The following is a 71,557-nucleotide window of genomic DNA, read 5'->3' on the forward strand; positions in this document are numbered from 1 at the left end:
ACAATTTGTTAAGAAGGTGTACTCATGTTCAGTGTTCTTATCACCACAAAAACTGTATTAAAAGCTATTATATGATCATACTTCATGATTTTGTAACATGCATCCATTTCAAACATGTATAAAAATTATATCAAACAAACAAAATTATGAATGATTTGTACTTTAGAAGAACTATATTTTAAAACTAAATCAATGAAACAAATTGCACCTCTTGTCTCTATTAAGTACACATTAGGAATTTCTTACCATGATAAGTATCTCTTGATTTGTGTTTCTTGGACAAATCAATGATATCCACTCCATTATAATAGAGATTTTTCAAAACACTTGTGGAAGCTTTTATGTGGCAACACCATTGATTTTCCATGTCCAGGAATCCCTCCAAAGCTGTTGTTCAAAAGGAAAAAACAATATAAATAATATTAATTATTTTCTGATTATCTGCCCCAAATATTAATGATTTACAGATACAATGATAATTATCTTCAAATTTGATTTGCATATTATATTGCCATCTTAATTCCAAATGAAGTTTTAAGATGCAGATTTATCATTGTCTTCATTATAGAGAGACACAATCCCCTTATTACAAGTTCTAGTGATATGAAGCCTTCTCATTATTTTAGATGAGAATATTGTATCGTTATTTCCATGGTGACCTGTATACACTTATCAAAGTGTATCAACCCTAAAGAAAAGGGGAACAGTAAAACTCCATGTCCCTGAATGCCCTCTTTCTGTTCCCAAAAACCTTGCCAAGTTAAGGGAACACTGAGAACAAGCCTGGGCTGGAAAGTCCACAAATGTATTATCTTAAAGGACTTGGGCTTTCTCTTATGCACAATGGAAACCAGGGCTAGTTGGTGCTATCTGTAGAAAGCTACTTTCTTACATGTATACCAGGTCAGTTGCTCCTTAGGATGCTGGTCAGAGAAGCTAACTAATAAGTTAATGCTGATGATGTCACTACTTCTGCAGTCTAAGATATAAAACCCCTCTGAGTAGGGACCTGCACAGGCTGAGGCCACCATGGAAAGGATATGTGTCAACAGTCCAGCTGGCCACTACTGGACAAAGTGGTAAATGTAACAAAGTGGTGAACAAAGTAAGAATATAATTAGTCAAGTTCAAATGAAGTTGTTTAGCTTATTAGATCGCAATATAATAATGAAACCCTGATAATGAAGAATTTAAATGATTTCCCATTTTAGCAGTACATATTCCTATGTATGTCACTGGCAGCATTAAAAATAACTTGGCTTGCTTTGCAATTAGCCAACAAGGACATGTTTGTTCTGTACATGATTTTGCCAAGATTATTTTGGTCAAAAGGATTTTACCCTCATCCTCCCTGTTGCCACTATGGTTCTGCAAAGTTAAATGATTAAAGCATCAGAATCTACTGGAGCATTTGCTGCACAAAGATTGCTGAGCTGGGCCCTGAGTTTCTGACTGAACAGATCTAACCTAGAAGCTGAGAATTTGCATTTCAAACAAATTCCCTCCTGGTGTCCCTATGCTAGCTGGTGATCACACTTTGAGATCCACAGCTTTAAACCGCCAAAATTATATTTCTTGGAAGATTCTCCTCAGGCAAAGTGGAGAAGTGAAAATTTTATTGAGTAACTGAGACACAAAATAATGGTTTTAAAACTCTTTTGTCCTAATGCTTTGAGTTATTTCCTAATGTGATATATAACACTATCCAGAACAATTACCATATGTTAATCACCAAACTGTCTAATAAAGTAAATCTAAAATGTATGTTGATAAATATTTTTTAAGCTTACTGACTGACCAAGTTAGCAGACAGACACGTGGCAAAGTGGGTGTAACAAAAGGACTTAATCACAGAGATCCCTGTAGCAGCCCTAGTAATTTAAAATCTTAAAGGATAATAAACTTAACCTCAATTTCAGGGGTTTAAAAATGACAGACAATGTACAACCGCTCGCAGCCCCTCCAGCGCCCACCCCCACCGCGCGCCCACGACTCACCGGGCTGGGGTTTTTCGCCACCATTCCCTGTGTTCAGCGCGCCTTTGGATTCCATGCCCCAGATCCCCCAGGCGAGAAGGCAGGCTCACCTCTGCAGCAACAGCGATCCGCGGAGGCGCCCTAGGTTCCCAGGAGACACTGCTGTGCAGAAGCAAGAAGCGGAGAGAAGGCAGAGGATGCCCGGGTCTTGGGGCCACTGGCACCGCTGGCCTCCTCTGGGCACTGCTCCTGTGGCTCTAGGCTCTGCAGGCCACAGCGTACCTCCTGCCTCCAGGAAGGAGCGGCGGCACTCTGCCAAGACCGCAGCCCCGCTGAGAAATTAAACTCTGAGCGGGATTCCCCCACTCAGGCCGCCCCGCCTCCTCGGCGCCGCGCAGGCGCCCATTGGCCGGCGCCAACTCGTCACCTCCGGGGTCCGGCTCTCGCAGAGCTGAGGAGCGAAGGGGAAGGACTGGGCTGCTGCGGCCCAGCAGCCGTCCTCAATGTTCCACACTTGGCAGCGCCCTCAGATTCAGGTAAATAAAAGGGATTCTAGACTTTCATCTTTGTGCCTTGCAGCCAAACCTGACCCCTGGGGCCTGAGAGGCACCAGGTGCCTCTGTGAGCAAAGGCCTTTGTTCCTCACACTTCCTCTCTCAAAGCCTCTCAGCTGGGATGGCCTTCAGAGGCCAGGAGCGCTATGAAAATCAAGGTCCCAGAGCTGAGGAGGGGGCCAGTGCAACTTTGACTCAGTTAAGTGACTGGGGGTGGGGGGTGGAGAGCAGATGCAAAGGCCCTAAGGCAGAATCAACTTGGGGTATTCAAGGAACCACCAGAAGAGCACTAAGCTGGGGATAAGGTTAGTAGTTGTTACAATTTGAATATGAGGTGTCCTCCAAAAGGTCAGATGCTGACACAGGAGGTGTGTGATTACACTTTGAGAGCTGTAGCCTAATCAGGGAATTATTGGGTGGCAACTGCAGACACATCCTGTATGGTTGGAGGAGGTGGGTCACCAGGGGTGTGCTTGGGAGCTGTATGTTATGTCCCTGACTCCTTGTGCTGTCTGTTTCTGCATCACTATGAGATGAGTGGCTTTTCTCTGCCACATTCTTCTCCTATCATATTCTGCCTCAGGCCCAGAGCAACATTAAACCACCAAAGACAGAACCTCTGAAACTAGGAACTAAAGTAAACTTTTCTTCCTCTACATTGTTCTCATCAGGATTTTGGGTCACAGTGACAAAAAAGCCAACTAACACATGAGTCAAGTGTATGTAGAGAGGTCTTTGGCCTTGGAGGCCAGTGCAAGGAATTTGCATTTGTTCTGCTGAGATAAGTAGTAACTCCTAGAAAAGGGTAACATTGAGAAGAGACATGGGGCTAGTCTGGGTTTGCAAGAAGCAGACACCAAGAAGGAATTAAATATGTAAGGGTTTATTAGGGGAAGTGCTTTATTGAGATAAAATGGAGCTGGGCAAGATAAGATCTGATTCCTAGTGGTCACTCAGTAAGCTTAAAAATATCTGTCAAATACATTTTAGATGGGTGGTCCCTGGTGGCCATGCAGTCTGAGGAAGATTCTACAAAGCCCTGGGGTATCTTTGAGCTGTCCAGGTGATTCTTTATCCTCCAGAAATGGGCCTGTCTTTGTGTCCTGCCTTTTTTCAGACTCTGGCTAGGTCTGGCCCCTGGGACACATGGCCTCTTATAAATGCAGGGGGCTTTCAGATCCAGACATCCACAGCCCTCAGTGCACTGGGCACCCAGGTTGCTGGTCTGCAAGATGCATCCTCATGTTGCCCACCTGGCTGGCATGGTAGATATGCCCTTGGGCTGTTTCAAGATTAGCTGGGAAGGTGAGCAAGAGGCATGATGATGACCACAAAAGGTTGCAGCTCCAGAACCCCACCCAGGGTTCCCAGATGGAACTCAGTGGGGCCAGACAGAAGTATGTGCCTGCCAGGGAGTCAGGCACTCTCTGGCTCCATCCCTGACACCCAGCCTCCTGACACCCAGCAAATCCTCTGTCTCCCTAAAGGAAGTCAGGCCTGTATCCTGGCTTCTGGCTTTTGTGCCATTTTTATAGCATGGACTTGATTTAGGTGTTAGGGTCTTGCTAAGAATATGCCCTGACACTTGAAAGAACCTTTATTATTATTCTAATTTGTGAAGAACTGGTTGTTGGTATTTTCTTTCCCTTCTCCCCTTTCTTCTCTTCAGAGTCAGGCTGGAGCTAGGTCATTGTTGTTAATTTTAGATCTGAAACTATATCTGGCATGGACTGGTGTCCCCACACTTTCACTTCTTAAAACAGGAAGGAAGGCCCCAGCTGGAGAACTTGGGAGACACAAGAAACTGCTCAGGGCAGTGTTGCAGTGGAAATCATTAAATATACCTAGGAAGCACCAGATTCAGAGAGAGTTTTTGTGTGGTTAAATTAAAAAAATCCCCCTGTCCCTCACCATCTGAGGGCCAGGTCTACACCCATCATGGGTTAGAGAGTGGGAGGTAAGACCTGAATGTGTGGGTTCAAATCCCAGCTCTGCCACTTTCTAGCCTACATGGTTCTTCTCTGCCTCAGTTTCCTCATCTGTTAAATGGGTGATATGATCTATTTTGGCTGGTAGGGGATTAATGAAGGTAGCCTATGTAGTTTTCACTGGAGTGTCTGAGGCAGGCATTGCCTTCATATGTGTTAGCTCTTAGGACAGGTTGAGCTTTCCCAATCCAAAAATCTAAAATTAGAAAAATCCAACATGTTTTGGGTGACAACACAATGCCCCAAATGGAAAATTTTATACCATAAAATTCTGTTTCATGATTCACAAAATTACTAAATATATGATATAAAATTGCCTTCAGTCTCTATGTTTAAGGCACATATAAAAATGAAGAAATTTTATGATTAGACTTGAGTCTCATCCCTAGGATTTCTTATTATGTCTATGCAGATATTCCAAAATCTGGAAAAAAAAATCCAAAATTTAAAGTGCTGCTAGTCCCAGGCATTTTGAATACAATTAATTTCTTTTTTCTTTTTCTCAAATTCAAGACCATAAATCCTGTGGGGTAGAATAAAGGGTTTGGGGCCAGACCTTGCTGGATTCTCCCCAGCCTTGTTTTATGATCTCTGACTCACCTATTTTTTTTCCTAATGTAAAATGGGATCATAACTGCACTTACTCCAGGGATTAGTGGTGTATTCAGGTCAAAGCACATTAGATAGGAGCTGATCTTGCACATCAGTGTTGTTTGCTGGGGCAACACTTTCCTGGAGATTATTCCACACTTCCTGTGAGGACTGTGGCTGGTGCTGGCTTCAGTGGAGCACTTAGTAAATGCTAACAGGTAGCACTCCCTCAAATCCAGGTATGCTGGTGATGGCCCTGCCCAGTGCTGCCCCTTCTTTCCTTCTTGCTCACAGTGTGAGCATTCCCCACAGAACCCCTTACTTGCTGGATCAGTATCTTCTTTTCCCTTCAGTGGGTCTTGAGCATACAGTCCTGGGCTGTTGGGAAATTTCCTTTGGATTCCAGCTTCAGGGAGCCAGCCCAATGCCCAGCAAGGTCTGGCCCCAAACCCTTTATTCTACCTCACAGGATTTATGATCTTGAATTTGAGATAAAGAAAAAAGAAATTAATTGAGGTGGGAGTGGGGACATGCCTGGAGTTACTTGAGACATTTAAAAACCAATTTATAAAATGACTCAGTTAAAAATTGCTGCAGGCCAAGTGGGTACTTGCTGCTGCTCAGATCGTGTATGTTTTGAGCAAGAAGCAGGGAGACCATCAATTTCATTTTGACTGTCATGGTGTGTCAATTATGAAGGATCACTAGTGTTACCATGACCCCCTTTGTTTGCAGTGAAGGGGATCCTTTGCTTCTCAGTCCTCAACGTGATGAGAAAATGGTGCTATTTGCTGGCATGCAAGAAGCCACGGCAAGCACCCTAAGCCTCACCACAATGCAGGAGTCAGAGGCTTTGCTGGTTTGGAAAGCTAGAGTTGCTGAAATTTAAGTTTTGATTTATTTTGTTCACCCATCACGTTTGGCCTTAGTTTTGTTTTTAATTTGAAGAGAAGTTGAAATTGCTTTATCTTGCGCTTTTAACATCTCCACCAAATTGCCAAAAGAAGGAGAAATGCTCCGTTTCCTTTTTAAATGTTAATGATGATGTTAATAAAGCCTTTCCTGACATATTTGAGGAGCTCCTCCATCTCCAGGGAGTTGTGCAGTGATGGGTTTAGTTCTGAATGGATGAAGAGTTCCTGAGAGATAGCGTTTGTAATTAGAACCATTACTTGGTATCTGTACCTTATTTGACCTGTGGTTCCACATGCCTTGGATGTGCATGCACCATGATGGTTTCATAGATACGAACGCACACTCAGGCCCAGTCACTTCGGTTGGTAGTACATATTGTGAGAAAAAAAAAAAAAAAAATGGAGGCATCATTAAGGAGGAGAAAGTGTTTGCCTTTAGTTCCTGCATTATCCTGTACAGGGGCTCTTGAGCTTTGGAAGCCTGTTCTCAGTACAGGAGAACAACTCCCCTGTTTGCAGCAGGAGACTTCGGTGCACAGTGACAACACTGTAGTTCAAGAGGAAACCAGCAATGCTGCACCATAGGCTTCATACACCATGGTTGTTTGCCAGTTTTAAACATAACTAGTTGCAGATGAAGACCTCCTTGAAATGCAGGCTTGTTGGGCTTGTTAAGAATTTTAAGCTTGGATGGAAGAGCCCTAGTGCTGTCTGTTTCCATGCAGGATGATGATTACTAGGCAACAGGTGATTATCAACCAAGGATGCCATGGTTATACTCTGCAAGGTGGTATTCCAGTGGCAAACAGCTGTATAAACTCTTGTAAACAGGATCTACTGACAAAACCCTCTAGCCAAATTTGGAATCTGGCTTTATTATCCAGCAAGTAAAAGCTGAGTTATAATTGGCAGACTTCTGGTACTGGCAGTTGTCTACTTGTTTCTATAGAAACTGATTTGGAAGTCAGAGCTGCACAAAGGGAAAGGGTAAGTTTCTTTTAATTCCATATTTATAAACCCATATATTATTAACTGAGGCATGGTGTCATTTTCCACATAAAGATATACATAAGTGAAATAGATCTCAAATATGAAGTACATATTTCACTTGTGTGGAAACTGATATCAAGTCATTAAATATTGAAAGGGTTTAAATATGGATTTATTTTTCTTGTGACTCTGACTTCACATTTCTTCAAAGAATGAACAATTTAATTCTCACTTTCAGTTATTTTTAATTTGGGAGGTCATAAAACTGATTTTTATCCTTTTATATCTGATTTTATTCTACTTTTCTGATAAGTGAAAGTTGGTATAAAATATGTACAGAGGACATTTTAAAAGTCTGCAAGAATTATTAAAAAAAAAAAAAACCCTGCTGCACAAGAGAAGGAAATGAAGATTTCAGGGCCTGAGTGAGGGGGGCCAGGCTCTTGAGATTGCAGGGAAGGGAGTCTAAGCAGTCTAATTCTGCTTTTTCTTAGGCAACCTCTACCTTGGTGGACCTGCAAGCAGCCTACCCAGTAGATTGGTCCATGCTTTCTTGTTCTCAGCTCTTCAGGTGTCCATGCTGTTAAACACCTAAGCAGGTCTCAGTAGTGGTGCTCTGTTTCATCACCTATAGTCTTTCTCAGCCCCCATGGTGGAAAGTCCTTGCGATACTTGCTACACTGACTCGAAGCTGGCATGTTTCCCTGTGGCTTCCAATGTGGGTGCCTGTCTTTCTGATTCCCTCTTTTTACCCCAGATGTGCACTTCAGGCCTTGAGGACTATGTGATGGGGACTTTCAGTTCTGATGTTGACATCATTAATTCCCAGGTAGGCCCCTGTGTGGATGATTCTAGATTCTTAGGCTACACTTGACTTAACATGACCCTGGTCTTATGCAAACTTTTCTAAAAGTTCCCAGGTAGATTTTTAAAAAGATGACAGTAATTTTGCACTAGAGAAAGACAAAATGCACCCAGACCCTCTGAATGTATTAGTATCTTAAGGATGCTGTAACAAAACACCACAAACTGGATGGCATAAAACAACAGAAACAAATTTGCTAAGGCTGTCTTTGAACTTGGAATTCTCCTGCCTCAGCCTCCCCAACTGCTGGGAATACAAGTATGCACCACTGTACCCAGCCAGGAATGCAGATGTTTCAATTGTCAAGAATGTAAATGCAACACTCAGTCTGAATGATGGAACAAGTGCCACCCTGACCTGCTGTAAGAACATCCAAGGTAAGAACACCAAGGCCATTTGGTGTTATAAAACAGCTTTTTTTCATGAGTACCATGTCTGCATTAAGGAAAGAAATGCCTTTCTCAGTGTCATTGAAAGCTTTTTGAATATAATTGGCTAAACCTTCCATGTACCACATTTATATCCTCTAGACCAATTTTTGGGATAAACTGTGAAGCTAAATGATCATACCAGTGAAAAACAGTCCCCATCTATGCTTGAGACTGGGGATGTTTGCAGATTGACTTATTTTTTGTGTCCACCTCCCTTGCATTCTTAGGTACCCAACAATACATTTTCCCATCCAGCCTGGAGGAACCCAGAGCCATAAGTTAGTCCCACATATCGACTGATTCCCTTTGGGGGCTGGCCATCTAATTTCAGGTCTCAAGAACCAGCTAGTCCCAAACTAATCATAAGGCTATAAAATCACAATATGTTGACATCAAGATTTTGAGGTCTATCCTGACTTCTAAATCGAACTAGGCCATGTATCCCAAGTGTGGTTATGTTTTTTTGCAACAAATTGAGGTCTTCTGATTGAGATATCCTGTGGTTGGCTTAAACCATATTCATCCCAATTTTTAAAAAATATTTTTAGTTGTGTATGGATACAATATCTTTATTTATTTAATTTTTTTTGAGGTGCTGAGGATCGAACCCAGGGCCTTACACATGCAAGGCAAGCTTTCTACCACTGAGCCACAACCCTAGCCCCATTCATCCCAAATTGATAGTAACCTTCCTTATGTCTTTGCTATTCTGGCATTCATAATGGAAGATAAGATGAAGATGGACTCAAATGTGGCTTAATGACTGCAAACTTTAGGAAATTGGTTTGCTCTAAAATGAAATTTTTTCCATGACCTGAATGTGACAAAGTCTCATTTAGAGGTCATAATTTAACATCTGCATAAGAAGTGATTTATAATGAGTCCATCTTTCTTCTTTGATTCTAGAATTAGAGACCATAATTTTACCTAGTCATTCCTTTGTAGGGAGAATCCAACAAGCTAGGGTCAATCAATTGTTCTGATTGTTCAATGGCTGACATCAAAAGAAAAGAACTCAGTGTCTTGAGTGGAAAACTTAGACAAGCTCCTAAGTTTATTAAGATATCATAATGGAGTTTGATAGTTAGCCATTACCAAAAAAAGAATAAGTGAATATTTTATCTTCCCAATTGCAACATGGAAAAGAAGTAATGTGTCTTATATTGGGTAGTCTATTGACTCCCAATACCAAGCAGGAATCAGCAGAAAAGTATCCAAGGTTGAGACACTATAGGTGGTGCCAGCATCCTAAAGGAAATGAATGACACTATTTCATGCCTCAAGTTACCCTCAGTCCAGCCCCAGCGATGGTGACTGACTGGGATGCTGGCTGACTCCCAAGGCTTGCTCATTCTTGGGCCATCATTTTGAGATTGTCTGATCTGAGGTTCCTTCAGCCTCCAGGGCAGTGAACTTTCCAGTGGCCTCTCCTGCCACATATAGGGCAAGGAGTCTTTGAAGCCTGCCCTTAATTAGGTGATCTTTCTTCTAATGTTCTTCCTTTCTGTAACAATGACAGATATTTTCAGAGACTTAAGGGTCCTGTGGAGGAAGAAAGGGGTGACCATTAAGAACTGCAGTCAATAATTGCACTGGTCTTTTGTCCCTCATTTCTCCTTTTATCTATCCATTAAATGTTCATCCTTGTCTAATCATAAAAGACCTGTGGGCTACCTTCAAGGGAAATCCCAGGGCCTACTACCAATTTTGTAATTTCTATCTAATATTTGGAGCAAATTGAAGAATGAACTTATCTTTTAAAATAAGTTGCCCTTCATGAGATGTAGGATCTAAGGGTGCATAATTTTACTAAGCCTTCTTCAATCTTTCTACAAAAGCCCTGGGATTTCACTCCAATCTCTGATCAATTGTTGCCAGTTTCATATAGTTAATAGTTGTCATCCTACTGTTTTTAAGTTCTACTTTGAGACAAATAATCATATGATTGCTATGCCACCCCTGGTGATTCATCATAAATCCATTGAGGATGCTCAGTTGAAAAAGCAGACGACCCACAGGGTATAGAGTTAGTGATATGTAAATCATTCCCCCAAACCCTAGAAGCTTCTGTGTCCTGATGTCTCTCTCTGTCAGTTACAATATGACTCAAAATTACTCGTACATCTCTAGATTACCTCAAAACCTGGGTTAAATGTTGGAATTCCTCTATATATTTATCAGGATCATCAGAAAACCTTCCTAAATCTTCTTGATTTCTTTTAGATCTTTCATAGAAAAACACACCTGCATTTGTCTGATCCAGATTCTCCATTTGTCTCTTGTAATGGGTGTAAACTGGCAATGGGCTTGGTAGGGATAGGCTTACTGTGAAGGAAACCAGAATGGGGGGAGTGGGAGCAGTAGATAATGGTGGGTACAAAGGAAAGTGGGAGAATTGGGTTTTGACAGCTCTGAGTGTTAAGTACATTGTTGAGAGAGAGAAAGGGTTAGTTTTTGGGGGTCCCCTAGGCCAGCAATGTTTTGACTCATCATTGCTAGAAGGGCCTAATCAATGCTGCATTTAGCACATAAATCTTTTGATACTTTAGTAAAAAGAAAGCCTGTAGAGAGGGGACTTCTGGCCATTTTACTTCCTTTCTGCAACAAGAATCTCATAGTTAAAGAGTATTATAGTTTCAACTTCTGTTAGTGGACCATTTATTTTTATCCCCTAATTCATACAGAGGCCAATTAACATGACAAAAGAAAATTAATCTCTTCTTGAGGGTCTCCAGGCAAAAAATGTCCTAGTTTCACAGGATGTACTGCAAGGAGGTGGTAGCTTATATCAATGGTTGATTTGCTGTCTGTAAAATAAAGCCAACCAGGTATAGTGGCATACTCCTGTAATCTCAGGGACCAGGGAGGGTGAGGCAGGAGGATTGCAAGTTCAAGGTCAGCCTCAGCAATATAGCAAGGCCCTCAGCAACTTAACAAGACCTGCCTCAAAATAAAACAATAAAAAGTGATGTGGATGTGCCTCAGTAGTTAAGTGCCCCTTGGTTCAGTTCCTGTTACCCCCCGCACACACACAAACACACAAAAAAATAATTAAATAAATAACAGCCTGATGATATGCCAGGAGTTCTTCAGCACTACTGACCTGAAAGCCAGATGACTACATAAAGGCATCCCTCACATAACATTGCATTTTAAACCCATGTAGTGGTTCCCTAGAATGAGTGTAGCATGTGTGTCCAAGTTCAGCAACTCATGCCTTGTTTTCTGAACTCTGTTTCTCAAACCTATAATCTTATTTAATAAACATGTTTAATAACCTTATGCCAGACAATTGATATGACTTGGGAAGTGACCCTTAATTCTTTTTCAGAGAACTTGAAGAGTAGGATGGGCCTGATGTTGAAAAGTAGAGGGAGCCAGAGGTTTTTTTGTCACCCTGTTGGAATCAGAGCCAGTCCAAAAATAACAACATGATAAATGACATAGAAAAGAGGAAGGATCATTATATTGCAGGGTTTTCCCTTGGAATAAACCCATGAGGGGACATGATGTCCATGCAATGTATTATACAGTAAAAAACTACCATTTTGGTAAAGAAATGATACCAGCTGAGAAAAAAGTTTCTTAGCTGTGCGATATCTTATACTAACTAATTCACCCAAATTATAAGTAGGTAAAGATGGTAAACTCATTGGCCTTCAGTTTCTGGAATAGCCTCAAAAAGAAGGTGGTATGATGCTCATTACTGAAGAGAGTCAGGGGTCACTATAAGGCAACAGCCACAACAGTAGAGTCTCATTGCCTCTCTGGTGGCCTTGGTCAAAAAGATGCCATAAAAAGCAAGAGAGAGTGTACATCTGCATGTCAGGAGGAGGAAAAAAGGTGCCACTACAGTTACTTACTGTAAGAAAAGATGGCACTCATGTGACATATGGAACAGGTTTTGACAAAGAAAAGTGTACACAGAGAAGCCCAAAGCAAAAGGCAAGATATCAGGGGTTAAGTTAGACATCATCTCAACCAAAGCTGGGAGAGAAACAAGGTGAAGTTCATATACCTGCCCTGTAGATGGCTGTTGATCTGAATGGAGGCACCAGGTTAGACATCACAGGAGAGTGGAAAGTTGAAGCTCCAAACTTCAGTTCTTGTGTTCCAAGGAAAGAAAGCCAGACACTGAAAGCCATGCACGAGAACTTTCTCATAAGTAAAAAGTAAAGTAAGGCTCAAACAAAGAGCCCTCTCATGAGAGTGAGTCATCTCCCAGCAGAGAATGAGAAATGAAATAGTGCTGTTTGTAAATGTACTGCTGTTTTATGGTTGCCTTGAGAACTGGGGTCCACCTTCAGCACTCTTTACCAATCGGGGTGTTCAGCTCCTTCATGTCAGGTGGTAGAGTTTTTCATACTAGTGGCCATCATATTAAAGGGGGGGGTGTATTTACAAGTCAGTCCTATGTTAATGTGATTTTGGGGGTCAGTGACTAGACAGAATTTACTTTTGTGCTCCTGAATTACTAAGAAAATTTCTCTTCAGGAATATTTTGAGGCACCTATGGTCATAAGAATGTATATGTGAATATAAAATTCTATTTTCAGAAGATCCCATTGTCTAGCTTTACAATGATACCAACTGACCCTGTGAAGAGTTAGTAATTACCCCACTAATCTTACTTGATATATTTCTTAATTGGCTCCCTTTTTTGGGTTTATTTGTATACCTGGTTTTTTTCCTGCATTTTCTGATTACCCATTTGCCTTAAAAAAATAAAGAACACCTTAAAGTAACTTAAAGAAAACCCATGATATTGCCCTGTTATTGCTTTGCATTTCACTGTTTATTACTCACTACTACTTGATGTCTCCCACCCACTGAGAGAACTAACAATGACTACCTTTGGTTTGGGCAGGTACAGGTCAGAGGAGGGTCCCTTTGCCTTGGAGCCGGCAAGCTCCATGGCAGATGAACAAGATTCCCCCTGCCACCCACAGGGACCATACAGGAAAGCAAGTAGAGTGTGGGGGTTAGCCACAGAGCCAGCTTTGGCATGATGCCCCTCCTCACACTGAACCAGCCAGACTTTGTTAAATGATGAATTTTCTCACTGATCTCCAATAGCTCCATGGGAAAATTGGATAAAAATCCTCCCAGATGAGAAATTAAAGCAGAGCACAACAGTCAAATTTGCCCCAAGATAGGCAAGCAAGGGGACTGGAATGCAGGCTCCACCACCCTGGGTCAGAGCACTATCTACTGGGTGGCAAAGAACTAGGCACAATTGGGCACTTGCCTGGGCAGGCACAAAATTGTGGCTTCACCAGACTGAGGTTCTGATGGAGTTGGTATCTGCTGCAAACCTCCAATTAAACATATTAGCTTTAAAAACAGGAAACCATAAATTCTAAACACTGAAATATTCCCTTTGCTAATAATACTGCGGTACAAAATTTGGATGTCTTTTTCAGGTTTAAAAATGTAATGACATAATTAAATATAGTTACAGCATAATATTAGAAACAACAAAAATGCAAACATGGCATTCAGATTTCTCACAAAACACATTTTTCTCCAGATTAAATTTTTTTTATTCAGATATATTATTTGTATATCTTTATGGGGTGAATCACAGCAATTCAATATATGTATACAAGTTTTATCATGCAATATTAACTTTACTTCCAGAGGTCACTAGAGTGTAATCTCCCTTTAGTCTTTTATGATTAATGACTTTGAATAGAATTCATATTCTATTCTTTGAATAGAATTCACTACTGTGTCAAGAGAGACTGTCTCTGTATACCCTTCAAGAATGGGGACATTCTAGCATTTCAAACAGACATTGATGCAGGACAGATGAGGCTTATCAACTGTGGAATTTTGGGGAAGAAGGCTTATTTAAGTTGCAGCAATCCAGAGGGACTAATGCCAAAAAGTCTCTGGACCCCAGGTATAAAAATTATCTGAGATTTATACTCAGTTAAACAACAGGGTAGTTAATATAACAGTTACTTTTTCTTCAGTGTTCTTAGGTTAAACAGAGATTTCACAACTTTTTACTAAGAAAACAGAAACAGTAACTTTTGTACATCAAAAAGCTTGATTGCAGACTTATTTTCAGGTGTAGATGGGCAAAATACCTTTATTATTTATTTATTTTTATATGGTACTGAGAATCAAAAGCAGTGACCCACACATGCTAGGCAAGTGCTTTACTACTGAGGAACAACCCCAGCCCTGCTGACCTAACATTTACAAGAAAGAGAAATCTGACCTTTACAACAAAGAGGAGCTCAAACCACAATGAGCTCTCTAGAAGTCCTGTTAACTTTTTAAAAAATATCTTCTTCGCTAGGAGAAAAGCTTGTATGTTACAATTGGTGTGGGTCTTTTGGGGACTTCATCATTTGGAGTCTTTTGGGGACTATACCATTACTCCCTTTGATACTCATTATTTAATCTTTTAAATCAAAGGCCATTATTATCTTCTTGGTTTAAAGCTTTATGTGATGTCATATCTTAGTTTCTCTCTCTCTCTCTCTCTCTCTCTCTCTCTCTCTCTCTCTCTCTCTCTCTCATCCTCTTATAGAGTAGACCTAATAGTTTTTTAAAAAAATATTTTATTTTTTTAATTTTAGGTGGACACAATATCTTTATTTTATGTGGTGCTGGGGATCGAACCCAGTGCCGCATGCATGCCAGGTGAGCGCACTACCACCTGAGCCACATCCCAAGCCCAGATATAATAGTTTTAATGTAAAGGGAAGACAAACATGGAAGAAATAAACAAGTTAATAGCATAATCTCTACTGTGTCAATTATAATTTTGAATCCACCAAGAATAGAAAACCATCCTCCAAGTAGTGAGCTTGGATCCTAATCCTTAATGCCCTTTGAGATTTGAACTGGTACATGTACTAGTTTTCTGATATTGTTAGCTATGTGTTTTATTGTTATCAATCCTGAAGTAAGCACCAAGGAAAGGACTATGTCCATGACAGAAGTAATGAATCATAGTATAAGAGCCATCTCAGCAGATGAAACAGTTCATTTGTCCTGCTGGTTAGTTTATTTTCTACCCTCCATTGATCAGCCAGCCCCAAGTGGCTCAGGCAGGGCTAATGTTTCCTCAAGCAGGTGTGCGCAGGCTAGTCAGGTTCCAGAGTGACTAGAGCAGGGATGGTGTTCTTCTGATCCTCAAGCTTGTCTGCTGTTTCCTTCTTCCTAATGGTCAGCTGAAGGGCTGCAAATTAAGGTGGGAAAGCTGCTAAAGAATGTGTATGACAATATAAGATTATATTTTCAAAAAGTCCCAAAACAGGTCAAAAGGAACAAGATATTACAAAATGTGCATCTGTGTATATGTATATACATATGTTGATATATTTGGTGACACTGTAAAGAAAACTATGGAATTGTGGACAGTGCTCCATGTATGTGTGGTAGAGCTGGGGGATATCCCAGGAGGTTTAAACTACATAGATTTATCTTAATGTAATTTTAAACAAATTTGAAAACAGCCTATAATTTTATGAGCCTGACCCAACATTTCATGCTTTAGCTATGATCTCCCATATATTATTATTTCATCTAAAAACATGAAGTAAATTTAAATTTCCTACCTCAGAGGTCAGTTTTCTTCCAAAGGTGCATCTCTAAGTGTGTTGCATTTAATCTCGGCATATATTTCTTCAGGGAAATAATGCCAAAAGCCTTCCTGGCTCCCAAATTGAGGTAGTGCTCAACAGCTTAATTTACCCCTGGCTAATCATTCTCACCATCTTTATTCTACAAGATGCAAAACCAAGGTTGTACCTAGTTCTGTACTCTGGTCAAAATCACCCAGTTAAGAGGGATTTGGGTCCAGCTGTACCAACTCTGAAAACTTTGCCTTTCCTCACACTACCCTTTAGCAAGACAAAACTTACTAACTTATATTTTTCCTTTCTTGATAAATCTTTTGGAAGCAGCTCATGTTAGGCTAAATTTGATAGATCTAGGGGAGTATTTTCCCAAGAGACTGCTTTTCCCCAATCCAGGTTTATGGAGTCTGGTCAGTCAGGCTGTCCCCCAACTGCTGCAATGTACCTAGGCTTCTCAATACTGCCCATAGGCCCATTGCCCATCAGCCCTGTCTCCAGGACCCAGAGTCCTGTTCAGGAAGGAGTGGGGTGGGGGCGTGGGAGAAGGGGCAAGGGTGGTAAATTCAGGAGAAAGGACAAGAGGGTTCTCCCAGAGCAGCCGGAGATCCCTTCCCAGCTTGCCCCACAGGGTCAAAGTCCAGACCTGGCCTCTCACCAGCTGGCTGAACCCACCTAGCCCAGCATACTGCCTGCTGCGAGGACTGCAACCTTTATTTAAAGTACTTACTTGTTTTCCTTGGATGAATTCTCTGAGTTAGCACCACAGTTCCTCAAGGGTCTAGAAGGACTGGTGGCTAGTCCTAGGGGAGGAAAGGCAGGTGGCATGCGGTAGACGCTAGCGAGGCCACTGTCATGTAGAATGCCCAGCTTCCCCAGCTTCTGCTATCTTGGGCAAAACAGCAGCAGCCTTGGGGCTGAGTTGCTGTAGCAGCAGCAGCAGCAGCATCACCAAATGGTGGCCTCTGGTGACAGCAATGAGCAGCTGCTTCCTGCATAGGGAGTTGAGCATTGGCGTTGGGGCATCTGTGGAGGCATCATCTGGATGGTTTGGGAGTGTGTTTGCAAGGTGGTCCGGTGGTGGTATCAGTGAAAGAGTCCAGAAGTGTGGTGGGGGCAACAGAGGCTTCCAGCCATAAGCAGTTTTGTCCTGCATTGCTAACAGGAGTCCCGCTGCAGTTGCAATAAAGTTCGGCATCCAGTACTGAGTATCACTGTCTGGCATCCATGTTGGAGTCTGGTGGCAGAAGCATGGAGCTCCAAAGTCTGGTGTGGCAGTAGCAACATGCAGCTGCATCAGGGTCTGGTGTCAAATATAGGACCTTGGGGGTGTCACCATGGAGTGAAATGCATTGACGTTGGAGCATAGGTGGGCAGCGTAGGTGTCCAGCTGGGGTTTGGGAGTTCAGTTTATGTGTGATGGTGGTGGCACCAGAGAGTCCGGAAGCTGATGCAGTGGCAACAGAGGCATCCAGCCCTGAGTGTCTTCATCCTGCAGCAGTGACAGGAGTCTGGCTGCAGTGGCAGTGAAGGCAGCATTTAGCAGCCATGTGGGGAGTCCAGTGGCTGTGGTGAGGAGCTCCAGGCTGGCAGCAGCAGTGAGGGCTTGGGGCAGTGAGTGTTACAGTCAGACGGCAACTAGTAGTTGGGATGGCTTCCATGGTGACTGCTCCAGGACATTGGTGTTGCTTCTGTCAGAGCCGGCCTACTCAGGAAGCAGGACATAGGAAGTGGTGGTACCCAGACAGTCTCTGAGGACTTTATGCTGCCCACATCTGCCCTGCCTGGCACTGGCCATATCCCACTGGGCGGCTGCTCACCCCATTCCCCACTATGGCCTCTGAAGAGGAACTAGGTCATCTGCCAAGTGGGGCAGCTTTGGGAGAGGACCCCTGTTGACATAACTACAGCCATCTTCCTTACCCCTTGCCCACTTTATGAATACTGTTCTTATTCTCAAAAGATAAAAACCTGAGTATCTCTGTTCTCTCCTTGAGAGATAAAAAGTTGCTCTTCTCTGTTCTTAAGAAACAGTAACTTAGGGCCTGGGATTGTGGCTCAGCAGTAGAGTGCTCGCCTAGCATGGGCAGGACCCAGGTTCCATCCACAACACCACATAAAAAATAAAGGCATTGTGTTGTGTCCATCTACAAAAAAAAATTCTCTCTCTCTCTCTCTCTCTCTCTCTCTCTCTCTCTCTCTCTCTCTCTCTCTCTCTCTCTCTCTCAAAAAAAAAAAAAAAAAAAAAAAGAAAAGAAAAAGAAACAGTAACTTAGTCAGGGGTGGTGGCACATGCCTGTAATCCTAGCAGCTTAGGAAGCTAACGCAAGAGGATTGGGAGTTCAAAGCCAGCCTCAGCAAAAGTAAAGCACTAAGCAACTCAGTCATACCCTGTCTCTAAAATAAAGTATAAAAAAGGCTGAGGATGTGACTCAGTGGTTGAGTGCCCCTGTGTTCATCCCTGGTACCCCACAAAAAAAGAAAGAAAGAAAATGCTATTAAAAGAAAAGAAACAGTGACTTACTTTCTCCAAAAATCAGGTGATACCAGTCACAAAGGCTAAACCTGCCCCTAACAGGTATAATACCAGATATGTAGGACCCCAGTAGACCTCCAGGAACTGAATCTGATGCAATCACACAAGAGTCTTTATTGCAAGCTCTAGCCTGGACTCACAACTGTTTCCAATGCAGCAGTCCCTAGGAGTGAGCCCTGGTCCTTTGTTCAGTGAGATTTTATAGGGTTTTTGGGGATACTCTATGTGTCACAAGATCACACAGTGAATCATTTCATATCACGGGAAAATCAAACAACAACTCTTAACATTGATTAGCACATTTATTGACAGGAACAAGTTGGGTAGGGGTGATTGCTTGGTACAAGAGGGGGGATTCATTTGAACTGACTGGTTTAAGCCATGAGGGGTGTACGTGCTAAACTACATGGTTTCCCAACATGTTATCAATCACCGAGACTACTGGAGGAGTCATCTGGAACCCCAGGTATTTTCCCTGGCTCATGCTGATTGGTGGTTGATAGGGGGTTGCTATGGGTCCTCACCTAGGTAACTGAGTCAGGGACACCTGGCACTGCAGATCTCTCCTGTTATTTACAGACAAAGAACTCAGCAAGGTGGCTATGTGCCTAGGAATGCTCTATGGATTTTCCCAAGGACAAAGGTCATGCCCCCTACCTCTGGACAGGCCTTGAGGTAGAAGCTGGTTTCTCAAAAATAGAGTCACATCAGTTTCTCACAGGCAGCCATGATTCTGGCTTGTAAAAGATAATGCTCAAGGGGGAGTTGCTGCTGCTCTCACTTTCCTTTGCTTTCTCCCACTTGTTGCTGCTCTCCCTCTCTTGTTGTTCTCTCTGTGCAAGACAGACATTGTCAGGTTCCTGACAATAAGTCTGCTTATGCCTCTGTAGTTGGTGTTCCTGTGTGGTCAGTCCTGCACCACTTTTCTTTCATTGATGCCAGTGACTTGGATACAGGCTCTGAGACAAACTCTCCTCTTGACCCTTTGGGGATTTGAGCTGCTTCAGGATTCTGGGCTGAAGGCCTAGGACACTTCCTTCCATTCACTGAGGGCTCTTTCTGTCTCCCCACACTGGCCTTATTTGGATAAGTGACCTTGCCCTTTACCTCCCATCCTCCTTACACTTCTCCACTCTGGAGACTTACTAAACTTAAGTCTTGGCTCAGCACCAAGACTCACTACAAGTGACCTACTTTCCCATTTCTCCCCCTTGGCGAGTTTCTACTCCAGTCTTGGCTCTATTCTATTTGGGCCTACATGGCTATCTGGGAGAGCTACAAAAGCCCTGATACCAGGCACCAAGACCCTTGACAGGCTTCACAAGCCTGGGACTAGTGAAGTACTGGGTGATAACCCCCTTCTCTCAGTCCCAGAAAGGGTTTAGCCCTGGGTCAGTGAATCATGTGTTGACAACCCCTCTTCACTCTTGTCCCTTCTTATTCTTCTCTGTTTTGTCCTAGAGCCAGGGACGCCTGCTTCTAGCCACTCCAACACTCCAACTTGCCATGGGTATCTCTCAATCCAAAACCCCATCTGACTCACCTATCAGCTGCCTCCTCACCCCCTCCATTTGGCTCCAGATCTAAAGGCCCATCAACTGATTCAATTTTCCACAAAGTCATGGCCTTTCTATGACTTGGACAATGGATACAAATGGCCACCTAATTGCACCTTCATTCTTAACATTTTTGGGGATCTTTACAACTTTTGTGAGTGTTTGGATAAATGGAAGGAAAACCCTTGCATGCAAGCATTCTCTTTTTTCTATTCTAAACATTCCCTCTATTCTTCTTACTCTCTGTGTCAGTCCTGCTGCCCTACATAAGTTCTCCTTGCTCACTCCCCCTTAACCCTTTCCCCATCCCAATCCTACCAGGTTTCCCCTTTTTAACCCACAAGATCACTTTTCACTTTCTCAGCTTCCACTCTATATTGCTCTGCTGCCCCACCCAGCCACACTTCATCACCTTACTCAGATGCACCTTCACCACATAGGGAATCTACCTTTCTCCTGACCTCAACACCACATCTCCTACTCCCACCTCTTCTTCTCCCTCTTTCTTCCCTCCTCATACTCCCCACCTGACAACTTCAACAGCTCCCCTCACTCTCTTAATGGTACCACTCACTCTTCCTCTTCTCCACTAATAAAGTTTCATAAATTTTTACATCCAAATATGGCCTAATTACCGACTGGGAAATAGAGTAAGGTTAAAAAGACATAGGCAGCAATCTCCCTGGCAAGGATACACTGAAGCTAATATTGAAATACAAAGTCAGACTCAGCAGGCTTGATAAGAGGCCTAAGACTAAAGAAAAAAAAAAAAAAAGTCAATTTAATTTTTTCCTTAGCTGCAACACAGAAAACTGACTTCAAACTCACTCTTTCTCTCTCTCACTCTCTGTCTCATTCTCTCATATTGATTTAATAAAATAATTAATGACCATATCATTTTTTCTAGGACTCTTCTTTTTTTAAAAAAAATTCTATATTATTGAACTCATAATTTTGATCCTGCATGCCTAAATTATAATTTATGTTCAGACCTATTTTATGCAACTATAAAAGTTTTTTTAAACTCTGCTTTGCTCAGAGGCCAATTTACAAAGGTTAATTCTTAATCTAATAAATTTTAAAAGTTATAAGGCCTTTACTTATTTGTTCTATGTACTGTCTTGTCTATATGTCTGTCCATCAGAACCAATATACAGAGCACTCATAAACTAAAATTCAAAAAATGGATCTAAATACCTTTGATTCACGATTTAAAGTTCAACTTAAATTAGATAAACAAAAAAGGTAATGATGTCTTCAAAATCACTAATGCAGATGATCAGACAATGGAAAATCTCATTTTCTATTTAATGTTTTAAATATAATGCCCATTGCTTCTAATGTCCATTGCTTCTTATAGGACTTTTTCTTCAATAACAACAACAACAAAAAATGCCTTAGAATGGTAACTAAACTTGGTTTTCATGGGTAACCTAATTTAAAATGAATGAATCAGATTTAACATAAATAAGATAAACATTATAAATATGATTTTTATAAATTGTTGTTCAATAAAAAGTTTAAGATCTCTTTATTTCTGGTCTTACTAAAACCAAGATGATTAAAGGTTAAAATTCTACATTCATACATGTTCTAAAAACTCACAAGATGATAAAATACTGTATTATTTTAACCAAGTGACACCAGACTTTAGACTCCTCAAGGTCAACACTCCTGGACTCTGGACTCTGAGAATCATGCCAGCAATGAGGGAGAAGAAGCCTCTGAGCCAGCTGTAGTGGGTTCCACTCTTCCATCTTCCCTGCATCCTTCACCATTCTCTGCTCTAAGCCTTTCCTTTGCCCTTCTTGCTCTCCTGCCCAGCTGTTACTTGCCACAGAGGTCTTCCAGAGACCCTATTCCTACACAAACAAAGGACCCAAACCCTCCTTTCAACCCCACTGATGAGCCTCCCCCTTACTGAGTTCCACTAAGCCCACCTGCTCCCTCCACACCACCATTCCAAACACCCTTCAGCCCTCCCATTACCCAATCTCACACAGCCATTTGAGAGCCTGCCCTTTTACTCCCTCTTCAGGAAGTGCTGGGTCTGAGGAGGTAGGCAGAGTTCATGTGCCCTTCTCTCTAGGTGATCTCTTCCAAATCAAGAGACACCTAGGATCATTTGCCTCCAACCCTAACACATCTACCAAGGAGTTACAGTACATAACATAGGCCAAAATCTCACCTTTAATAATATGCACGAGATCCTATCCAACACCCTCCTCCCAGAGGAGTATAGATAAGTCTGGGAACAAGTCTGAAACTATGAAGTCCACCAATTGAGACTAAAAAATTTCCTTAGGGGCCAAACAAGAAGGAACAATTTATTACCTGCTTACTGACAGGTTTAAAAGGGCAGTTCATAAAGCCATCAATTATGATAGACTCCAAGAGGTCATCCAAGATAAAAATGAAAACCCCTCTTCCTTTTTAAACCACCTGAATCAGGCTCTACTCCAATACACCAATTTGATCCCAAGTCACTTGATGGTCAGAACTTACTCATGACCTAACTTCCCAACATTAAAGCTAAACTTAAAAAGTTGGAGCAAGGTCCCCTTACCCCATAGGCTCAAGTGCGTGAGGTGGCCTTCAAGGTGTACAATGGCAGAAAAGAAAAGGTGCACCAAGCTAAATATCAAATGCTAACCAAAACATTTCAACAACCTTCCACTACAATCACTACCCCTATAACCCACAGAAGACCCCCTGGATCATGCTATAGCTGTGGTCAGTTGGGCCATTGAGCCAAATCTTATTCCAGTCCTTGCCAACCTCCTAGTCACTGTACTAAATGCCACCAGGTGGGCCATTGAGCTGTTGATTGCCCTTTTGCCCAGTGAGGCAGGTGGTCACACAGCCCCACCACAACACAAGCAGAACCTCTGAGACTAGCTATGGATGACTGATGAGGACTGGGATACCAACATTGAACTAATGCCAGAACCCAGGTAACCATTGTAGTAGCAGGTAGGCTCATCACTTTCCTTTTGAACACCAGGCTACATTCTCAGTACTTGTCCACCTCTACTTCTATGACCTCCATTGTCGTGGTGGGAGGCAAATCATATCAACCACTAAGAATGCCACCTCTTACATGCTCATTCACGAGATCCCTTTCTCCCACTCTTTCCTCATTATTCCCCAATGCCCCACTCACTCCCTTACTAGGTCTAGATAGATCTCTTAAGTAACTATAGCTCATCCATTTCGTTTAATCTTCCATGCTGTACTCTCTCCAAGACGTATCCCCATTCCAACTCCTACTCCTCCTATCACTTACAATAACTCCCTCATCAATACTCTTGCCCCCATCCTTGGTCAATCCCCAGATATGGGACATACACAACCCCTCTGTAGCCACACACCAAGAGACCATCCACATCACACTCAAAAACCCATCTCTTTCCACTCCAATCCCAATAACCACTAAAATAGCCTTAGGGGACCCATCAATTCTCACCTCCTAGTCAAAGGCCTATATCCTGCAGACTCCCCTCATAACACACCCATTCTCACCATCAAGAAAACCCTCAGGTGCCTTCCATTTGGTCCAAGACTTTGCATCCATCAACATAGCAGTAGTCCCTTTACACCCCATTGTTACAAATCCAAACACTGTCTTGTCCTCCACCCCTGCCTCCACAACACACTTTTCTGTTCTAGACTTTAAGGATGCCTCTTTACCCATTCCCTTACAAAAAGATTCTAAAGCCCTCTTTGCTTTTACCGAACTGACCTAGACACCCAGGTATCCATTCAGCTTACATGGACAGTCCTTCCTCCGGGTTTTAGAGATAGCCTCCACCTTTTTGGACAAGCCTTAGCCTGAGACCTCACCTACCTATCTTTGTCACCATCATTCCTCCTCTAATACATGGATGACCTTCTTGTAGATGACCTTCTTTTCTGCAGCCCTTCTGTATACCATAGTAAAACCTACACAGCCAAATTATTAAAATTCTTGGCCTAGCAAGAATATCTCATCTCCCCCTCTAAGGTTCACCTTTCTCTTCCCACAGTCACTTACTTGGGCTTCCAAATAACCCTGCCCACAAGGCCATCACAGTGGATCCCAAAATCTTATTTCTCACCTTCCTGTTTCTACTACCATGGCTGAAGTACTCTCATCGTTCTTGGGACTAACAGGATACTTTAAGACATGGATACCCAGTTACTCTTTGCTGGCCCGACCCCTTCTCAGTGCCACAAATCCTCCCTTGAAGAGCTCCTCATCATACCCATCAACACTTCCTTTTGGGCCCTCCACCAAGCCCTCCTACAGGCCTCAGCCCTTCACTTACCCAACATTGGGAAAGCAGTGGCATTTCTCTCAAAGGCCTTTGAATAGCAATGGCATTTCTCTTAAAGCACCTTGACCCAACAATACAACAATACACCTTGCTTTGGGGTAATAGCCTCCTCAGTCATTTTAATCCAGGAGTCAAAAAAAAAGAAACCTAGCATTTGGGTCACCTCTAATAGTCCTCTCCCCTCAACACTTAACTGAATTACTCTCCTATAAGGGTTCTCAGACTCTGCCCCCTTCCCATATTTTTTCCCCTTCAGATCTCACTGATTGAGGACCTCACTCTAACCTTCAAAACATGCCCACCGCTCAGTCACTTTACTCTACTTTCTCCTCCTAATGACTTTAATCTTCATCAACTTCTCCATTCCAGTTACTCCCCTATCCCTCCCATATTCAGGAAGAACCCTTGCCAACTCCCTCATACACTTGGTTCATGGATGGGTGTTCCTTTTCTCATGATCACCACAGCTTTAGAAGTGATAGAGTGTAACTCCCTACCCCCCAGCACCACCAATCAACAAGCAAACTTAATAGCTCCAACCCAAGCATTCACCCAAGCTAAGAGTTAATCTTTGATCATTTATACAGATTCTAAATATTGCTTTCATATATTATTAGCTCATGCAGCAATATGGAAAGAGTAAGTACTCATGACTACCAAAGGCTCCTCCATCATCAACACTTCATACATCAATGCCCTCCTAGAAGTCTCCCTTCTCCCTTCTATAGGCATAGTACTTTGCAAAACCATCAGTGAGATAATTCCATTATTACAGCAGGTAGCAACCTGGCAAATCAAATGGCCCACAGGCAGCTCTATACCCACTCCCCAACAATGAATCCAACACCATTCTCCTTTCTACACCCCAGACACTTCCCAAAACACATCTGCACCCCCAATACCACACAAGATACCTATCACATCCTCACCTATCTACACCACTTACTTCACCCTAAATTCTCTTCTTTAAGAGACTTTATCAAACAATTTTTAATTGTCACCACAGACCATATCAAATTCTTCCAGGACCTCTCTTCATTCTGAGAGAGATGTAAAAACAAAACAAACAAACAAAAAACTAATCCTTCCTCTAACATTTCATCCTCCCATCCCAATGCAGTTACTCCACCTAATGGCTTGTCCCCTAAATGGATGGGACCATATGAAGTTACTCTTACCACCTCAACTGCCGCCAATCTTAAGGGGTTCCCCAACTGGATACACATTTCAGCTCTCAAAACCTGCCCTCACCTTCACTTCACTGCAATGCCCACAGGGCCACTCACCTTGTGGCTCAAACAGACAAAAGCCTCCAAACTTCACCTGGTATCAGAACAACTCAAAGACCATACAACCCCAGATAAGTGACTCCCTCTTCCCTTCTCATTACTATCAATTTCTTCTCATCCTATGGACAGAGCTGGCCTCTGACCCAGGACTTCCAAGGCCTATGACTCCCACTTTCCTCTTCTAGCTCCTTCAGGACTTACATTTTTAGGGATCCTTTTCCAACTTCACCCCAACTAAAATTTACCTCTTTTCTAAATGCCATTCTCTGCCTAGCCTTCTGTTACCATGTGTTTTCAAGTTTTTACAGAAAACCATCATGGAAAGGACTAAGACCTACACCAATGAAGTGATCAATAAGATGCTTCTGGGATAATATGCTCACTTGAAAGAAGAAACCTCCCTCTAGGACCTGTCTCTGCCCCATCACCACCCCCATGCCAGTAGGAATTAGCCATAAGAAGAAGAGACCTCCATCCATAAGCCACCCTAAGCCCTAGTATTAAAAAAGGGAGGAATGTTGACATAACTACAGCCATTTTCCTTTTCCCACTCCCACTCTATGAACACTGTTCTTTTTCTCAAGAGATAAAGACCAGCAGGTCTCTGTTCTCTCCTTGGGAGATAAAATATTTCTCTTCTCTCTTCTAAAGAAACAGTAACTTGCCTTCTGAAAAATCAGGTGATGCTTGCTGTGCCAGTCACAAAGGCTATACTCGCCCCTAACAGGAGGCCATGATTCTGGCCTATAAAAGGTAATGCTCAAGGGGGAGTTGCTGCTGCTCTCCCTCTCCTGCTGCTTTCTCTCACTCATGTCACTCCCCTCTCTGCATGAGACAGACTTGTCAGGGCCTGACAATAATTCTTCTTATGCATCTATAATTGGTATTCCTATGGTCAGTCCTGCACAACTTTTCTTTCACTCCCACCATCCCCAGCCACATCCCACATGGGCTGTGGGGCAGAGAGCAGATGACCTAGGACATCTTCATTCTCAAAGCACATTGCTGTGGGTGAAGGCAACAGAAGACCAAGACTGAGGGCTCTGCACCTTCAGGGTCCCTCTGCTGCCTATGCCCTCCACACTCCTCCCACCACAGGGATGTGCTTTCTGGATTAGATGTGCTAGCCCTCACCCTTCCAAAGCTCTCTCCCCCCACAATCCATGGAAAATGTGTCTGGGGAAGGGGGTTCATCTCCAAATCCTGCCTCAGCTGACAGCTGGCCTACTCCCCCTGCAGAGGCCAAAACCCAGGGAGGAACAGGGCAAACTGGGGGTGGGGGCAATCAGACACCCAGTGGGCTCAAGGACAGTAGCAGGCAGGGAAGGCGTGGGCAGAATGAGGTTCTCAGAGGCTATCTGGGTATCACTACCTCCCATGGTCTACTTCCTGAGCAGGCAGGCCCTGCCAGGAGCAAGACCAGTTGTCTGGAGCAGCCACTGCAGCCTACCAGCCTCCAGTTGCCCTCTGGCTCTGAGGCCCGCTTCCCCCATGCTTTTGCTGTCACTGCAGCCAGAGCTCCATGCTGCAGCAACTGGAGTTTCAACATGGCCACCAGCAATGCCATCTTCACTGCCGTTGCACAGTAACCAGACTCCTACCACCACCAAAGGATGAGGAAGCTCCTACCTGGATGCCTTGCTTGCCGCTACCACTTCCAGACCCCTCAGTTGCCTTTGCCACCACTGCCATAACCAAACTTCAGACACTGAAGCCTCCACGAATGCCCAATGCCAAGGCTGGACTTCCCATTGCTGCTGCCACCCATACAACTGGACTCCCCAAACCGCCTTTGGACACCTAGCCTTGCTGATGCCTTCCTCGAAGATAGATGCCCCTGGTGCCAGATCCTGGCACTGCCCCTTGTTGTTGGGCACCTCAAATGTGGAACACTGTTGTGGAACACTGAGGAAGGTGCTATACACTTTTGAGTCTCTGCAACCAGACTTCTTTCACAGCCACCAGATGCCTCCACAGGTGCTGTCTACACCTCCAGGCTTGGAGAGAGTGGAAGGCATCTCCTTCCATGCCTCTGGCCTTTTCATCCCTGCCAGAGGATTAATTCACTGACCAGTTAAGGCTCTCATAACTGAAAAATTTCACCTCTAAACTTTCTTGCATTATTAGTTTTTTGGGGAAACCTAGTAACTAATCCATAATACATCTTCATCAAATAGCTTAGCAAGATCTTGTTAACTTGCTGTAGTTTCTACATCAGCACTTGCTGCTTCACCTTGAACTTTTATTTTAAGGAGATGGGCTTCTTGCACCTTCAAACTTCTTCTGGAGCTTTCTCATTTCTCTTGGCATTAGAACAATCTAGATATGGATTTGACTTAAGAGAATGTTGCTTGTTTCATCTGTTCTCCAGAAGATGAAAACTTTTTCTATATCAGAAATAAGGCTGTTTTGCTTTCTTATGATTCACATATGCCCTGCAGCAGCACCTTAATTTCCTTCAAGAACATTTCCTTTGTATCCTTAGTGTGATTAACCAGTGCAAGAGTTACAGATTTTTATTTAGAGTGCAAAACATGAGACTCTTCCTTTTATTTAAACAGTATAGGCCATTACTGAGTTATTAACTGTTCTAACTTCAATATTGTGTCTTAGGGAATAAGAGGATTGTGAGATATAATCCATAGAGCAATAATAACACACATATTAATTTTGCTATCTTATATGAACAGGATTTATAGTACCACATGACAATTAAAATAGTGAATATCACAGATCACATAAGACATATAATGGCCTGAAATGCTCACCACATTTTAGGCAGTTACCTCTTCCCCATACACAGGGGCCTCTATTTCACCTCCTCCAGGATGGCCTGTAGGTGACAACCCCCAAAGGACTCATGTTCTCTATGGGGGCTCCATCTTTACCTACATATTGTTGGTGGTAGCACAGCCTGGTGAATGGATTGAGCAGTGTTATGTCAACATAAAATTTTGTGGCTATAATTACTGACAGTGTCATCATAAACAATAAAAAATTACCATCACAAAAAATAAAACAGGCAATTTCACGGAAGAGTGGGCCTTCTCCATGATTAGCTTTCAATACACCAATGTCACTGTCATGGTTGCAAACACCTGTGATCGTAGAGGCTCAGGAGGCTGAAGAGAAGGATTGTGAGTTCAAAGCCAGCCTCAGCAACTTAGCAAGGCCCTATCTCTAAATAAAATATAAAAAAAGGTCTGGGTATGTGATTCAGTGGTTAAACATCCATGTGTCCAAGTCCTGGTACCAAAATAAAAAGTACACCAATATCTTGCATGCCATCTATGCATATTTCCTTGGGTCTCTCAGAAACATGTCACATTACCCTAGTGCAGCTGGGCTATAGACCAAACAGAAAGGCAGCAGGGAAAGAGACTCGGCCACATGCTTGGAGTGATGGGTTCCTGCTGACCTGAGAGACAGCCCAACATATCCTGACTAGAAGCAGCCCAGATGCCAGGCCCCTCAATCAAGCCAGTGTGTACTGAGTGTTGAGGACCCCCTTGGGGTGGGTCTACAGAAGCCTCTGAGAAAGCTGACCACCAGCTCTCACTTAGAACCTGTTTTCCTCAGCAGGTTTGGTGGGCATTATATGTGCAAATACCGATGAAGTCTCTTAGACATGCAGGAAATTCACAGTAAGTGAACTGTGGATGAGCAGGAGTCTAGTCCCAGGCTGGGCCAGGAACAAGATGGTGGGCAGAGGGCTTGCAACTGCCCACTGAGCACCTGTGCATGGGTCAGCTTCCTAGCCAGGCCCCCTGGTGGAATTCTTTCAAGGGTGTGAAGAGAACAGGACTATAGTGGAAGCACCCCAAGCTGTTCCCCTAAAATTTTATGTCACTTCCCCAGGCAGACCTGAGCAAAGCTCTCCAGGGGACACATGACTGCCACAGGCTTGGGCAGGCACTGCACACATGGAGAGCTAGGGAAAAGGTGGCATTCTCACCCAAGCTCAGGAGTAGACACACCTTTGAGCACCCCTTTCCACTAGGGATGGGAGACATTTGCCTGTCCCTTAAGGAGAGAGGGCACCTAAGTTGGCAGCAGAGGGAGCAGAGCCAGATGGGGAAATATAGGGGCTCCAGGGGACCTGAGCAGGGAGCAACTAGTTGCAAAAGACACCAGCAGTGTCCAGAGTCCTGTCTGTCTCCCCTCCGGGTTCTCATGAGAAAGCTGCCACCTCATTCCACCCACCTGCTGGGGTGGGCTGGAGCTGGTGCCCAAGACCCCTGCCAGAGTGCCCCGGCTATCAGGGTCCCCAGGAGGCACAACCCTGGCCAGCTGCCCACCACACCCCACACAAACTTCACACACACACACACTGGCACTGCCATAGAAGCCCAGACTGGAAAGCTTGCAGGTGGCCCCAGAAGCTGCCCTCCTAACTTCTTCCAGATTTGGACAGACCTCCATCAGGACTATGGGTCAGGGAAATTGGAAGCACAGGATTGAAGCTGAGAATAGCTGGCTGGGATCTGATCGCCTCTCTCTAATAAAATGGGCACAACTCAGACATCAGGTGGGAATGATTCCTGCCCCACCTTCCCTGGGACTGAAAAGACTCCAGGAGGGGAGGAATCTAAGGATTGGCTCAGGCCTGAAACATGGTGACCAACAGTGAGGAAGGCTGTTTGGAGAAGCAGGGCCCACAGAGGCCAAAGGTGTTGACTGTCTAGCCACCAGGCCACAGATGGGGACTGTAGGGCAGACACTTCTCCTGGGGCTGTGGGAGCAGCGCTCAAGAGTCTCAGTTTTTTCCTGCACAGCCTTATAGGCCACCATGAACTAAGTGTACCACAGGTTGTAGGGGCTAGGAATATTATTGAACCTCTTAATAAATCAAGTCAAACTAAATAGACTTTCCAGTTCACCTGCTGGCCTCTGTGCTTCTTCCCAGCCCCCCACCCCAACCTGCCTAGAAACCCAGAGGGAGTGGCTTCCAGCAGTGGATTAGCTGGCTCCAGGGTTTCACCTAAAACCCCTCAGGGCTCTCCTATGACCTCAGGAACTCCAGCCAGGGCTGGAGTGGCCTGTATGATCTGTCCAAGGCCAGTTTCAGTCTACCCCACCCCCAGACACTGGGCTGCTTGAGAGGGTCAAGCTGGGCCCCTTGGCCTCTTCCTCAACATCTCACTAGAGCCATGGGCCTCCTGGAGCCAACCCTGCAGGGCCTCTGAGCCAGCTCAGGCTGCAGGGAATGAATCTTCCCCTTATATCCCTAGCACACTCCCCCAGAAGAGTGCCTGAAGGGCTTTTCTTGGAGCTCTGTGTCCTGGTAGGGACAGCTGTGTGCAGGTTATAATTCAGGCTTCTGCTCTGTGTGCTGGGATAAGTTACTTCACCTCTATGTGCCTCTTTCCCCATCAGTGGGATGGTAGGATCAGTATCTCCAGAATAAGCTGTGTGTTTGGGGGGCAGGAGGGTGTGTCTCCACTTTCCCCTCCAGGCACAGTGCCCCCACTGCAGACACCTCTCTCTTGCCCAAGGAAGCCCATTCTCTAGTCCCTCAGAAAGGTGAGGAACTTGGGGCACCACCAGGGGCCTGTGTAGGATGTGGGCTCACTGACCTGGCCCACCTGCACCAGCAGCAACCCAAGCAGCCCAGTGGTTCCCACTGCACTCCCCTGGCCAGGCACCTGGTGGAGTTTTGTCAATTACTAATGACAGCAGAGGTGGCTGCACTGGCATGTGGGTGAGTGGCAGGTGGGTGGTGGGCGAGGAGTGTGGAAGGATGGCACAGCCTGCTCCCTGCCTCCCAGCCAGGGGACCAAGCCCCTCAGCTTCTGATACCAGAGGCCAGTGTGGGCTGGTGGTGAGGTCCTGCTTGCCTAGCTGGCTTCCTCCCTTTCTTAGGCTCCTCCCCACCTTGCAGAGGGCAGCCTAGATAGTGGCAGGCCTGGGGAGCAAGTTGAGGGCCAGGACAGAGCAGAGAGACCAAGGGCACCTGCAGGAGGGGAAGGAGGACACTGGGGAGCTCAGACCCAGGAAAAGGCCTGGCTGTCTGCACTCCTGCCCAGGCTGCGGGGAGCTGGGCATGGAAGGCAGCTTGGGTGCTTTGGGTTTTGTTTTTGGTGATTTAAATTTCCTTTGTGTTTTGTTCTAAACAAAGTGATAAATGTGCACAGTTTGGATGATCAGATAGTTCTGTAGTGCTTGGGATGGAACCCATCTCCTCTTCTGTAGCTCCCTACTTTCTCCATCCTCCTCCTGGTATTTAGACTGGTTCTTTTAATATTTACTTCTCAGTAGCAATGTTGCTTCTGCTTTTTCCTTTTCTTTTCAGATTTATAAATTACCCATCAATATCCTGCTATGGAGGGTCAAAGTTTGTTCTCTCATGGAGGCCAGATGCACACACATGTGTGCACATACACAGTACAGTCTTCCTGATTCCTCCCATCCTCATGAATCAGGATTCAGTGTGTAGGAGATGTTTCTTTGCATACATTGGTCACTGCTGAGTAATACGTTGTAATTAATCTCTGTACAACTTCTTTTTTTTCCTTAATAATTGGGGGGGTGTTATTCTCTGTGTACGTTACTTATTTATCCCCAAACCCTGCCATGGAATATGAATCATTTTTTGTACTGAAAATATCAGGCCATCTATGCGCTTATTTTTTTCCTGGAGCCTGTGATAGCCACCCTCCAAGATGGCCCAGTGATCTGCCCTTCAGGAACTTGTGTCCCTGTCCTTCTGCATGACACAGTGTGTGTCTGTATGACTAACAGAGGATGGCAGAAGCCATGGCTCTCTCCCTGGCTCCAGGTTTAGGTTACACAGCACACTGTATCTCTTGTCTTGTTGGTGGTCATATTTTCTCTCTCTCTCTCTCTCTCTCTCTCTCTCTCTCTCCCTATCTATCTCTCTCCGTCTGTCTCTCTCCTCTTTATTTCCCTCTTCCATTCTCTCCCTGTCTCCATTTCTGCCTCTCTTTTTCTCCCCAACTTTCCTCTTCCTCTCTGCTTTTCTCTCTCTCCCTCTCCTCTTTTACTTTCTTTCTTTCTTTCTCTCCCTCTTTCTCTCTCCTTCTCCCTGTCTTTAGCTACCTCTACCTTTTTCTGTCTCTCCCCTCTTCCTCTCTGACTTCTTCTCTTGCTCTTTTCATTTTCTTTGAGGGAGGTCCCCTGCCCCACCATGAGCCACTCTGTGAATGGGTCCACTTGGCTAGGATTGTAAGCATCCTGCCATTAGCCATGCTAGGATACTGTTTTGGAAGTGGTCTTTCAGCCCCCATCAAGACTTGGGAGGACTGTGCCCTGGCCATCCTCTTGACTGCAAGCAACCCCATGACACCCGGAGCCAGAATCCTCCACCATTCTGCTTCTGTCCCCCCAAAACTGTGCAATAGTAAACCTTTGTTCTGGGATAACTTATTACACAGCAAAAGATAAGCAACACAGAGCCATTTGTCCTCAGGCACCCATATGTCTTGGTCACCTTCACACCTGCTGCACCAGAAGGGACTTCTCTCCACTCCAGCCTGGTAAGTTCTTCCACCAGCTTCTGGGTGGCATGCCCTCCTTCCCACATCTCGCACAGCCCTATATTTTGGACAGCTCTCTGGTTTTATCCTGAGTGGTAAGAGTGCCAGCCCACCATGATCTGCCTCAGAGCCAGCACCCCAGGCCTGATCTTCCAGCAGGAAAACCTGGAAGTGGAGCTATTTTGTTAACTTCCATGAGTTCCTAAAGCACATGGACACATGACTTCAGGTGTCTATCAACAGCCTTGATATGAACTGCACAGTTGCATGTTGAAAATCCAGCTGCCTGGAGGGCCTGCTGGTTCCTAACTCTGGGCCCACAGTTCTATGTGGGTTGAGGCCACCTGTGCTAGGCAGCTTTCTGTTATTGTGAAATAATAACTGAGAAAATCACCTTAAAAAGAGGGAAGGTTCATGTTTCCAGAGGTTTCAGTTCATGATCATCTGTTCCCATTACTTTTGGGCCTGTGGCAGGTCAGCACATCATGGCAAGAATGACACTGCTCACCTCATGGTAGACAGAAAGAAAAAACAGGAAGAGACCAGGGGCCCACTCCCTCCTGGAGAGCACACCCCTAGCAACCTAGGACTGCCCACTAGGCCCACTTTCTACAGGTTCTACCACCTCTGGATAGGGTCATGGGCTGGGGACCAAGCCTAACACATGGGCCTCTCAGGGACACTCAAGGTCCAAACAATGGCACCACTGGGCTGGGCTGTTGCCTGGGCTGCGAGGTGCTGTGGAACCTCCTGCAGTTTCACTAATTATCAGTTTCTGTTAGCTTCCCCTGTCCATGGCCTCTAGCATGGGCAGTGGACCCCTGAACACAGAATGGAGCCATCCTCAAGCAACTCTGCTCCAGGCCTAGCCTTTGACCAGGTTGTCATCCTCCCTGGGGACTCCTCACGGGCTCTCATGTGGGTGAATCCTTGAGCAAGAGTGTGCAGGTGTACAAGCCAAGTCATCCTGTGTGTGATCAGAACTCCAGGTCACGTGTGACAGAAACTACCTGAAGCAAAATTGACTCCTGTGCGTTGACTCCAGGGTGAGCCAGACCCTGCAGGGCCTGGCTGCCTCTTGGCTCTGCACCAGCCCTGCCCCATGGGGGCTCAGCAGCAACTCCATATTTCCTCCTTCCTGCATCTAGGGACCCCACGCATGGGGATGTTCTAGCTGAGTGGCTCCAGCTAAAGCCACAGATAGTGCACATGTCACTGTGGCTTGGGGCCAGAGTCAGGGGCAGAGCCAGCCTCTACCCACCCATTGAGATGCGGTTTCTCAGTGTAAAATCAAGGCTCTGTTGCCAGAGGAAAAACACCAGGGGAAACTGAGGCTGGGGCATTCTGCAGAAGTGTAGAAGCTCAGGGGACTCATGAAGCTTTATTCCAAAGCCCTAGTAAGGCACCGTCTCCTCCCACCAGTACCGTGTTCCATCTCCTAGTAATTCTCTTCCAATGCCAGCAGGGAACAGTGTGATTAGGGCCACATTATTAACTTGCCAATCTCATTTCTGGGGCACAAATGCTAAAGGCTTAGGCAACCCACTGGTAATTTGTCTCCAGGACAAATTACTTGGGTATCTATTAAATATCTGGGGAAATGTCAGGCAGGACCTGTCATGCTCCTAGAAAGAGAAAGCCAATCAACTGGAGCATCAATTGGATCTGGAATCAGCCTCCAGCAGGGCCAAGAAGGAGGCCTCACTGCTCCCTCTACTGGAACCAGGAGCACTTGGCATGCGCTCTGGTCTCTGCTACCTCATTAATTCCTTAGTCACCTGCCCAAATGAGTCCTGGCTGAAAGAGGGGAACAGAGCAGTGCTGAGAAGGGACAGATGCTCAGGCAGATGGGCAGAGACCAACTGCCAGGCTAGCTCTTGTCTATTTGGCAAGCAACACTCATGTGCTCTGGGTGCCTGATAGGTGTCCCCCAGATGAGTACCAATGACCACACCCTCACAAGCCCTACCCATGGCTTTGCCCATGGTGTAGCCCCAGCACCCCCTCTGGTGCAGTAGATGATCCCACCCTGGTCTACTCAGCAAGTGATTGAGAGCTGCCAATTCCCAGCCCCCAGCCTTGTGTCTATTCATGACACTGACATATGGTACCTCCACAGGGGTGGAGTGGTCCAAGGAAGCTGCTAATTGAGACAGTGAAGCATGTACTCATTTGAGCCCTGCTGAAGTAGAACAAATGTAAGATGCTAGGGAGCAGAGGGCAGCCTGGGGGTACTGTGTGTCTGCATGCAGCACTGCAGAGGTGTGGGAGGAGGGAAGGGGGAACATGGGCAGGCTGAGGGGCTTGGCAGTGGGTTCTGGGCCTCAGAAGATTCCTGGGGCTCAGTTGAGGGGTCCTAAGGAACTGGGCTGGCCATCCTGGCCCAGGCAGGCTGGCTTGTAGCAAGAGCTCAGCTGGCAGCAGGTCCCATCTTCTCCCCTCCTCTCACACCAAAGGAATGCTAAGCCAGTGACCATAGATGCACCAGAGGCTCATCCGCTCAGCAAATAGGCCCTAAAATGTTCTAGTTCTTTCTGCAACAAAGACGTTCTATCTCACATTGAAGCAAAGTTTTGAGAGTTCTGAGCCAGTGTCTTCTGTTTTTATTGGCCCATGTCAGTGATTAGGGTAATGCTGCCCACCAGTGCTTTCCCCACCAGGCCCCTGCTACATGCTGGGCTCCCTCTCCAGTGCCCAGCTGAGGATCAACCACCAAAAAGCCCTACTCCTGGGACTGGAGAGGGCAGAGCTGAGCCAAAGGCCAGGATCCCAGGGTCCTCAGCAGCCTTTCCTCCCCACCTAGGTCTGGAGCTTGCTGCCTGGAAAGAGGCTTCTTTACCAACTGGCCACATGCATCCTAGGTGACCAGTAGGTTTGAGATCTATGGCCACCACCTCCCAGGAGGTGCAGGTTCATGATCCCCTGACCCAGTATGACCACCTGCCCCTGCAGTGATAGGAAGTCAGAGGAGATGGAGATGGGATCCAGGACAGGAAAGGCTAGGATACTCAGGCTGTCTAGGGGGAGAGCTGGGGGTGGGGCTTGACCTTGGCTCCAGCTGAGCTTCTGAGCCTCTGGGACACTAGAAAGTTCTGGATGCCCTTCCATTGGCCTGAGCTTGCTCTCTGTGCAGTGGCAGCCTCATGGGGAATGACTGAGGGGTCTACCTGTTCCTTCTTGGCAGGGGTAGGTCTGGGACCTGGAACTAGTACCCCAACACTGTGGGCTTTTCCAGGGAGTGAAGCAGTGGCAGTCTTATCCATCAAGGGCAAAGCCTGCTAGAGAGGGGCCCCCATCAACTCCCTCAGGCAGCTGGACTGAGGGGCTACTGCCAGGACAGCTCTGACTCCAGGTCCACCAACACCCTTATTCCAGCCCTGTTGGGCCATTTGGGTATTCTGACCTGCCCAGCCTCACCATGGACAAGGAGCTTCTGTCTCAATGGAATGTTTGGGGAGTCTCTGCCCCTGGCCCTGACCTTGGCTGGCAGTGTTCACATCTGCTGCAGGTACGGGGCCGACTGCATGTCAGGCACTGATGTGCAATAAGGCTTCTGCTGCCACCATCTTGGGGCAGATGACTGACAGTGAGCTAAGTGTGTATGAGGGAAGGAATGCCCTAGAAACCCCTTCCTGCAGGGAGTATAGGGTGAGAGAGGAAGGCACCTGCTGGTGGAGGGAGCAGGGACCACATGTGAGGGAGAGTGCTGGGATCACATGGGCTCTAAGGTTGGGGTGGGGCCCAGGAGCCAGATCCTGGACACAGGTAGCTTGGACCCAGCCTTAGAGAGGGTGCAGGACCTTGCAGGACAGGATTGGCATGCCCCTGTCATGCCTGGCCAGGTGGTCTTAGGCAAACCCCTTCCTTCTCAGTTCTTCAGGGCCTGAAGGAGAGTGTTTGGTGTCTTTTCGTGCTTTCATTTCCTGATCCCTGAGCTCGGCAGGATAGGGGCTTCCTCAGCACACAGATCCTGCCATCATCAGGGTCGTCTGGCCAGGAGGTAACAGGGCCCCAGCACACCCTATCAGACTCCCCTCAGGGTGTAAAGGAAGGGCCTCTACCCTGAACTCAGAGACTGAGGCTCCCACAGAGCTTGAAGTGGCTGTCATTGAGGTCCCCATTCTGAGCAAGATCCTTTGTCAGGGTGGGTCAGGACAACAAAGGGACACTCTCAATGTTACACCTCCAACAACCTTGCACAGAGCCAAGTACTTGGCTCTGGTGCCCTGAAGTTTTCAGAGATTCTTTTTCTTGTTATCTATAACCATTAATGATCATTTTGATGTTCCCTATGAGAACTCACTTCCCCAAAGGATCTGGGTCTACAGCTGCACAAAGCCATAGCAGACACCAGCCCATCCTTGAGGTCCCATCTACACTATAGATTTTAGCAGACTTAAAGTATGAAAAAAAAAAAAACATGCAAACATGAGAGATTTATTTCTCTCTCTTATTTAATGCATAGGACAAAATGCCCAATGTTGCTGGGTATTAGTTTGCTATAAAAAAAAATAGCACAATCTAGATGGCTTAAACTACAGATCAAGGTGTGGGCAAGGTTGATATCCTCTGAGGCTGGAAGGGAGAATCTGCCCCAGGCCTCTCTCCAGCTTCTGGAGGTTTCCATCAATCTTGTATTCTTTGGCTTGTAGAAGTATTACTGCACCTCTGCCTACATCTCACATGGTGCTCTCCCTGTGTACCTGTGTCCCAATGTCCCCTTTTCATAAGGACACAGTCATATTGGATCAGGGTCTGTGATAATGGTCCAGTTGAGGCCACTTTTATAAGGGACATAATTCAACTTCTAATGAGCTGTCTTAGTTTCTTTTCAGGGCCAAGATAATTTTGAGGGTTTCTATCTCGAAACTTTATTTACCGTGAGCATGGAATGATTATTTCATACGTAAGCCTCTGCACAAGGCCACTGCAGAGTGTGTGTGCACCCTGTGACGTATCCCTTGAGCAATAAACAGGACATGTGTACAGATAGACTCCTTTTTGACTCAATCTGCTTTCCTCAAAGTAAACTCTCCTTAATGAGCCATTAGTTGGCTGTGATTTCTGTAACCAGAGAGGCAGAAAAAGAGGACAATATTTATTTGACACATAAATAAGAACACTTGTAAACATGAAAAACACATTACAGGGCTGAATTTAATTGATGTCTTTCAAACATGTGACTGTTTAAGACCATGTGATTTCTACCAAAAAGCTTTCAAAACAATGTGCAGGAGACAGAGTATTTCTCTCTACACACTGATTGTGTTAACTGGATGTGTTCTATAAGCTGCCCTTAAAAAAGTGACCAATACAATTCTGTATTTGCTTGACAAAGTTGATTACAGTAGCATTTGGTTTGCTTATTAATATCTCAAGTAATAATTTCAGTAAAGCAATGATCTCCAAAGTGCAACCTTCTAGTTTCAAATATAAAATTTATAAACTATTCATCTGAACTGACTTGTCTTACACTCTCTGCCTTTGATATCCTTAAAGAGTCAAAGCCAGAGCCAGCAGCACTGCACAAGGCCTGCCCTTCCTCAGGCCCAAGGACTAAAAAGCCACCCCACCACTCATATCCTTACGTTAAGATATTTCTATGCACTTAAAAATTATTTTGTTGATTTTGAAGTTTTTCTCTGAAAAATTCCTGGTTTAAGAAATAAGCTAGTATCAGAAAGTCAAGGATCCACTGTTTTCTTATGTTGACACTAGAACAAAAAAAAAAAAGAAAAGAAAAAGGAGAGATAAATTCTATGGAAATAGGAGGGAGATCAGTGGAGTTCAGAAAGGAGCTGGGGGCTAGGGATGGGGAAAGGGAGGAACTGCAGAATGAAACTGATCAAGTTATGCTGTGGACATGTATGAATACACCACAGTGAATTTCATTTTTGTGTTTATCTATACAGCACAAATAAGAAGACCAATATAGAGGAAGGGGAACTGGGGAGGGAGGAGGAGAGGGGAAAGAGGAAGTACTTATTCCTGTATGGAGCAAATTATAGTTCATCCATACATGACTGTGTCAAAAAGAACCCCATTATTATGTATAACTATAATGAACTAATAAAAACCCTTAAAATACGAACATTAGTAACTCAAGTCTGTTAAGCATCTTATCATCAGGAATTATTTTATTTGCAGATATTTCTAGGAAAGGACAGTAATTAAAGTGACTGTGATCTTTCTTAAAAAATAGCAAACTCATGAGTTTGTCTTAAATGAATTATAACTTCAAAAATGAATTAATAATAATGTCCCTTTCTTTTCATTCTTATTTCTGTGGAGTGGAGATATGAAATTAAGATGGATTCCTATAAAATCCTCAAAAAGTTAAGTGATTTTTCTCTTTACTATTAACTATTTCTTGGTCATAATCTGAGCTTCTGATAATGCTTGTTAGTTAGGGTTTTATCATTGTGACCAAAATACTTGACAAAAGCAACTTAGAAGAGGAAAAGTTACCTTGGGCTCATGGTTTTAGATGTTCAAGTTTATGGCCAGTTTGATAGCTCTGAGCCCAAGATGAAGCAGAGCATCAGGGCAGAAGGACATGGCAGAGAAAAGCTGCTCAACCCATAGCAGCCAGGGAGCAGAGAGAGAATAAAGCAACAGGGACAAAATACAAATATCCAGAGACACACCTCCAGTGACCTACTTCCTCTAGCTCCTCCCCACCTGCCTACAATTATGCCCCAGTTGATCCATTCAAATTGTTAATTCAGAGAATGGATGAATTTACTGGTTAGGTCATGGCTCATAATCTAGTTCTTTAACCCCTAAGAATTCCTGCATTAACATAGGAGCTTTTGGGGGACACCTCACATACAAACCATAACAATGCTAATAGTAGTGCTTTCTGACCATAAGAAATCCTCATAGTTCTGGGTTGTAGGTTGTTATGGTTTGGATGTGGTTTGTTCCTTAAAGGTTCATATGTTGGAATTTGGTCCTCAGTGGGAGGTAGTGGGACTTTAAGAGGTGGGGCCTAGTGATAGTGATAGATAATCAGGACATGGGAGTTCACCCTTGGAAGGGATTTATGCTATCTCTCAGGAATGGGTCAGGTCTGATAAAAGTGGATTTGTTCATAGGACAGCAGGTTGTTCTACAAGAGAGAGCCGTATCCTGTCCAATCTCTTGATTCTTGGTCTTGTTATGCCACCTTTTCTGTCAGTGCTCCCACCTTTATGAATCCATCTGCCATGAGCACCTCACTAAAGCAAGTAGAAGCCAGCACCATGCCCTTGGCCTATGAGCTAAATAAGCCTCTCTTCTTTTAAAAAAGTACATAGTCTCAGGTATTTTATTATAGCAACACAGATTCAAGCAGAGTTTTATAGACAGATTTCTGTGGATATGTACTTCTTCTCTTGACATAGGGAAGGTGGGAGGGTTCTTTGACTCTCCCACCAAAGGCGGCACCAAGGAGGGTGTTGTGGGCCAAGGAATGGAGGGAAGGGCACTCCCCTTATCCCCTTCTTCTCAGGATGGCTCCACTACTCTTTCCTTATCCCCTTCTTCCCTGGATGGTTCCACTACTCTTTCCTTGCCATGATAGGGTAGCAGCATATGGTATTGGTGCCGCCCAAGTGGGCACAGCATAATAGAAAAGGAATTTGGATAAAGTGGTCCTAGAGAAATCGAGGCTTTATCTGAGGTGATTCAGTGATTCTGTAGGGTATTTGGAGCCAGAAGCATCATTATCTCCTGGCAAGGTGTTAATAATAACACCAGAAATTCAGAGAAGGAGCTCCTGATCTGTTTCCACCAGCCTCTAGAGAATGTGTATGCAGGTTGCAGTATGTAAGCCATTATCCATCTGGGATAATAGAGATGGCTTTAGTGCAATATGGGCCTTTCTAGTCATTTAAATCTTGTTTGGGGCAGTGGTTCTCAACTGGTTTTTTTTCCAGTTAGGGTCATTTGCAGGGTCTGGTGACCTGTTTTGGTTGCCATGATTTCTAAGTGTGGGCAGAGGTCAGAGATCTCCAGCCACAAAGATGTGAAGGATCCACAGCACTAAATGTCAATAACAACAAGATCTAGAATTATATGGGTATCGGGTCCTATATAGAGCAAATTAGTTCTTATTTGCAGCAATTTAGGACTAGATTAGACCTTTACATTGTTTTTGTTCACAGCAGTTGATGCCTTATTCTGTGGATTAGAGCAGTAGTGCAATTCAGTGTTTATTTAAGGACATTTATTCTTAAGGGAACTTCACAAGGAAGAAATCCATGTCTGGTCCTAGGCCCTCTGAGAGGACTGCACAGTTTTCTTTTGCTACAGGCCCTTTCTGTAGGATGAGGCTTCAACAGAGGTTATTACCACTTGTGGCCATCTTGTGCATATGCGATGCATAGGCTGGGTCTCCTATTAATTATTAATGATTTATTATGATTGATAAGACATAACTCAACCTTTATAGAATCCATTTACTTCCTGGCATAAATTTTATACAGAGTTGTTTTTCTTATTAAGTAAAATCTCAAGGTGATTTAGAGATTTTCTTTAAATGAATAAGTTCCTCACTCTCTTTTAAATTTGAAATATGAATTATGATGATAAAACATTAAAGTGTTTTGTTAAGGCAAGTATTCATTATTAAAGATTTGGTAAAAGGCACAAAATGATAACAAAGATCTGAACATTGTTTTTATAAATTCCTAGTGATTGCAAGAACAATTTAATAATGAAAACAATAACATCAAATCATTTAAAAATACCCTTTGTCTTGGAAATATTTACTGAAAAGAATTCATATAAAACAGATATCATTTTAGCTGTTATTTTATTTACTATGACAAAACTGTGACATAATTTTCATAAACTGTTGAAGTTTTTTCTGAACAACTTTAATACACCTGTTCAAAATGTTCACTTAGTTTTGACCAATAAAACCATATAGCTATGAAACCACTGAACATTTTCACTGCCCCAAAGTTCCTTCCTACCTTTAAGAAGCCATTCTCCCCATCTTGGCACCAGAAGACCACAGATCTTATTTCTATCACTAGGTGGCTTTTGTCTCTTTAGAATTTAACACGAATGGGGTCATTAGTATGCATTCTGTTGTATCTGACTTATTTTGTTTGGAGTAATGGTTTTGAATTTCCTACCTTTTGCTTCTTTTTACTGTTGAGTAGGATTTTGTTGTATGGAAACACTAAAATTTGCTTTGCTTTTTACTTATTTTTTTTTAAAATATATTTTTGTTTTAGTTGTAGATGGACACAATGCCTTTATTTTTTATTTATTTATTTTTATGAGGTGCCGGGGATCAAACCCAGTGCCTCACGCATGCTAGGCAAGCGCTCTACCACAACCTCAGCTCATGCGTTTTACTTATTGATGGACACTTGAGATGTTTTCAGTTTGGGGCTGTTATGAATAAATATGATATGAACATTTTTGTTATAAGTATTTATGTAGATATATATTTTCATTTCTCTTGAGTAATTACTTATGAATACACTTTCAGGTCATGTGTTAAGTACATGTTTGTTTAATTACATGGGAAACTTCCGAATGACTACTAATTTACACCAGAAATGTGTGATAGTTCCAATTAAATACACATGCTTGCCAATATTTGTCATTTCCTGAGAATTTTCTTATGTGTAAATAAATACAGGTATTTTAATGAGTATGTAGTGATATATTATCAAGGCTTTAATTCACATTTCCAGGGAACTGTGTAATGATGTGAAATCTTTTCATATGCTCTTTGGCCTTCTTTATTTTCTTTTGTGAAACATTTCTTCCAATCTTCTGCCTAGTTTGCTAAAATTAAAATTGTATTGATAACTATAGATTGTCATTATAGTTGGCATAGAGAAAAGTGATTGTAACTGTTGTTTGACTGATTTATATTTTCATTTATCTTCAAGGAAAAAATATAACTTCATATCTAATCAGATACCAGTTGCTAGACCTTGTCTCTTTTATATATATTATGTGTGTGTGTATATATATATATATATATTTGTACTAGAGACTGAAACTGGGGCCTTTTATATGCTATACAATTGCTCTAATTATGCTTTAGTTATATTCTCAGACATTCTGAAATTTATTTTGATGGTCTCACCAAGTTACCCATTCTGGCTTTGAACTTGTGATCCTCCTGCCTAATGCTTTCTGAAAAAGAAAAAAAAAACTTTGGTAAAAGAGACAACATAAAACTTATGCTATCAATTGTTTTTAAGTATACATTTCAGTTGTGTTTAATAGTTAAATATATTAATGTTGCTATGCAGTGATTGATATTTGTTTGTTGGCCTTGTGTTCTGCAACCATGTTAGAGGTTATTTCTGCAACATTGGCATTTTTACATGATTCACTACTTGGTTATGGCCCCATGTATAATAGATGTCCACTAGATCATCCCAGTTCTAAATTATTCAGTGGAGGAATGATATAAATAAAAACTTTTAAACAGATTCAGAAATGGTACATTTCACAACACGACTAATCTCATCCTTCAAAAATCAATGTAAATTCCCCAACAAAGAAATAAAAACACATTACCAAATACAAAAAAGCCACAAACAGAAAAGAGCACCAAAAATGGTAAAATGTACATAAATATAGAATACTCTTGTCTTTTGTTTTACAAATTCTTGACAAAATAATTTACTATTTAATTAAAAGCAATAACAAAAGTGCCATGGGGTTTCTAACATATACAGAAATAATATGTGTGAATACATGGACATACACAAACAATGGGAGGAGGAAATGAATATATTGATATGTAATTTTAAAAAAATTTAGTTGCTCAGGGACCTTTATTTAATTTATTTATATGTGGTGCTGAGAATCGAACTCAGTGCCTCACACATTCTTGGCAAGTGCGCTAGCACTGAGCTATAACCCCAGCCCCTATTATGTGATCTTTACAATATACATTAATTGATATCACATTTGAAGATAAACGGTGATAAGTTGAAGGTGAATAATATAAACTGGAAAGTAAACACACACCAAAAAACCTTGAAAAGAGATATTGAGTAAAATCTAATAGTGGGAAAAATGCAAGTGATTTACACAAATAATTTTTAAATGGAGTAATAAAAAGAAAAAACCAAATGACAAACAAAAATGAATGGTGCCTTTGAACCTAGGCATGTCAATATTTACATCAAATGTAAATGCTCAAAAATAATTTAATGAGAAGGCAGATATTTTAAGACCTAATGAACAGCAAAACCCAACTCTATAACATACATGTAAAAAGTGCACTTCAAATCTAAATAAACTTATAGATTAAAAGGATGAAAATGGTATGTGATGCAAAAGTTAAGGAAGGAAAGCAGGGAGGACTACAGCAATAGCAGATCAAAGAGATTCCTGCACCCAAGTATTGCTGTGGAGAAAGAGGAAATTTTCATAATGACAGCAATATCAATTAAACAAACAAACAAAAAAGCTATACTAAGTCTCTGTGAATACAATAAGAAAGCTTCCAAAAACATGAATCCAAGATTGCTTGTTATAAAAAAGAAAAATAGGAGAATCTTCAATCATACTGAAAGATTTTACCCTTTGTTTCTCAAGAGGATTTGAAAATCTTGACAACCAACTTGTCTTAGTTGAATTATCTGACAAAAAATACTCCAACAATGACATCAAAATACACATTCTTTTCAAAAGCCAACACAAATGATGTTCTGGGTCATAAATTTAGTCTCAACAAAATTTAAAGGACTCAAATTATGCAGAATATGTTCTCTGAACATAATGCAATTATACAGAGGAAAATGTTTATAACAGAAAGATATTATGGAAATCCTAGAATATTGGGAAGTTGAATAATGCTCCTCTAAAATGGTCATTGACCAAAGAAAAATAAAAAGGTAAATCTTAAGATTTTTTGAAATTGAATGATTAGGAAAACATAGCATACCAAATTTGTGAGGTTCAGCTGAAGCAAGCCAAAAAAGTTATTTACAGTTTTAAATGTATTAAAAAAGAAAAATAATTATAAAACAAAAGCAAATAGATTCAAAGTAAATAGAAGATTCTTATAAGGGCTAAACCAGCATGATAGATAAAAAGGAGAACTATGGAAGATCAATGAAATAAAAATTTAAATCTTCATATATATCAATGAAACTTACAAATCTTTATACGCATTAAGGGAAAAAAGAGAATATCAAAAATAAAATAAAAGACATCACTATATATCCTAAAAATACTGAATGTAATTGAATATATATTGAAAGGATAATAATTAAATATTATAAAACACTTTGCTAAAAAATTAAATAACATAGATCAAATAAAAAACTCCTTGAAGACATAATACATAAATAACACAAGAAGAAAAAATTATATGGCCATCCCATATGTATTTTAAAAGTTGACTTTGTAATAAGAAATTTCCCATGAACAAAACTCCAGACCCAGAAGACTTCACTGGTTAATACTGTCTAACATTTATATATATTTCATAAATGCTTTCAGAAAATTAAGGAGGAGGGAACATTTTGCAAATTATTTTATGAGACCAGAAGTGTCATGAGTCCACAAAGATTATAAAACAAGAAAAAGTATGACTAAAATGTCATGAAAATCGAAACAAGATCTATGAACAATAGTAGCAATTCAAAACAAGCAATATAGAAAATTGATAATGCATCAGGATACAGAACACTTGCCCCAGAAATACTAAATTGAAAAACTAATTATTGTAATACACCATTTTAGAATAAAGGGCAAAAAAATATGATCATCTCAAAAGATGCTATGGTAACTTTTCATCACTATAAATTCATACATTAAAAAAAGTCTGTTTCTGGATCACAATCTTTGAAATTCCAATCCATGTTCTGTTGGCATCATTGATTTGGGCCTGCCTGATGTGAGGTAGCACATCATGATGGAGGTGCCTGGTGAAGTAAAACCACTCCCCTCAAGGCCAGGGAGCAAAAGAGAGAAAGAGGAGGGTCTAGTCCCACTATCATCTTTGAAGGCACATCTCCACTGACCTAAAGACATCCTACTAGTCCCCGGCTCTTGAGGGTTTCACTATCTCTGAATAGTGTCACCCTGGGGACCAAACCTTTAATAATCCATGAACCTTTAAGAGGACACTTATTCCAACCGCAGCAGATGTAGACTAAATATTTTAAAACTCCAATAACCATATGTAATACAACCTCATAGTAAATTTAAGTGGGAAGAAATTTCCCCAATATGACAATGGGTGGCAAGGAAAATCCATTGGAAATATAATACTAAATCTTGTGCCTTAATTTCTTCTTCTATAATCTAGGACAAGGTTCTCACTTCTCCCATTCAAGATTTCATTGGATATTCAAGCCAGTCCAGTAAATTAAGACCAAAAAAAAAAAAAAAAAAAGAATAATCTACAGATTTTAAAGGAAGAAGTAAATATGTGTTTATTTGAAACAATGTTCTTATGGAAATAGAAAAGTCTACGGAATCTAGAAAAAAGTACTAGACCAGGTAAGTTGAAGTTAACAAAGACAAGATAAAAGGTCATTTATACAAAAATAAATTTTTATTTCTATTAATTGGCAACCTACAATATAAGAATAAAAATGTAAAAGCCACAATACCACTGACAATACCACGTTAGAGGTATTTCTAACTATAAAGAGAAAGATCATGAATTTGAAAGTGAAAAGACTAACCAGAGAGGAGCAAATACGTTTTCAGATGAGAAAGAATTGAAATGTGGAATGCAATACTTTCAATGTGTACAATCCACAAATGACTGTCATTGATAACAGAAAGAATCATTTTTAGGTGTCACTTTAGTGTGGCCATCCATGATCACTAGCCTTAAAATTCAAGTGTATGAAAATAAACTATGAGGGGCCACTTATGAAAGACTGGAAGCAGAGTTAGCTGGCACTGTGACTTGGGAAGCAGTTTGGCATTATTCTTACTGTCAGATGTGCACGCTCCCAGTGACCCAGAAACTCCACTCCCAAGCTGATAAACTCTAGAAACACTTTTGCCCACTTTCATAATGAAGATTATATACAATGGTATCATGTATAAGAACAAAATAATTAAATAAAAATAAATTGCAGTAGAGTCATGCAGTGGTGTATATGATGAAGTGCTTGCAATAACAAGGATTAATGCAAGTTTCTCAACTTTGACATTGGCATTTTGGGCTGGCTAACACTTTGTTGTAGAGGGCTGTCCTGTGTATTGGGGAGTTAATCAGCATCTCCAACTTCTCAGGGAAAGGCCAGCAGCATTCTCACATAGAGACAGTTGAAAACATATAGATGTTGCCAAATGTCTCTGGGGAGGCAAAGACACCTCTGCTTGAGAACCTCTGATGCAAAGTGAAAAATCAACCATAGAAATCTATAAAGTAGAATAATACTGTACTAATAATGCATAGAAAAAATAAAAAGTAAAATTCTCCTGTTGTCTCAACATGTCACAATTGTGTAAATTGTACATTCACACATGTGTTTGTGTATGTTTGATATGTATATACATATCAAATACATACCTTCTCAGGACAGGCATATTTAAAGTCAAGAGAATTATGAGCTCCACATCTGGATGGGTGCTCACTTGGGGTTGGGAGAAAATGCAGGAGGATGAACAGGTGGGGTGTACTCAGAGTTAGTGTTCTGATCATGATCTTTGGCAAATTGTAGCTTTGGGGACTTGGCTTTGCTTGGTTGTTCTTCTGGTGGTCCTTCTCAGATAATGTGGTGACTCTGGGGATTGAACTGGAAACACAATCATCTATGCTGGCCTTACACCTGGCCAGGCTGGAATAGAGGGTGTTCCTATGTTAGGCTTTTCATTTCGGACTTCATCAGAGAGTGGTGTTTTCATATTTTCAAAAGGTAAGCACTAATATGCACATGTTTATGAAGCTTCTGCTTCTGCCATATTTGCCAGTATCACCTTGGACAAAGGGCAATATTTCAGTAAGTATTTTCTTTTTCTTTTTCCACTGCAACCAAAATACCTGAAAAGAACAATTAGAGGAGGAAAAGTTTATTTTGAGATTCATGGTTTCAGAGTTCTCAGTCCATAAATGGCCAACTCTGTGGCAGAACATCATGGCAGAAAGGTGTGGAGGAGGAAAGCAGCTCAGATCATGAAACTCAGAAAGCAGAGGGAGAGAGCCCTGCTCTCCAGGAACAAAATATATACCCCAAAGTCATACCCATTGTGACCTACCTTCTCCAGCCAACACTCCCTGCCTACAGCTATCACCCAGTTAATACATTCAGGTGGATTAATGCACTGATTAGGGTAAGGCTCCCACAACCCAAATCATTTCACCTCTAAACTTTCTTTCATTGCCTCCCATGTGAGCTTTTGTGGGACACATCATAGTAAATCATAACAGAAGCCCCTTGGCTAGGTCAGAATCAGTATATGAGGGGCTCACACAAGGTTGTGTATCTTGGGTGTTATGGATAACTGAGGGCCATTAATGTGGCAGTTTATCAAAATAATCTTGAGGAACTTTGGCTCAGCTGCACTGTAATCATTTATGGTAATAGCTTTTTCATATTTGGTATGGCAGAAAAATAGAAGTAAAATTGCATCTCACACATTGCCTTTCTTCATCATTAGTTATAACAAACAAGAGGTAGCATTAGATATTTAAATATTTGTTGCATCCTTTCTTTTTGATCTCTCCATGGTTCATACAGAAGCTTCTAAAGATCAAGTGGAGCCAGAGTGACAATATATCAGAAATCAAGAGGTCTCCATTGTACAGTTTTCTAAAGGGCCTATTTGACCCAAGAGATGTGTGCTAAGTTCAGAGGTATGCAGGAGGTTCAGGAGCCTGGCTTTCAATCTTGAAATCTGAGAAAATATTCCTATAATTTTGTGCTGCTTTGGCTCCAAGGAACCACTTTGGAGGAGACCCTGGTTCAACCACAATACCAGGCTTCCTCTTTATAATTTTGCGTCACATTGAAACTGTGCAAGTTAGGAGACTGAAGAAACTTGGAGTGGGAATCTTAAGTACAGAATTGGTCTTAGGTAGCACGTCAAGGCTGAGGACATGACTGTAATTCAGAAGACAGGGAGCCCACATCTGAGGATGAAGGTGGCAAAGGTACACTGAATCTAACAGCTCAGCCTAATTTTCTTGATTTCTTAATGGGACTGAAATAATAGCCTTGTCATTTATTTATTAAAGAGAGGAATAGAGAAGCCATCTCTTGTGGGTTATCATACTATCTGGAACATTTGAAGTCTTTTAATATACAATATCTAATAATAACCATACATGGGTGAGACAAAAAATGATGATAGATAGCAAGAGGGAAAGAAATACAGGCAGATCTCCATGGGGCCCTGATATTGAAATTGTTCTTTAACATGACCATGGTTAATGTGTTGAAGATGGTAGATGAAAACATAGTCAGAGGAGGTAGAATGACCTACAATGTCATTAGGAAATTTGAGTCCATGTTAAAAATCAAGAGAATATTATAGAATGGACATATAATATGTAGGAAATCAAGAATTAAGAAAATGAGTTTTAATCGCTGATTTGATATAGCAGAGCTTAGAATTACTGAAGTAGAAGACAAATCAATAGCAAATATCCAAACTGAAATAAAGAGAAAATGCATTTAGCTACATAAAAGAAATCTGTGATACACGTTCAAAAGTTAACATGCAAAATTTGAGTCCTAAAAAAGTGAAATAGAAATGGCAAAGATAACATTAAAAGAGAATGATCAAAAATTTCAATAAATTGATGAAAGGCATTAACCCAGAGATTCAGAAAATTCTGCAAAATCCACACCTAAGCACATACTAGTAAAATTACTTATAACCAAAGCTTCAAGGGAAATATTGAGAGTAGACAGTGAGAAAAGGCACAGTACACTGAAAGAACACAGTGACAACTCACTGCTGACAACTTACAAATCCAGGAGTCAATGGAATAACATTTTTTTAAGTGTTAGGGTTTTATATCCACCAAAATTTCTCCCAAAGCAAAGGTGAAATAAATGATTGCTGACAAAAAGAAACTCAAGAAATTGATTGCTATCATTCTTATACTAAAATAAATACTGAAGAGAATTCTTGGGACAAGAATAATGGGTGTCTGAGGTTGGGCCCTGCTTACAAGTTCCCTCTGTCAAGTGCAAGGCCTTTGGGTCAAAGACAAAAGCAGCCAGAGGAATATGTAGTGCTTCCAAGAGACCCAGTTCCCCCAGGACAATGCAATAAGTACTGAAGACAGTGCAGTGCTGGTAGGATCACTGCTGGTATAGATGGATGGAAAGGGAGAGTCCACAGGAACCCTTTATATTTATGGTCTGTTGATATTTAACAACATTGCCAAGACAATTCACTAGAGGAAAAAAAGAATCTTTTCCACAGATGGTGCTGTGACAATAGTTATCCATGTTCACAAATACAGAGTTGGACTCCTTCTCACAACAGGTACAAATATTAACTCAAAATGGATCAAATACTTAAATTTAAATATAAAAAATATTTTTTACACTGAGTTAGGCAATGCCTTGATGGTGGCACAGCCTTTTCCCCCTGCAGCAGGAGTCACCTTCATCCCTCAGTTGTGAAAAGCCAAGTGCATCCCCAGTGGAGGGTGCATATGGGACCAAGGGTTCAAAGCTTCCAGTTTCTGTTGCCCTGCCAGACCTTGTGATACACAGATGATACACAGTCCAGCAGCCTAATGGTCTGTGGAGCAAAGTGAAGCATTTAAGATTCAGTTTAGCTATTGCTGCGTGATCACCCAAGTGATGTTTGAGACTGACATCCCACAGTAGGAGCACAAAATGTTGGAGAAATGGAAACAGTCTATTTCAGAAAGCCAGGCACATCCTGATCTCAGTATTATGTGGTCTGTCCCTGTATGTCTGTTTGTAATAAAACATTCTTTATCAAAAGCTATTCTTGCAGTGTTTTTTTCTGTTAATAAAAATGATACACATTCTAAAAGAAATTTTTAGAAAATATGAATAGAAAAAATACCTCATAATCTTACTGCTCAACAATACACATTTCTAAGATTTTGGGTGCATTTCTTCATATGTATATGGGGAGATAAATATATGGATTTTACCATTTAATATTTCAAATACACAATTTCTTTATTATTTTTTTTAATAAAGAACACCTTTATTGATTTCCTGATCAGGATACCTTGAATTTCCCTGTCTAATCCATCCTGACATTTTCTCACAGAATATAACCACTAACCTGAATTTAATCTTCCTTATTCCTGTATTTCCCTTTAGACTCTATTGTGTATGTATGCATTCCTAAACAGTCCAGAGACTTATTTTGTGTATTTTAAACAATTTATAAATAGGGTTATAATGTCCACAGCCCAGTTGTGCCAGGGCAGTGGAATAGGTTGCTGAACAACCAGGAAGAAACCTAGAGATGGTGAGTGAGATGTAGGGAAAATGCTTTGGGGGAAGGTCCAGTGGTGACAGGCTGAATGGGAGGCTTTACTAGAGTCCAGTAGTGAAGGCTGGACCTTCTTCCCTCATAGTGCTTCACCAAGGAGCACCTCCTGTCCCTCACAATGCCACCCCAGAAAAGAATGTCTCCTATTCCTATGGCGTTTGTCTGGTGGTGGCCAGCTGAATGAAAGACACCTATCCTTTCTGCAGTGCCCTCAGTTCAGCACCAGTCACTGTATGGAGGGAGGTTTTGTAGGTTAGGCTGCAGAAGCAGTGACATCGTTGATACCTGCTTCCCCACATGTAGAAGTTTGAACATTAGAGAGGCATGCTGAGGCAAGCATACAAAGCAGGGTTTATTTAAAAAGGGGTAACATAGACTTCTCCTGGGAAGAAGAAGGGGGCCATAGCTGGTATCATGGTATCCCAAGAAGCGAGGTGTTCTGCCCTTTTTATATGTCCTAGGATTCCTTTGTTCTCCTGCCTTTCCCCCCTTGTCCTTCTCCTTTCTGTGTATGTGACTAGGCTCAGGAATGCTGTAGGGATGGCCAAAAGGTGGGAAACAGGTGGGCTGAAGGGGGAATGGCAGGGTGGAGTAGCCAAGGACACATTAACAACCTTATAGCTCCCTGTAGGGACAGGTTACCTTGGCAACAGGTTGGAGCAGGGGCAGGTTCTTGATAGGATCCCTCAGGGGACAGTCTCCAACTTCCCAGACTCACTCAAAATTGGCCTCCTAGATCTGACCTGACTCAATTTCCCTATCTACACTGACTGCCTGTCTAATTCTGACTTCATCGTCAGTATTAGCTTGCTTTGTTCTTTATATGACCAACATCCCAAGGAGAAGTTGTCCTGTCATGCATGCAAAAAAGTGGCTTTCTACAGATAATACTAACATGTCCCAGGTCCCAGCATACATGAGAGAATGTCAGTGTCCTTCAAAATAGCGGTATCTGGACATTCTGACTCAGGCCTGCTCTCCATGTTCCCTTAACTTAGCCTGGTTCCTGGGACCTTAAAGGAGCGTTCCAAGGATGTGGTGTTTACCATCCTCTTTTTCTTAAAGGATGTTGCAGGTGCAGTGTGTGTATGCTTCTGCAAGTTGCTCATTCTAGTCAATAAAATTATGGGTTACATTTGCCCTTGTTGAGACAATGTGGCTTATTATTTTTAACTTCCATTGAGTATTCCACTAAATGGATATACCAACATGTAATTTAGTCAAGTTCAATTTGCATCTGAGTTTTTTTGCTAGTTGAAATAGTGCTGCTGCACATGCAACTTTTATGTCTTTTTGTGACCTGGGCACCAGAGTAGATGTCTTGCTGAGTCACAGTGTAAGTAATCCATTCCAGTCCCTCCTTTAAGTGATGTGAGAAAGAATACAGCCTTCATTCAGCTGGGCCAAAGATTTGTCATTTCTCCAGTTCTTCAGCAATAATTATTGGTTTGACAGTCTGTGTCTCTCATCTTGCAGTCACACCTATGAAACCCTGTGCACACCTAGTTCATATTTCTCATAATTTATAAGTAAATACAAAAAATTGTCTTACTTGGGAGTGAGTGTATGGGGGAGGGTGTGCTCCTGTGCACATGTGCACATGTGTATGTATCAAAGGGAAAAAAGTTGAGTAAGTTGTAATCTTAAAAGTAAAGGTAGAAATTTTCCTAGAAAAGTTTTGATTTCCTATTTTGTGTAATGAGTAGTATGCTGCATAGTACCCAAAGTTGGTTTTAAAAAATATTTCCATTAACTATTTTCATTTAAAACGAACATTTGAAAAAAAAATAAAATGAGCATTTGAGAGAAATTACCAGGGCAGCTCTTTTCCTTAGAAATAACCTATTCATCTTTGAAATAACAACTGGGAATTTTTTTCTTTTCCAGGAAATTCCAGTGGTGACTTTGCATTAAAAAAATAAGTACATAAGATTGAGGCCTTGGGGTGGGGTTGATATTACCAAAGGCTACAAAAAAATTTAGATTAATATTATATGTTATGTTTTATGACAAAGAACTCATTGTTTCTGTTCTGTTTTTTTTTTTTAACGAATAAATGTTTTCTTGAAAGGTGTTTAATATTTTCCCCTCATTGCTGATCCTTGGATGGAAACCATTCTTTATATTTGATGAACTGTTTTCAAAAAACTCTCTTACCAACAAGTGTACAGTAGTTATCTAAAATTGTACATTTAGAATGGAGTAGTGAGTGTAATATCTTAGTCTCAGAAGTCTTAAAAACAGCAAAAAAGACTGAATTTACAAAGAATGGTCTGGAATTGCTTGTGAGATTCTAAAGTAATGAAAATAAATGTTTCAGCTTTAGATTATAAAACTCCATTTATGATTTTAAAAGTATACTTGAAATAAAAATGATTAAACTAAAACAAAACAAAAAACAGTGCGACAGCCAAACCTATTCACATTACACAAATGAAGTTAGAAAAGGGAAATAGAGAAACCAGAAACATATGGCACAAATGGGAAACAAATAATAAGTAGCTAAATCCAAATAGATCAATGATTTTATTAAATGCAAATGTCTAAGCACATTAGTCAAAACACAGACTGGCAGATTGCTTTTAAAGATAATAGAAGGGAGACCAGTACAGTAGAGGAAAGGGATCAGGAGGAAGGGATGGAAAGGGGAGATGCTGGGAAATAAAATTGATCAAACAGATACATAGCAATGAAATCCACTATTATGTTTAATTATAACACATAAAAAAATGAAGTTCCTAGAATTAGAATTGTTGGCCAAAGAAAAACACAAATAAAAAATTTAAAAAACAACAAAACCTGCCTAAGCAAAAATAAAATATACACAATAAAAAACCCACAAAAATGGGACTGGGGCTGTAGTTCAGTGGTAAAGCGCTTGCCTCGCAAGTGTGAGACACTGGGTTCAATCCTCAGCACCACATAAAAAAACAAAGCTACTATATGTGCTCATCTACAACTCAATAAATACTTTAAAAAAACCACAGAACTATATATTATTGCTTTACTATAGTAACAGTGAGAACCTAACTCTACATATAGAGAATATCCATGTACAAAGAATGTCAGAATTACTTTTAAGAATAACAATTTTAAATGCTCTAGAAGAAGCTGGAAGAAAACATACCATGCAAACACTAATGAAAAGAAAACTGAACCATCTATATGAATGGTACACACATAGACATCAGAACAAAGAACACCACCAGGGAGAATGAGGGGCATTCCATGATGAGGTAAGAGTCATTTTATGAGAAGACACAATAATTCTAAATGTGCAATGTCAGAGCTTGAAAATCAGGAAGAGAAAATTGAAAGAACTTGAAGAAGAATGTGACAAATTCATAAGAGAAAATGAAGATTTTGATCCTGTTCTCCAAGTCATCAATCAAACTGATAGAAAATCATCAAGGGTAGTGACAAGAACAATACCAGGAGCCAAGTGCACAGACTGGACTTTCATAGACCCTCCACTCAATGCACAGGGTACATGTCCTTGCCAAGTGAACCAGAACAGATCACATCTTGCATTTCAGATCAAATCTTAGTAGGTTTAAATAAATGAAAGTCACATAAAACACTTTATATGGTTTGATATTAATGTAGAAATCACTAAGAGAAAGATAACAATGAATTCTTTAGACACATATTGACCAGCCCAATTCTAAATGGCCCATGGAATTCTCATGGAAATTTAGAAAATATTTTCAACTAAACAAAATATCAAACTCTGAGTTACAGATAAAGGCAGTGATTAGAAGGAAATGTATAGTACTGAAATGCCCACATTATGAAAAAGATAACTCAATTAATTAATAAAATCTCAAAAACATAACTCAATTAACTCTTTGCTCTGAGAAATTAGACATCAAAGACCAAAAATTAAACCCAAAGCAAGTAGGAAGAAAGAAACATTAAAGATAATAACACAGCAATAAAATTAAAAACAGCAAAGAAAGATCAATGACACCAAAAGGTAGTTCTTTAAAAATATCAATATACTGATAAATCTCTGGAAGATTTATCAGTGCAAGAAACAAATAACGACAGAGTAGTGACCCTCACCAACTGTGTGCACTCACACCTTCTACAGAGCCAAAGAGAAAATACAGGGATGGGACTCCACATTTTGGGATATAGCTTCATAGCATGATTGTACTATAAAAAAAAACCCACACATTTAGATATTTGAAAAACATTCTCTGACAAGATTGGAAAACTCTCTGAACCTTCATGGAGACAAAAGATGTAAGCTCAAGAAACTACCTGTACTCTGCCACCAGGAATTCGCACCCCTGCAAGACACAAGCAGTTACTTCCCAGAGAGGGACAGGGCCACAGACTTTCACAAGTGTCAGGCCTCACAAGTTCACAAGTCCCTGGCAATCCCTGGTGTCCATGCCTCCTCAGGCACACAGCCTGGCTGAAGCTGCCCCTTGGTGAAGCTCTCAGGGAATGAGTTCCTCAGGGACCCAACATCCCATCTCTTCTTCATTTTAAGACCCTTGTAATGACGTTGGACCCACCAGAATAACTGATAAGTTATGAATAACGTTTATTTTTGATGAATGGAAAAGAAACGTATGATTTGAAATTATGGCCATTAATATCTCTAAACCATGATTCTGTCCATGGGCACAATAACTAAAGGATTGCCACAGCTGGCCCACCTGATGTGCCTCTCCTCAAATTCATATGTTGAAGTCCTAGCCTCCAGGACCTCAGAATGCAATGATATATGGAGACAGAACCTTTAAAGAGGGAAGCTGAAGCTCTTTCAGTGGTCCCTAATCCAGTCTGGCTGGTATCACATTAAGAAGAGGAGATTAGGACACAGACACTCACAGAGAGACCACCATGTGAGCACCTAGGAAGAAGACAGCATCTACAAGCCATGGAGAGAGGCCTCAAGAAAAACCATGCTGCTGACACCTGGATCTCAGATTTGCAACATCTAGAGTTGTGAGGCAATAAACTTCTGCTGTTTGAGTCACTCAATCTCTGGTGCTTTGTTACAGGCAGCCCTAACAAACTACAATAGCACCAATTTCTAGAAACCTGATCCCTGTTCTAAGAGCAGCCTATATACTTTTTTGCCCATCCCCATCAGGGAATGGCAGGGAGTTTCATAAGAAGAAAATCTCCAGTCACCATGCCCAGCCTCACTTGTTCTTAGAGGTCACCATGCAGTTCCCTCTAGATGTGTGAAGGGGGAAAAAAGGGTGGGACTAAGGTGACACCTTCCCCGGGGGACAGACTTGGGATGGCCAGTCCTTCCTCTGGAATCTCCTACTCCAGCTAGGGAATGAAGGATTCCATCTCTCTGGGTCTTAGAATGTGGGTATTTGAGGCAAGAGTGTGTATCAGGAGTCCTCTCCTCTTCATCCTGGAGTGGGAAGAGATTACTTCTAAGGTGCTTCCAGTCATCAGAGAAGTGTAGACTGCTGCTCAATTATTGACAGATTCTCATTCTGCATCATAAGTCATATGTTTCAGTACTCAAATTTCAGGGTGGCTGAGATAACAGAGAAGCATCCAGCAGGTGGGATACAGTGGTGCTTTTGGTCAAGGCACCTCCATGACCATGACCTGGCTCCCAGATCTGCAGGCTGGTGCAGTTGTATGCTCTGAGCCTGGAGCTGGTGAGACCATCATTAACTCAATAGATGCCCCTAGCAGATCCTTGGCCAGAGCAGGAAGGTGGGCTCCCATCAAATGGCTGCCCAGAAATGCAGCAGGGCTTCCTGCCCACTGCACTGCCCACAATAATTTCAGGGTTTAAGTGTGAGGCTTTGATCCCAGCTCTGTATCTGTCCTTATTCAGCACAATGACCAAGTTGCTGACTTTATAGCAGAGTAGCTTGGTTGGCCTAGGTCATCCTGTGAAGCAAGGTTTGTGTTTGTCCCTTCACTGCAGAGAGGAAAAGACCCATGCAAGCCCTGGCTTCACTCCTTTCTCTTCTGCTCCCTGGGGGTCAGTTTCCTGATAAACAAAGGTTTGCTCTTGATTTATTTTCCTTCTTCTCATTATATTTCAGGTTACTTCTCCCATGTGCACTTATATAAAGATGCCAGCTTTGTTTTAGGAGGAATACAGTGGTCCCCCTCCCCATCTGCAAGGATGTACTTCAAGACCATTTGTAGATGTCTGAAACTGCAGGTAATACTATCTTCCACATATACTGTGTTTGTTCCTCCACATACACACCTAGGTGTCCAGAGCTAGAAGAAGATATTGCCTCAATTAACCTATTAGTAGATGAGCCTCAATTAACCTATTCCTGGTGCTCTACTTTGCCCTTTGTTTATCTTGAAGAAGTTTTTCTCTTACAATAAATCTCTGTGATGTGCTTTCCTATAAATAAAAGGTGTTGGGCTTTTCTTCTTTGTTAAGAGATCAGACTCTTAAGATCTGATCCACCTACCATGCTCCCACTGTTAAACTATTTTCATGTTTTTGTTTTTATTTCTAAACATTTCTTTAGACCTTTAATTTTCTCAACCAGTTCACACCTCCATTTGGTTTACTGATCCCTTGCTGTGTGGGACACAGCAAACTTTTCCTGGGTAAAGTTTAATTTGTAAATGAGACACAGTCAGAGAGAAACAATGCTAATAAAATAGAACAATTATAATAGCACACAGTAATAAGAGTTATGCAAACTATATGAATTGTTTATTTCTGGAATTTTCCATATACTATATTTGGACTATAGTTGACTGGGTACTTGTAACCACAGAAAGCAAAACCAAGGATAAGGGAGAACTACTTGATATAAATTGAATCCTATACCTATACAAAATGTTCAACTCGTCTTGAATCATTTTAGTTCATAAAGCAGTTTTCTGTTATGAAATCAGTGAAAGTTTCTTGTTATAAAAATTATTTGTAGCTCCTCCAACCAGCCTCCAACCTTTTTATTTGTATAGTGTATTGTCTCTGTAACCCTTTCCTCTTTTACATCTGAAAAACAGCTACTAGTCCTTCCTGGCTCAGCACAGACACCCTCTCCTTGGAAGCCCCCACAGCCTGCACCCAGCAGCCCTGGTTCCACCTTGTCCTCTCCTTCCACTTTCTTCACATTCCACTTCTGCCCTGGCCACTGACCCAGGCTTTGTTTTGTAGCTGTTTCTCCAGAGGATGTTATGAAAAACATTTTCTGTAAGGATAGTATGATATATGTACTTTGTTAATGTCTGTGAGAACCTTGGGAGAGAAGAGACACATGTGGATTCTCTGCCTTCCAGGTTAAGGCCAATCAAACTCCCTCAGCACACAGCAAGAACCAAGGACAAACATGAGGGGCTGACACACCAGGATGTCTCCTCCTATCTTGTAGTTCCACGAAGTCAGGAGACTGTCTCGTGCATCCAAAAACCATCTTGCAAAGAAGAAGGAAAAGCACTAAGAAATCTGAGCATTCAACCCTCCAGAAGAGGCAACTGAGTCCAGCAGAGCCTGGATTCTGGGAGTGATTCTATAATTTGGCATAGTTGTTAGACAAACATCACACCCAACACTGCTTCCCTGAAGGTTGCTGACAACACTAAAAACAAATATGGATGGTTATTTATGTTTGTCTCATCTGTTAACTTTGGCTTAATGGAGAATATGGAGGCTCTGAAGCTAGTGAGGGAGCAGGAAAGAACAAGAGCATTTCCCTTCCATGCTGTATCTCCAGGACATTCTGTCCAAACTTTGTTGTTTCAGAGCTTTACCCCCAGGTGCTACTCTATCGCTTTTCATAAAAACTGACTAAATAAAGTTACATGGCTTCCAAGAGAGGCCTCTGTGCACCAGCACATGGACATATTTAACATACACGCTTTTAACCTTTAGCCTGTCCACAGCACTTCACACATGTAGTGCATCTGAAGGGTTTAAAAAAATTTTTTTCAGGAAAAAAAATGGTAGCTTCAAATAGAACATTACTTGGCCCTCATAGGTCTAAAATTTTTAGGAAGAACAAATAAATGTTTGTATATATCAAACATTTACAAAAACAAAAATTTCCCTGTATTTTATTTGCCTTTATACAAATCTGGTTTGCAAGTCCCTTTACCGTGATTTGAATTGACCCATTGGATGGAACACAGGCCAATTCCACCAGACTCCTGCCTATGCCTAACAATGGAATTACAAAAAAAAAAATAAATAAATAAAATAAAATAAACAAACCAAAAAACCAAAAAACAAAAACCTAGATTCTGTGGGAAAAAAAATGTAAGGGAAAGATTTGCATTGAACATCTATGATGATACTGCTGATTTATAGCAGGAGTTTAGATATTTTAAATTATTTATTTCAAGTTTTTAAAAAACATTTCTTGAATTCAGTGAATTTTATATAATATACTATTTGGGAAATTTCAGAGTTCACATAATCAGAGTCCCATGTTGTAAGAAGCCATGTGATACCTTAAGGACAAATCTAAACATTTCTCCCAATCTAATCACTTTTATGTATTTATCTTGCTGATGCCTATAATATAAATTTATACTAATAACTATATGAGAATGAGAGACAAGTATCTTAATGCTAAAATAATTACAGTATTAAAAGTATTAGGCAAATTATTTCCTGGTTCCAACAACAGATGAGGACAGTCTTCATGATCTGAGGAAATATGCTCGATTGCTCGGTGCTGAAAAGGCTGAGAATTACAGAGAAAAAAAATAAACAATTCAATCAGTTCCATTTGTCTCCATCTACTTTATGTTGTGTCATAAATAATGTTTTTTTTTTTTAACTGGGAATTGAATTTAGGTGCACTCAACCACTGAGACACATCCCCAGCCCTATTTTGTACTTTATTTGGAAATAGCATCTCAGTGAGTTGCTTAGCACCTTGCTTTTGCTGAGGCTGCTTTGAACTTGAGATCCTCCTGCTTCAGCCTCCCAAGCCACTGGGATTACAGGCATGTACTGTCACACCCAGCCATGATGATACTGTATTTTAAATGCTACTTTATAGAGTTCCAATCAAAGTAGTTGACAATTTCCACTGTCTCCAGGGAGGTCTCCCCTGAAGGTGAGCACTTTTGGCTTTAGAGACCATGATTTCACCATCTGAGTTAAGAACAGAGCAGTCCATGCCTGTAACAAAGCATTTATGCAAGCATTTGGTGGTACAGAACAGTAAAAAAAAAACCCTCAATATAATTCTTCTAATTGATTTCAACCACCTCTGCCAAAACTATGGCTCTCTTCACCAACCTGAACTCTCAGGCACCATGACTGATGGGATAAGAAAATGGCACTGAAGGTTTGAAGGTCGAAGCATCTGGAATGCTCTGAACCAGCTGGATCCAGGATCCCTAGAGCAACAATAACCACAGAAAAAGGAACTCCCTGCACAAGCAAAATGTGGAATGAAAGTCTCAAATGGCTACTTTTGGAGATATTTTTCTGGGCACTTGATTTTTTACTTTTGTCTGTATAAATTTTGAATACAAGTTTTCTTAAGGAGGTTTTGGGTTTGTTTTTCTTATTGTTTGTTTGTTTGTACTGGGGAATGAACTCAGAAGCCCTTAAATTCTCAGCCATATTCTCAATCCCTTTTTAATTTTTTTTAAACAGGGACTTACTAAGTTACTTAAGGCCTCACTAAGCTGATGAGGTTGACTGAACTCTCATTCTTTCTACATCAGCTTCCAGAGCTGGTGGGATCAGAGGCAGGTGCCACCATGCCTGGCTTAAGGAGGTTATGAAGGAAAAACTAAATATTATAGCATGTTCTTGTTTAGAATGCATAAATTTCAGCAATCTTCTTTTGTATGAGCCATATTAAATATTTTTTTTTAATTTTAGGAAATATCAATTTAATTTTGATGGAAGCAAAGTGAACAGTCAAAATCAATTTTTTTTTTAGAAAGTTACATTTATATCTAATGACATCAATTTTATTAGGTAGTTGTAAGTTTTACTTCTTAAAATCTAACAGTTTAAAAATTTTTTAGTTTACCATTGTGTGTGTGTGTGTGTGTGTGTGTGTGTGTGTGTGGTGCTGGGGATTGAACCCAGGATCTCAGACATGCTAGGCAAGCATTTTACCACTGAGCTATACCCCCAGCCCTAGTTCAACCATTTTGAGATGGTAACATTTTAAAATGTATGTTTCTTGGCATAAAAAGATAAGGCATATTGTGTCAGAAGAATCACATTAAGGTTTTTTTTTTCTTTTCTGCTTCCCCAAATGCTTGCATAAACCAAAAGAGCATTTAATTCTATATTGAATGGTAATATTAATCCATTACTGTCTCTATAATAACCAGCTCTTCCATTAGGGAACTTGTAAAATACACTGGCTCAAGTGTGGCCACAAAATCACTGGCCATGATGCTCAGCCCTTTGGGAGCTGCCTATCTGCCCTTGGTACCTGGAGACACCTGAACTTTCCAAAATTCTCTACTCAGCCCTCTTAGTACCCTTCATAAGACCCCTTTCCTCTTTTGTCACAAATGTGTTGCTAAGAAATATTTTATCACTTTTCATAAATCAATAGAATGCAATATAAATAAATAAATGAGTAAAAACACAAAATTATATAAATAAAACACATAGATAATCCTTCAGAAGAAATGTTGATATATTGAGCTTTGTAAATCACACTTCAGGAATGAGCATAAAGTCTGGTAGCAATACCAGGAATATTTATTGAAGCACACATTACATGCAATCAGAGTAGCAATACTAAACATTAAACCTCATCAGCTAATTGCTACTGTCTTACAAAACAACTAATTTAAATATGCAAAGAAAGTAGTCTGAATACACAAGTTAAATTTTGTACTACCATTTCATAATGACTGCTTATCATATTCTGAGCTGATAACTTTTAAAAATTGAATACAATGGAAATAAGTGGATCCTAAACTAGGAGATTTTTTTACAACCTTCACAGTACTCACTGCAGGGGAGCCTAAATCATAATGGGTTTCTGTCTCTGCATATCAGAAACATAACATGCAAGGCCCTGGGGCTTATTTAAAATTATTAAAGTGTTTACTTTGTTATTATAATCTTTACAACTACTGGGAAGTTTAGATGTTAAGTTGGTATGAAAAAAGATCACCCATGAACAGCCAGGTAAAGGGTCTTGAGGGAAGGAAAAGAGTAAAAGAGACTGGGAAATCAAAGTTCTGACCCCAGCTACTCAGAGCCACAAGGACAGTTTCATAACAGCCCCTAGACATGACCAATCATAAAAGGTACTTGTGTTGTCCAAAAAGACCCTCACCCCCACCCTTGTGCTAACAAAGGGTTAGAAATCACTTATCTCCAGATGTGAAGAATAAGACAAAACAAAGAAAGTTGACTGGCCATTTCTGAACTCTATAATTCCTCCAATCAACTACAGGGACAGATCAAGCCCACGAAAACACCTAGACAACAGACACCTCTTCATCTTTGGGAGTTCTGCTTTATTTATGTTAGTCTAATAAATCCTGTTACTTTTCTCTCACCCTTGTGTTCATGGATTTCATTCTTCAACTTGGCAAGATAAAGAACCTACCTGATATTCATGCTCCTTGTTATAATACTGAAGTAATCACCAGACCAAAAATAGCAATTTGATAATGTACAGTTAGCTAAAATCTGGCTTCAGTGAGAATGTATCTTTATTGGCATGTTAGAAATGATTAAACAATACTTTAAACATAAACCTCAAGCCAAAAATGTTACTTTATGGCAAAAACTGATGAGAGTGGATAATGAAGGGCATGTTCTCTAATCCCTTGTGTCAACCCTTTCCTGCCAATCTATTTGACCACTTACTAAGTACCATGCTTGATTTATAAGGGATAAAATTAAACCCAAGCCATACTTGAGCCCACATCTTTGGAATACTACATAAAGGGAGAAAATACTCAACTCCAAGGCTACATCACCAATATTTACTTATCTCCAGATGTGTTGAAGAAGACAAAACAAAGAGAGTTGACTGGCCATTTTTGAACTCTATCATTTACAATATTTACAAACACTCACTTAGAGGAGACAGATAGTTTTAAGCTCTATTGCCTGAATGAATTAGCTCACTTTTCACAGAAAAATTAGTCTACCTCTTTAGAAGGTTGTAGAGCACTTCATTTTTAATTGTATTCACTGATGTAATCCTCTGAACTACTACTTATCCAACAGAAAAGGTAATTTACTCAATGACACTGGAGTGTTGTGATGAAAAGGAACATCTCCACAAAGCAAGCCCGCAGCTTCCTTTACACTACCTAGGGAAAGAATTCCTACTGTCAGCACAGCCTTCCCCTGGCCTCCTCCCATGTGATGTCCTGGGATGGTGGTCAAATCCCATCAGCAGCCATGGACTCTTCCAGTCACACAGACATTGTGTGGTGACCTGTTGACTAACCCCAGTGGCACTGACATTGGCTCATTTAAGTACTTATATATTTGAGTTTTTCATGATAAGCTTACTTGACTAGTAACATTTCTGTGGCCTCTTCTAGATGATATAATTGGAAAAAATGTGGAGCCCCTAATAATTCCCTCTGACTTAATTTTTTATGAGCATTTACTGGCAACCAATAAGGAAGAAATCTATCTAAAAATAAAATAAATAAAAATAAATTTATAATAAAAAGAAAGCAAACAGAAAATAACATAAAAATCCAATTTCTTCAAATTCATTAAAATGCAAATAATTAATTTTTGACTATAGTAATGAAAAATAACTAAAGATGCAAGCTCTTTCTGAGGAAGGAGCAGAGACAGCAGCTGACTCACCATCTCTCAGATTTACACTTGCAAACCCAAGGCCATGGCTACTGGACAGGTCTAATGAGCCACTGAAGGACCCCAGGCAAGGCAGAGGCCAACAGAGCATCATGTTGTCTGCAGAGAAAAGCAACACGTTCAGGTAAGCACACTGGGAGAAGCTCTCCTCTCTCCTCTTCCTTCCTTCTCTCCTTTCTTTTTTTAGTTAATGGGCTAGAACTTGTAGCAGTCTTGATCATAAGCACATTATTCTATGTCTAACAACAGCCTAATAAGGAAAATCAAAGCCCTGGCTTCCAGCCTCTGTCATTGCCTGGGTATAACTGTTTCCAACATGGTCAAGTCAAAGCCCTCAGTGTGATGTTCCTGAACCCAGGGCTGGGAAGGCATGCAGTCACCCACAACACAGCATTTCCACCATGCATGCAGAAAACATATAAACAGCCTGAAGAGCAGGGGTAACAGCAAGACTGCACGAAAGAAGCAGTGAGAGATGAGTTTTGATAATTGATTACCCATATTTTTTATAAGTACAAATAACACTTTATTTTATCCCTGAAAATGAAAACAAGAAACCAAAATGTCTACATCTCACCAGAGAGACCAATTATTCCAAACTTCACCTGGCAATGGTATACAATTAATTTGTTCACATAAAGGTACAGAAAAGACAGTTTGGAAATCACTTTTATGAAACAATATTTTCAAACACTTATTTTAATAAAACTTATAATTATTGCTGCTATTTATGGTAGCATATGATAATAATAAATATAATATCTAAAACTAAATTCAATATAGCCTAAATATAGAAGCTAGCTGCACTTCAGCAGGTATTATAGAGAATAAATACTATGACATATAGGGCACCATATAGTGATTAGATTTGCTACAAGGGAAATTAAATAAAGGTGTATTGCATTCTACACTAGAATTATCCAAGATTGAGATTTCTTATGCTATGTACAGTAGCTATTTTAGTGAAAGGATAGGCAATCTTTATAACTTAAATTATATCTCAAATGTTTTAAATTATTTTAAGTGGTCATTATATAAGATGAAAGCCTAATCAGAAAAATTCATAAATCTTAATACTCAAATAACATCAAATAATGCATTTTCTAAGCAATTTTATGCAGCACAAATTCCTTTATTATGCATATCTGGTTAAAATCCTCAAGTGTCCCCTCTTCTCCACCAACATAACAAAAGCAAAATAATCCCAATGAAGAAATAATATGCATTCTACATCACATAAATTCTCAAGGGGTTAAATCCTTTTTGTTTTGTTTTGTTTAGACAGGGTCTCACCATGTTGCCCAGGCTGGCCTTGTACTCTTGATCCTCCAGTCTCAGCCTTCCAAGCAGCTGAGACTTCAGTTATGCAACAATGCACCCAGCTAAGAGGTTGAACTTTTAAAGCAACACTCATGTATGTGAAAAATCATGAATACTTTAGTTACTTTTAATTTTAGTTACAAAATATACTACTGGAAGTAAGCACATTTTCTAATAGTTTTAGTCAAATAGTTACATCTACTGAGAACAAGTGATAGAATGATTCAATAACAATATTCTCCACTTGTCTAAAAAATAAGTTATATACTTAAATAAATAATCTACAGAAATGAATATGTCTTTTAGTGTTTTTATTCCAGCTTTATCTCAAACACAAAAATTTATATAAAATCATCAACCTCCTTATTACTACATTAACCATGTTATCTAATTCCCTTTAAGAATATAATACTTGGGGCTGGGGATGTGGCTCAAGCGGTAGCACGCTCGCCTGGCATGCGTGAGGCCCGGGTTCGATCCTCAGCACCACATGCAGACAAAGATGTTGTGTCTGCCAAATACTTAAAAATAAATATTAAAATTCTCTCTCTCTCCCTCTTTCTCACTCTCTCTCACTCTTTCTTTAAAAAAAAAAAAAAGAATATAATACTTGCCTGACAGTAAAATAATAACATATAAAAAATTTACATACAGATTTAAGAGTTCCATGAATCCAGAACCTTCCTTAAAAATGCATGGAGCTTACATAAAGTATTATTTTTGTCCTAGCCAGCAATTAAAAAGCCCTTTTGCCATAGGATAAAATCCATAGTCTATGCAGAAGCTCAGGGTGATCTTCAACTGATGGTGCCTGATGCATTTATCCTTCAACTGATGGTGCCTGATGGTGCCTGATGCATTTATCCTTTTGTTTGTGGTTACTGGCACCAAATTCCCACTAGTTCCATTGGTTATGTTGGTGGAGAAGCCATTAAAACAATATAGCCAACTTTGTTCTCCAGCTTCACCAAGCACTGCAAAATATCATCTAAAAGGACAGCGATTGGTCTTTTCAGATCCCATATCCTGCCACAGAAGCACCAGTCTCAATTTCCACTGTGTTCTTACTTTCCTCTGCTAGAGCTTCAACATATTTTTTGCTTAAATCTGGTATATTGACACTGCTTTGATGTCTGGGTTGTTGAAAAGTATAGTGCAGGGGCTGGGGTTGTGGCTCAGTGGTAGAGCATTCACCTAGCACATGTGAGGCCCTGGGTTCGATCCTCAGCACCACATAAAAATAAAATAAAGGCATTGTGTCCAACTAAAACAAAATATTAAAAAAGAAAAGTATAGTGCAGTTACATCAATCCTCAAATGAGTCCAAGCAACAGTAAACTCAATTTCTAGGATATTGTAAAAAACATTTCTGATGAAGCAAATAGATTTGATTGAAAAGTGGTAATTGAGGACAATCTGCCAGTCAAGACTTTTGAAAGAAAAAAACCTCTTCTAATATTATGTAATATTCATCTTCAGCAAAGTTGCCTCAACTCTTATATTAACTCTGTAAAACAGTATCCAGGAGATGAATCTCAAAGAGCAAGTTTAAAAAGGGCATTTGACTTCCTCTCTCTCCCAAAGTAGAACAGAACTGAGCTGGCAAAAGTTCACCCATTTACCAGTAGATCCAGGAATCCAGTATTTTTTTCCCAAAGGTCCAATTTATGTTTTACTTCCAATTTCTGTTAAGACAATTTACACATTGACTTATTGGAGTATAAGGTCCCATTTGTGAACAGTCTCTTAATTGTAGGGTAAGGAAAAAATATTTTGTCAGTTAAGATTGTTGTTCTAGGGCTGGGGATGTAGCTCAGTTGGTAGAGTACCTGTCTTGTGTGCACAAGGCCCTGGGTTCAATCACCAGCACCACCAAAAAAAAAAAAAAAAAGATCATTGTTCCATGTTAGATTTTTATCTTCCTAATTGAGAATTGACCCAAAGCAGCAGCTCACAGATGAGTACTTTAAGACAGTTCAAACAACCAAATTATAGAGTAGAATTAGCATTAATTAACTAACTCTGCTTAACCTCTCTGGTCCAGTCTTCTCATTTGAAAAAAAAGATAATAGTAGTTCCTTTTATAACCAGAATGAAATAATTGATATATATGAAAAACTGATTACAAGTCTTGGTCCAAGACCAGAAGTTCAATGATAATAAGTAACTGAAGAAAGTGTCCAGATTCTTAGCCATATTTTCTTCAGATTTGAGACCTCCTCACCCATATAGAAATACAGCACGAATGCAGTGGAAGGAGGTGATACAGTAGGCAAAACAAGAGCAATGCTAACCTGTCTATGTTCTCAGGCACAGAGCCCCCAAACCTCTGAATGCTATCTCACATGGCAAAATGCTCTGCAGATTAGTTTAAGGCTTTCAGGTTGGAGAGGTTTTCCTGGATTATCCTTGTGGGAACAATATAATCACAAGGGTCCTTACAATAGGGAGGCAAGGGCATCAGTTTCAGAGCTGAGGTGGGAATGATGTGATCCAGAGCCCAGGAATGCAGGTGTCCTCTAGAAACTGGAAGAAGCAAGGTAAAGATTCTCCCCTAGAGCTTCCAGAAGAAATGCAAACCTACCAACATCTTGATTTTAGCCTCATAAGACTCTTTTTGGGTTCTTGACCACCAGAACTAAAATGTGTTATTTTAGGGAAAAAAAAACAGAACAAGAAGTGAGAATTATGGCTGTCTGGCTCCCCCATTCTAGCAACACTGGACTGAGCCCCCACTGGGCTCACACATCCAGAGACACCCTGGCTTCTATGCTCACCCAGTTGCAGCAGTAACATTCCAGGGAAGGGGGAAGGGAGGGTCTTGGCCAAAAGGAAGAGACAAAGAGCTTCCCCTGCACAGCAGGGATTGCTGGCCCATCCTGAAGCCATTACAGTGGCAGAGGCCCTGGGGTGGGATCCCTACCTGTGGCACCTACCTTATTTTTAATATGTTTGGCTTAGTTGCACATTTGTGTAACTTAATTTTAAATAATGGCTGTATTTTAACACTGGCTTACACAATTCATGAAAATTTAGTGGTTAGCTCTTCTAGCTGCTAAAAATTGATACCAGCACATGACTCAATGGGGACATATTAGAAGGATTTTCTTTAAAATCAGGAAGAAGACTCACAGGCATCACTACTTCTGTTAACACTGCACTGAGGGTCCTATAATTTATAGGAGAAAATTTAAAAATGAAGCACACAGGAACTGAAAAGATCAAAAAGCAACTGTCAACACTTCCCGAATATGTGGCCATGTAGGTAAAAGATCCAAAACTGGTTGCTTAGCTATTAGCTCAAAAACTAATGCTATATTTAAACACTAGCCATACTTAGAAAATAAGAGAGAATATCAAATGGCAACAAAACATAATGGTTTCTAAGACTGCATCTGACAAAATGATGCAAGGTATTTATGGAGATCATTATAAAAACTGTTGAAAAATAGGAAAAAGCAACTACATAAATGCAGTCTGCAAGAAACACCAGCAGAAAGACTCCATATTTTCAAGGTATAATTGTTCCTAACTTGAGCTAAAGCTTCATTAGAAGGCCAATCAAAAGCCCAGGAGGTTGTCCATAGTACTTAAAGGAGTACCCCATGTGGCTCAGGCAAGATTCTTAACACAGGGGACAGATACCATTCTGCAAACATGAGTAAAAAACAATTACATCTTTTTTTTCACTCACCTCTAACTAAACTCAACATTTATTTTAATCATGAAAGTATACAGGCCATACAGGTTCAGCATGTCCTGTGCATTGTTATCCTCATAAATTGCAGATATTTTTATATCAATCACCATGTGGTTGGAAATATTGTTTGTGTCTCTCATATATTCAAAATAACATTAGTTATTAAGCTCACCACCATATTTATTATTTTACATGCTAATTAATAACCAAGGATGCCTACCATATTAAAATTTCTAGTACCCTCATTACTGCACTTCAGTAATTGCTTTTCTCTGCAATGCCAGTTGCAGGTGTTCAGTATATGCAAGCATTACTCCGAGAAGGTGCTCATAGGCTTCAGCAAACTGCAGAACGTATTTGTTCTTGGCACACAAAAAAGGGTTAAGAAGCCCCAAAGGAGTTGGGATGTTTCTGGGACATTAAGTTACTGGGCATCATGGGCATTTCAAAGAATTCTGGAAAGTTATATGCAAGCCGTGCTACCTTGAGTGTTACTGTGGCAATTTCTCAAATGCAACCAATTTAGCAGACCAGCCAGAGTCATTCCTATTGCATGCAAAGTGGTCCCTCCAATGGGAACCACACTGTTGGTCTGGGGCAAGTGAGGATTATCCCATAAACTGCTTAAGGTAAGAAGCCTGTTCCCTTTCCCAGCCTATGCCCCAGCAGGCCTTCCTTTATAAATGTCCCCTGATTACCTTGATTACCATGCCCCAAATCTCCCCTGTATTCCTCTGCTCACACATTTTTCTTCTCACCACTTTGGTTAACTCCCTTCTCCCCACAATCATAATTACCTTGGCAAGGACCAAACACAGATACCAGAAGCAGATCACACAGGGTATGAGTGGGGAGCACTTCCCAGTTGATGGATCTTGTGATGTCTCTCAGCCTGCCTCAGCCTCAGCTTTCTCATCTATACAATGGGGATAATAAGGTCATACAACCAACAGGGTTTTGTGAGAATGAAAAGCATTTGCTTTGCTTAGTTTCATTACAGTGAAACAAGTCATCACATATTAAGACCCTACAAATGATTCTGTGAGGACATTTTTCCTAGGTAGTGAGTGCATATCATTTTATGTTGCTTCCACATCCACTTTTAAGTATAAGTTTAACTTTCATACAAGAAGCAGGGCTTGGTCACCCTAACTGTTCCCAGTACTATAAGGCACCCCATGGCTCCTGCTGGTGGCCTCAGATTACAACTCTGGAGGCTTCCTTCTACTTTCCAGCTACTTCCCTTCAAGGGAAAAATTAGACATGGCCCAGGAGCCCTCTCGGTCACATCATGACTTCCTGGGATTACTGCCTGATTTCTTCAAACCACCAGTCAAAGCTCCCCTGGGGAACCTATCTGGACCACAAGCTCATCCCAGTAAGTGTGTAGGCACAGAAGTTCCTCTCTTCCTCTCTGCTGTGCTCTCTGACCTAAGTAGAGCCTCCATATGTGCTATTCACTCCCCTTAGGGAGTCTGTAAGTCCTACAAACTCTTATAGCTTTCACACTGTGATTCTGTGCCTGGAATCTGAGCCCTGATGGTGAAGCCTCCAGAAGGGCCCCATGCAGGTGGGTCTTCTCTCTGTAGCTACCAGCTGAGTTGATAGAGATACTGAGAAACTCCAGGAGTTTCATCCAAAAGGAGAGAAAATAATTGATTCATTCCCCAAAATAAGGTATACAAAGCTTAGTCTAGGAAAAAAAAAGAGAATGACTTTTGCAGTGTAGTCTTTCTTGGGAAAGAATAATTGATACATGATCAAAATATGATCATTTTAAAATGATCATATTCTATATAACACTAACTTTGAGACCTTATAAACAACCATTCTGATATGCCCTTAATATTGAGTTTTAAAGATTTAAACTCTATGTAGATCATCAGCTGGAGAGCACCTTGATTGTATACAATTTGTATACAATTTCAAAGATCACAATCTGTTAGTCTAAATGCAAATGTTATTGGATTTCATAAAATCCCCAAATTCCATATTTAAATTGCTAAAAAAGAGTCAAGCATAAAATTGAAAACAAGTTTTGTCCACATACTTGTTCACATGAATTACCAAAATTTTGTAACTGTCAAAAATTCTGTTAATTATTTACAATAGTAGAAACCCAAACGCGTGTTAAAAGTGCATATTTATTTGAGTATATCTATCTATGTGTGCATATATATATATATATATATATATACACATATACATACGTGTGTGTATCTAGTATATGCTAAATTAACTGTTAATTATGTGA

The 71,557-nt window shown here is 41.3% G+C and overlaps 1 long non-coding RNA gene and 1 pseudogene across 7 annotated transcripts; one reads left to right on the top strand and one right to left on the bottom strand.

Annotated features, from left to right (window-relative positions):
- Positions 1-2,337: 2,337 nt before the first annotated feature.
- LOC131423271 (uncharacterized) lies at positions 2,338-60,223 on the top strand. 7 transcript variants are annotated; one of them, XR_009224611.1, is made up of 6 exons: positions 2,338-2,512; positions 7,771-8,255; positions 33,031-33,097; positions 46,383-46,576; positions 57,568-57,689; positions 58,778-60,223. It is a non-coding gene; the product is annotated as an uncharacterized LOC131423271 (long non-coding RNA). The 7 variants fall into 7 exon arrangements; XR_009224609.1 differs by lacking the exon at positions 46,383-46,576 and having other exon boundaries at positions 2,361-2,512; positions 7,771-7,842; positions 8,113-8,255; XR_009224612.1 differs by lacking the exon at positions 33,031-33,097 and having other exon boundaries at positions 2,339-2,512.
- Positions 60,224-66,317: 6,094 nt separating this feature from the next.
- Positions 66,318-66,970, bottom strand: LOC124076908 (coiled-coil domain-containing protein 126-like; annotated as a pseudogene).
- Between the last annotated feature and the right edge of the window lie 4,587 nt (positions 66,971-71,557).

Source organism: Marmota monax, unplaced genomic scaffold (assembly GCF_021218885.2).
Source record: "Marmota monax isolate L192 unplaced genomic scaffold, Marmota_monax_Labrador192_F-V1.1 WCK01_AAM20220418_F8-fsc00497, whole genome shotgun sequence".
NCBI lineage: Eukaryota > Metazoa > Chordata > Mammalia > Rodentia > Sciuridae > Marmota > Marmota monax.